Raw genomic sequence first — 53,299 nt, forward strand, 5'->3', positions numbered from 1 at the left:
GCGACGTGAGGAGGGCGTTTAGACGTGTAAACACCAGGAAAGCGGCTGGACCAGACGGTATTAGTGGACGTGTCCTTAAGACCTGCGCTGACCAGCTGGCACCTGTGTTTACACTGATATTCAACCTCTCACTGAAACTGTGTGTGATTCCCACCTGCTTTAAAAAGTCCATCATAGTCCCTGTCCCAAAGAAACCACACCCCAGCAGCCCCAATGACTTCAGGCCCATAGCACTCACCTCTGTGGTGATGAAGTGTTTTGAGAGACTCATCAAGACATTCATCACCTCCTCACTGCCCACCACCCTCGACCCACTACAGTTTGCATACCGGCCAGACAGATCCACAGATGACGCCATATCCTTCCTCCTCCACAAGACCCTTTCACACATAGACACTGGTAAGGGGAACTATGTGAGAGTGCTGTTTGTAGATTACAGCTCAGCATTCAACACCATAGTTCCCTCCAGGCTGGTCTCTAAGCTGCTGGACCTGGGCCTGGGCCCATCCCTGTGCAGGTGGGTTCACAGCTTCCTGACCAGCAGACCACAGGTGGTGCGAGTGGGTCACCTCACCTCATCCTCCCTCACCCTCAACACTGGATCCCCCCAAGGCTGTGTGCTCAGCCCTCTGCTGTACTCACTGTACACCCATGACTGCGAGGCCACGTCAGAGTCCAACGTCATCATCAAGTTTGCTGACGACACTGCTGTTGTGGGACTAATCTCTCACAATGAGGAGACAGCCTACAGGAGAGAGGTCTCCCGCCTGGAGAACTGGTGCCAGGAGAACCACCTCCTGCTCAACGTCAGCAAAACGAAGGAACTGATCGTGGACTTCAGCAGGAAGCAGCAGAGGGACTACCATCCACTTGTCATCAGTGGTGCTGAGGTGGAAAGAGTGGACACTTTCAAATACCTGGGAGTAACCATCTCACAGGACCTGTCCTGGACTCATCACATAAACATCACTGTGAAGAAGGCCAGACAGCATCTCTACCTCCTCAGGCGGCTGAGAGACTTCAAGCTCCCACTCAAGGTGCTCAGGAACTTTTACACCTGCACCATTGAGAGCATCATGCGTGGGAGCATCACCACCTGGATGGGAAACTGCACCAAGCAGGACTTCATGGCCCTAAAAAGGGTGGTTCGTTCAGCTGAACGGACCATCAGAACCACCCTCCCCAACCTGCAGGACATTTACACCAAGCAGTGCAGGCTGAGGGCCATGAAGATCCTAAAACAGCCCAGCCACCCCGGACACTCTCTCTTCTCCCTGCTCCCATCAGGCCGGCGTTACCGCTGCCTGAGGACTAAGACTGAAAGGTTGAAGAAGAGTTTTTACCCACAAGCCATCCGTCTGCTCAACTCTGAGCCCTAACTGGACCATTATTGCACAATGTAAATATTATAATTTATAAAAGTGTGTATAGTGTATAGTATATAGAGTATAGTGTATAGTGTGAATTACTTTTTTTTTTTTTTTTTATTCTTCTTATTTATATGTGTGTGTATATATATGGTTGCAGGTACAAAATACATTTCACTGTGCATTGTACTGTGTATAACTGTGCATGTGACAAATAAACACTATCTTAATCTTAATCTAATCTTAAGTTTGACATTTCACAGTGAAGCATGAAACTGCTGGAACTCAAAGTGAAAGTTTTGTAGAATATTCAATGGTGTTGCTGCTCGGATTTTGGGTTTCACTTCGATAGGGCATTTATCTGCATTTTCAGTCTTTATACTTTAACTCCTCCTACAGATTTCATTGGATCAACATGATCTTTTTGGAGTTCAATCTAAGGAACTTGATGATGTTAAATTGCGATACTGTTGGCTTTTCATCAAAGGGCGTGTTTGTGGCGGCCAAATTTCAATCATTCGCCACAGGTCAACAAATTGTCACATCTCAAATATACGTTGTCCAATCTGTCCCAAACTTCATGTGCTTGATGCGAGTATGAGTCTGGACACATCTATCTAACAAGATTGGGTCACACTCTTAACGCCACTTAGTGGGAACAGGAAATCAGCAGTGGATTGATAATCGTCATCCCATGACCATGAAATTTTCATTGTTGGATGCAGGCATTATATACAGCAACATAACATGTAATTAGTGGGCACTTGCCAATGCCACCTAGTGGGCATAGGAGATATTCAGTAGCCAAATGGCACAACATCCAAGTAGCCTACCAGGCTAAATTGATTCATGTAACCCCGTGACACTCCTGACCAAAGCAACCACAGAGCGTTGCACGGCTTGGCATGCGCCCAGCGCGAGGGCCCTGTCATCCCTGCTTGCAGCTTCAATTATCCATCCATCCATTCCCTTCCACTTATCCTTTGCAGGGTCACAGGGGAGCCTATCCCAGGTGTCATAAGGCGTGAGTCGGGGTGCACGTATATAGGCAAAGGGTTTTCTTGCAGTGGTGGAACATTCACTCAGCTCAAGTTTCAGGGGATCCAGAACACAGATATTAGTTAGACTACAGCATGCTAACTTCCATTCAAGTATTAGAGCCTTCTTCAAGTCTTTTAATATTTTCTTTCTTTCTTTCTTTCTTTCTTTCTTTCTTTCTTTCTTTCTTTCTTTCTTTCTTTCTTTCTTTCTTTCTTTCTTTCTTTCTTTCTTTCTTTCTTTCTTTCTTTCTTTCTTGAAGCCTTCTCACAAAAGAGTTTTCAATTAATTAAAATGATATCCATTCCATGCTCATTTTGCCTTTTTATGGCAGAGCGCTGAGATTTTGCAAAAAGACCTAAGATTATAAAAGTCTTTGGGATAATGAATCCGTTTCTTATTTGATTTATTTCCCAGTGTGTTCCTGGTCTAAGTCTCTAGTTTCAAGCCTTAAACACAGAACTGTGTTCATGTATTAAACTGTGACATCATTTCAAGTAAAATGATTAATATGCTTTAAGGCATGATTGTCTTGTGGCTGAGAAATTGTTACTGGGTGGGCGTGCATTTGTCCAATTTAAAAATAAAGAGATGGCTATGACAAAAGTGGGGGATTAAGAACCATCATCACCTGGGATATAGCCAGTGATTCAGTGCTTTTACAAAGTCAGCAATTTTAGATCTTCAAAAAACTTAGCTAGTTGGTCCCTGGTGCTCTCACCGCTGACTCCTGGGCTCAATCATCAGTCAGGGAATGATACTTGCCACTACACTAATGCCCACTCATGAGTTTTCCTCCATCTTGAGCCAGTGGCACGATTGAAAACTGAGTCTCATCTTCCTCAGACATGCCTTGGAAATGGATTGATGCTTCCCTGAAAGGTGAAACTTGTGTAGCAATTTGCTATACAAATGTAAGCTGGCCAGCTTCAAAAGAACATGTGATTTCTGACCTCAGCAACAATTTTCCAAGTGAGTTTGAGGTCTCCATGTTCATTTTATAACTCATGCTCCCATTTAAAGTAAATATTTGCTTAAAGTAAGGCACACTTTGAGGTGTTTCTACCATGTGATTGATAAAATGCATCTGTGTGGGACTGCATATTGTTGACAGCTTCTCAGTCAGATCTACTGCTTGAATTATCATGTCTGGTTTCAGAAGAAAAACACGGTTATATCCAAAATGCCAAAGTTAAAGCAAACCTGTTGGTGAGGTTATGGTGTAGATGTCCAGATAAGGCAGAGTAGTTAATAGGAAACCCTGCTGGGATGTATAAGCAGTTATCGTGCTGACTGCTTGGCAAAAACTACCTCCTCAGTGGAGCACCTCTTTTTTAGAATAAATGTCCCCAGTGCAGATTAAGATGACAAAGGCTTGATTAGCAGTCAGAAATGAGGCTTGGCACCCTAATGCACCAGTTCACACTCAGGTGTTTTTGTCCATCTTAAAATAATGGCACAATTCAAATCTTCATAAGTCGCACCTTGAACAGGTGTATCAGTATTCACAGGACAGCGGATTGATGCTCCCTTAAAAAGTCAAAGCTATGTAAAAAACTAGCTGCAAGAAGCTCAGGTTACAGTGTGGAAGTCTGAGACACTGAACTGATTTCTCACTTAATTTCTCACCTCAGTAAACAATTTGTCAGTGAGTTTGTGGCCCCAGTGTCTAATTTCAAGTCTAACAGTATGCAGCAATGTTGTAAAGCAGTGTCAAAAATAATTATTCTACCTACAAAATGTGATTAAACTAAGCAAAAAGTGGATACAATGATTAAAAAAAAAATCAAACTAGAAACAACTATAATATCAAAATATGTCACAAGCAAAATAATGTTTGCAAATGGAGGAATCTACTTGCAGTGGATCATTTCTTTGGGGATTGAGGGTATTCTGTGCTTTCTAGTGCAGAATTTTCCAAGCTTAAGATGTTCTGTGGGCACCACATCACTGACATTACAACACTTGTGACAGTAACATGAATTATTAGCTCAGTCATCAGTCTTGCAGTTTTATGTTTCACACCCCCCTGAACCACATAAGGTGACAATTAGTAATGTGTGATTTTTGCCTTGTTTAACAACCAAAGTGGGAGTTCAAGCATTTTGTTTCCAATGTTGGCTAATCCTGTTATTTGGGAAATGCCTTGTTTTTCTTTCACTGCTGGCAGTTAAAAAAAAACAAAAAAAAACTGAGCTAATAAAGTTCACTTCAGTGTATTGATTTCTACTTATAGTGTTGTTATCCACCCATGTACCGAATGTGCACGTCTAGGGTGATTTCTTTTGCTGTCACTTATCAGCTACCATATAGTTGCATTTCTTAATGATATATTTAATGCAAAAATAAATTCTACATTACAACAACAAACAAAATAGAGACCAAATTATAAAACCTATATCTCCAGCATGGGGGGAAAAAAACAACATAATTCCATTCTCAAGTGGGTTTTTAGTGGAGCACCAAGGCCATGAGCTCTTTGTCAATTAAATGCAAGATGTCACATGTCTCAGCTGGGTTTTTATCTTTTTAATAGCCGCGCTGCCTCGTCTTCCACAGATTTCTGTCCTTGCAGGATTATCGAACATCTGTGCAAGATGGCAGCTGAAGAGAGCAGCCCCCGTTCTTTGAATCTCGAGAACTGGCGTCAAATGTTCGCGTTTCCTTCTGAGGTGTTTGAGCCCTTCAGTTTTATGCTAAAACAACTTCATAACAGGCATGCTGGTAATAAACCAAAGAGATATCATGCCAGATATTTTGAGGGTAGTTTTGCATGAGGAAACAGGAATGGGAATAGCTGAATAGTTGTAGGGAAAATGCTGACTAACATTCCCTCAAATATTTAAAATTTCTATGTTGCAGATTTCTATAATTCATCAGTGACTCTATGTGTTTAGTCACTGTTGCTGGGAAACAAAAGCGGGATGAAAATATCCTGGTCCTCACCAATAATGAACAAGATAATAAAACATGTGGAGTTTCCAGATTTCTGCTTTGCTCTGCCTCTCAACTTCCAAGTATCCTGAAAATGTTTGGAGCAGCGTGCTTTTCCGTCTGTGACATCTTTTACAGAAAAGACTCTCTTATGAAACAATGATGTCAAATATGCTGTAACATCGTCTGACTCATAATTTACTGGAATAATTAGATACTGCATGCAAGCTGCAGATGGTTTCTGTGTTTCATTGGAGTCTTTTTTAGTAACACTAGCAGCATGGCTCCGTGGAACATTTGTCGGCCTGTTGCTTCACACATTAAATGAACTGACATGGATTTTTGAACAAATAATTGTGACACTCAGAGAATGAATGCCACCAAATTTGAATGGCAGCCTGAGAGTTTCTTCAGAATCATCATGTGGTCAGCATTACCAGCTCTCATCAAAACATTTAGACAGTAACTGGATGCATCACTAACAGATTTGCTGCAGATAATCACGGCCCATGGAGGAAATATGAAGGATGACAAACTGGCAGATGGATTATTCTGAAATTCCCCACAAGATAGTCCAGGTTCATGTGTCAAACATTCATCAGTTTGGTACTTTTCATAAAGTGAAGCATCATCATCATCATCATCATCATCAGGTCAAAGGTTAGATTTGTTTAACAATTTCCTTTATAACTGCATTTCTGAACAATCTAAGGTTATCTTCCCAAGCTGTGCTTTGTATTTGGTGGAAATGTACTAACACTCTAAAATATCACACCTGACCAGGTGTAGTTTTTCTTGTTCTTGTAGAAATTCTTCTTCTTCTTCTGCATGTAAGGACAGACAAGAAGAGTTGTGTACATGCCCTCGTTAGTTCCTGAAGAACTGCAACCTCTGTACACAGGCTGCATTTTTTAAATACCCACAGTACTAAAAAATAAAAATCAGAAGTTTGGTATTGAAAGGCATCATAAGTATTGTTTCTGGTAACATCCTTCAGTGGGTTCAGCATCATAAGTATTTAATTACTGCTCAGCCAAATTAGAGCACAACTGCCCTAAAACGCTTTTTATGTTTATATTTTTCCTGTTATTACACACTAAAATGTAGAAATTAGCATCTACAAACTGCCTAATAAATAATTGCACACTTAATTTTGTAAATCTTTATTATTACTCATGCCTAACGATGTGTTTTTTTGGGTTTTCTTGCCTCTCATTAGCAGCACGACAGTGATGGCCTCAGTTTCTGTCTCCATTCGGCAGTTTTTGTTCTGCTCACATTCCAGAGCTGAGACAACTCAATTAAACATATTTCCTTTTCCTCGCTTATCCGACGAGTCTCACTCTCACGTTCTGTGAAATTGTGCTTCTTGCTTGACGATCTTTTCATTGCCGTGTCTAATAACCTGCTATGAGATCCACACTCATTCGTGGCTCAAGGTGAAAGTTAAAATCGAGCCTTTGCCAACGCATGCCATTTCACAATGACTGAGATTGAGTATGCAAGGCTTTTATAAATTTGCAGAAAAGAATGTGTGTATGCATTTCTGTGTTTGTGCTTACGCACAGCTTCAGCTGTGGCTCTGCAGAGTTCGTGCATCAGGCATCTGGAGTGATAAACGCTTTGCAAAACCATGAGGAAAGTCCAGAGGGGGTTACTTTGTTTAACTTGGTTGGGGGGGGTAAAAGTGTTTACAGTTCCACTGTTCACTCAGAGGGACAGTGAAAAGCTGCTGTCATGGGAGGGGGATAATAGTTTCAATGTGGGGATAATGGCACACATTTTCAGACAAGGCTGACAAGACTTATTTCATCTCTGAAGACAAGAAAAAACTGGTTTCTAAGGTATCAACATAGAAAGCGAGTGCTAGAAAGAAGATCACAGAGTTCAAACCCACAGCACCGTGAGAGTGGAAGTGAAATATTTTATGTAACTGTACAACAAACACGTGAGAAAACTTGAGATGGAAAATAAAACAGAACCCAAGGATTTCTTTAAAGCTTTCCTGATAAACGGTGAAGTAGCCTTTAGCCTCGAGTTGACCGGTGTGAGAGCTGAAGTTCATCTGTTTCCTCGTGGTTTTTCCTTGCACGTGGATTTCGCACATGGACGCCGATGTCAGCGCGTCTTCATGTCAGTGAAATACTGCCTGTGAAATACGAAGCTGTCAAACGGCTCCAAATTTAGCGCCACGAAACAAGTGATGTTTTTTTAAGAAGGTGGAGGGCTTTGGCGGGTTGTAGTGGGAGGCTTTGTTCTGTGAAGTGTCAGTCTCTGGGGGGACATCAAGCCAGAACCTAATCACGAGCTCAAACAACAAAAGCATTTTTCTGCACTTAATTGGAACCAGTTTAAAAGTCAGGCAGGCGGTCTGTCTCAGAGAAATCTCAGGGGAAATGTGATGAATGAGCTGGTAGATGAGCTGATAAGTGTCCTTGTCTAGTTTTGATTGAACTTTGGTTGTGGTGTTGATGGTAGGTGGAGGAATTTCAAAGGAGTATTTCAGCTATGCGTGGCTGAACCGCCACAGAACTAAGGTCATTACTCATCCATAGTCTTTGCTGACCCCTGCCCCGTCCTCCTACCTCTTTCTCTTCTTCTTTTTTTTTATATGTGTCACCTTTTTCCACTTCTGTGTAGCTTAAAAAAACAGGTTGAAGGGTTGGAGGAGGATGGAAAGAGAAAAAGATGCAGCATCCCATGTCAAATGTCAAAAAACAAAAGCCCAGAGAAAACAGACAGTGGATTTCTATTTCCTGTCGACAGATTTACTCAGCCTGGGTCGCAGAGGTGAGTGGCCGGAGCAATGAGGCAGTGTTATTATCTCTGTATGTTTAGGTTTAGTCGTATGACCCCCTGCTGAACTGTGCAGGCAGAAAAGAAAGGTGGATAAAATAGATGGTGGCAGAGAAAGGAGTGGGAAACACAAAGGAAGAAGGAGTGAAGACTGAAGAAGAAAAAAGTTTTGACAACAAAAGTACTGCAGCAGATGGGGCAGAGGGTTTACCTTGGAAACAGCGTTACAGCAGAGGAACTGGGAGAGCACTCAGGAGAGGCGTGAGCCAAGCTGGAGTTTATCACAATCTTTGGAGAGTGATGAACCAGGGGAGGAAGGAAGGGGGGGCCAGACGCACTCCCAGCACACTGAGGGGCGGATATAAAAGGGCTCCCAGGGAGAAAGAGCGGTCAGGCAAGTGTGTGAGCTGCTGTCCTGCTCTTTTCCACACTGCTGCACACCACCACTGTTTGATGCTCGCGTACGTGTGCGCGCACCGATGTGAGAGGGCCACAAAGGAATAAACTTCTACAGTTATTTGTGCCGCAAGATAAAAGGAAGTAGCGACTGGCTGAGAAGAGGGGAGCTGACGAGTTTCTGAAGCCTGGCACTCCTTGAGTCTGAAAGTTTGATTTTCAGTTGAGTTGTTTACTCATCGCTGTCTGAGAACCTTCACAGCGGGGAGTCGAAAGGTGACTCTTGAACTGCATGCAGAGGAATTTAAACAGAAGCAGAGATTTTCTGTGCTGTGACTGCTCGGAGTGTCATTTTGTACCCTTATCCCCCTTTTTGATCAGTCTTTGGAGAGACAATGGACGCCTCATTTTTATATGACACAGACTACAATCAGACCCTGGTGGATGAAAATTTTTACTGGGAGGAAAATGTTGACCGTTTTGGCATCGTGATGGCCTTTCTCTATCTGGTGGTTTGCATCGTGGGGCTAGCTGGGAACTCGCTCGTTATTGTCGCCATTTTAAAGTTTGACAAAATGTCGTCTTCCACCACAGTCTACATTTTCAACCTGGCGCTGGCCGACGGACTATTCATGGTTGGTCTCCCCTTTATAGCGAGCCAGAACTTCCTGAACCACTGGCTGTTTGGAGACGTGGCGTGCAAAGCAGTCATGGTGCTGGACGGCATCAACCAGTTCACCAGCGTCTTCTGTCTGACGGTGATGAGCATCGACCGCTACATGGCGCTGGTCGAGCCGCTTCGGTTTGCCCGTTGGAGGACCCCGCGGTGCGCCAAGATAGTTTCATCACTCCTGTGGCTGTTCTCCCTCCTCACCATCCTCCCGATGGCGCTTCACTTCTCGGCCGAACGTGGCTTTTGCACGCCAGCCCTCGTTTCAGACGCCTGGTTGCTCGGCGTCCTCTCTTACACCTTTATCTTGGGCTTCGCTTTACCGTTTACAGTCATGACGGCTTTCTACGCGGCACTGCTCCTCACCTTGTGGGTTCAGAGATCTCGGGCCTCAACGCCAAACCCAGAGAGCCAGCAGCTGGAGCAGCAGGTCACCAAAATGGTGGTCGCAGTGGTGGTCGTGTTTGCCTTGTGCTGGCTGCCATTTTACACCTTCAACTTCTGCTCCCTGTACCAAAGCGGCTTCGTCCTGACCTTCTTCAGGGCTTTTGAGTTTGTGGTCCTGCTTTCCTACTCATGGAGCTGCGCTAATCCTATCCTCTACGCCTGCCTCTCTGACACCTTCAGGAGGCACTTCTGCACCCTACTCTGTCCCGTCACCAAGTCCTCTTCCAGCATGCAATGCAACACTGAGCAGCAGGACCTAAATGACCCAGTGGTGTGTGATGCCACCATTACCCCATAAAAAAGAACAATTCTGACTGTGCTTTCATTCACCTCGTGTCATGATTCACTTCTTTAACTACAGTTACTTGTTTAATGTATTGTAGGTCCCTAATTCACTTTGAACTTGGCAGTTTGATATCATTTGGATGAGTGGTTTTCATATTTTGACTAAAAATTATTCCCTTACCAGTGTTTGCACTGGTGTGATTGCTGTCTGCGACACTGTGTGAAGGTGCGTAGACCATACATACACACACAGATATGTTTTTTGACTCTTACCATCACAACGACCCACTTATCCTAGCCCTGGGCTAAGCTAAATTTCAACTTTAACACTAATACCAAGATTTAACCCTTAAACACGGTAACAATCATCCAAAAGGTTCAAACCTTTATAAAATTTCATTAAGCTGATGGCCCCAAACTCAAAGTGGTCATCACAAAAACAGCTGGACATGCTTCATTTTAGTTTTCTTTGTCTTTTGTCTTTCACAAGTGAATTCAGGCGCTCACTGATGTGGTTTGGATGAGCTGTAACTCCCATTCTGCACAGCCAAGTTTTGAAAAGGCACAATCACACACTCTTTCAGAGAGAGTGTATCCTTGTAATAGCTGCAGTTTGTTTAAAAACAAGAACTTTATGATTGCCTGCATGAAGGGGGCTGCAACGATCCGGATCGGTGTTCTGGCACCTTCAGTAAATGAGTAATTATTCTGATAGGTAGGTAGTACAGAGCTCATCTTTCATCTGCTGCAGCCTGGCATTGCTTCCCGCTGACGTCACGGAGATAACAGTAATTAGATAATAACGATATTGCTTACACCTTCAACGCATCCTTTCTTCCTTTTTGTCCCTGCGATGCGTTCATGGTGCAGATGTCAAAGTTGTGCTTGCAGTACTTCAACAGTTACCTACTACAGGAGAGCCGGCAGCATAAACGGACTCAGGTTTTAAAGTGGCGGGTCATTCCAAATTCATCCCTTCAAACAGCTCACAGATGTCAGCAAACATAAACTTTTTCTAACACTGTGTCTTTGTAGCTAAATGTAAAATTGCTGAATGTCCCGGGGAGAGAAAAAAAATGTTAATGTGTGACGCTCTCAGAGGTGGACAAAAAAAGTAAGAAAGCCCGGACAGGAGAGGAAGATGAGTGTTTTTATTTTTTCACTCAGCAAGTGACTTTTGATAAACTGATAATTCTGCTTACTTATAAAATCATAATAAATTTCACAGTTCTTTTTAACTGGATATTAGATCGATACACGAGGCGTTTTTCTCCACTTGGAGTGAACATTTATTCCTTAAGCCTTTAAAGCCTCAGGTGGGCGGATTTGATGTCTTTCTGACTGCAGTTGTGACTTTGATTCTTTTCAGCACTACATCAAATGCAGGTTTAAACACTTCTTAAAAAGATCTTTCACAGCATAAAATCAAGAATACAAAATCAACAACAGGCAGCATAATTACATCTGATTAGATGATTTCCATATCACTCTCTGTATTTAAATATCATGTCTCTGGCTCAAACCTATTGTGTAATTTGTCATCCAAGAGCTCAGACATTTTGGACAGCGTGCTTTTATGAATATCCTGCTGTAGTGCTCTTCAGCAGCGCTAATATCACGTGGCACTAGAGGGATGAGGTGCGGACAGATAGAGTGCAAACAGAATAACACGGGTCACACGCTTTAGGCTGCGCAAACACATACATGCACATACACACTTAGCAAATGACATCTCCCACAGCTGGATTATATCCCAGTGGCTATACATGTAGGGGGGCATCAGATGAGTGTATTTGCGCTTGGACGGTCATGAGTGTGTTTTTGTGTGCAGCCACTTTCACAGAGGAAGCTACTGCATCTCAAACACCTTTGTTATTCTGCTTGATGGTGACACATAAAAAGACACTTAAGGAGTTCAACAGGGTGAAAGGAAACGCACATCGTGGCCGTGATGAAGACGAAAAAAACCAACATTTATTCTGCGTTTGGTCGTTCTGTAAATGTAGGCTTTACCCCCACCCCGGGTGAAAACCCCGAGTTTCTTCATCTCACTGACTCCGAATTAGGATGTAATCCAATATGGATAGAAAGGATTTTTAAAACCAACATTATCCATCAATCCCAATCAATCCAGCAAATACATGCAAATGAATGTGGGAGATTTTCCTTGAACAACGGTAACATTTCTTGATTGCTTCTTTCATGCAGTAATTCTTTGGTTTTGGGATTTCAGTTCAACACCAAGACTGCTTCCCTCTATCGTAATTGTAAGATTTAATGAAAACACGGGCTAACAAGGATAACAGTTCTTAGCTGCTGGGTATTTACAGGTACTGAATCACTTAAGGAGTACTTTTATTTCTGATCATTTCAGTCAGGCTTGCTTAGACTGTTTTACTTCAACTATAGAAAGGCATGTCCTACTGGGAGGAGGCCCCGGGGCAGACCCAGGACATGCTGGAGAGATTATATCTCTCGGCTGGCCTGGGAACGCCTTGGGGTCCCCCCGGATGAGCTGGTGGAGGTGGCTGGGTAGAGGGAAGTCTGGGCTTCTCTGCTTAGGCTGCTGCCCCGCGACCCGGCCCCGGATAAGTGGAAGAAAATTGATGGATGGATGGACTTCAACTTTAATCTGTATTTTTGCAAAAAGTTTTGAATGGGGGGGCTTTTACATTGTCATTTTAAGTAAAGAGAAGAGAAAAGTACTTTTTCCAAATCGCTGGAAACCTCAGCGAGGTTTGACTGTAAAAGTAGCATACAAGGACATTTTATTTCCAAACACTTCCAAAACACCATCTCCTCCTCTCTCATCTCCTGTACGGTGAAGCAAACCGAGTATCTTGACTTGACCGTCTGCTCTGACGCTGTCGCCCAAAGGCAGCCTGTAAGTGTCAAGCCCGCTTGGTGAGACCCACTTGTGTCTGCTGGCTGCATTTTAGGAGCTAATGAACTCCTGCCAAAAGGTAAAAAAAATGCTGAAGGCAACGAAAGACTTGAGCAGCGATGGCGTGTCAGAGTTGGCCTAAAGGCATATAACACACTAATTGGTTTGGCTGCATAGCTTATATACACACATATATATTATCAGTGATGTCAAGAATATTTTGATGCAATATTATAAACAGCTGGGTTAGTTTTTTGCTGCAATAGATGGGGTAATGTCAAAATAAAATATGCTTACATGGTTTCTAGTATAGGTCAATAAACAAAGAATATTTGCCTGTTATCGACTTTGTCTTCATCATTAAATATTAATAAAGTTCAAAATAAGTCAGTTACCTGCTTTGTGTGGATTGTTTCCTTTAGGGCCGCTGGAGGAGGCAGTGGCTGCAGGTTGGCCATGAGGAGGTCACTGAGTGATGGGTCAGTGAGCGCTGAGGCAGGAGTGGGTTGAGGTGGTGGAGTTCATGAAGGTTGCACTAGACACACAAACACTATATTGAGTTCTTATCAGTGACCACTACATGCTGGCACTTTGACTAATGTGTGTCTTGCTCAAACTTTTTTTGATAGGAAGAAATCAATCTGATAACAGCTGTGTCCAAGGTGTCTGCAGCTGTCTCTGGAAAGAAAACAACTCAAAAAAATAGCTTCGTTTCCAACGTCACAACACACTGTTTAAAAAAAAAAAAAAATTTCTTATTTCTCTGCTCAACCTGTTATTGTGAAAGTTGTCATGGCTCTAAATTGCAGAGAAAATCACTGAATCACTGCAGATGGTGAAAAAAAAGAGAAAGCACTTTGAGACGTGTTTTTTTTTTAGAACTATTATTATTATTATTATTATTATTATTATTATTATTATTATTATTATTATTATTATTATTATTATTATTATTATTATTATTATTATTATTATTATTATTATTATATGGAATTTTGGGAATCCCTGCCTCAGCTTAGAGTAGTGGTTCGCAAAGTTAAGAGTGCTGCGGCCCCCTTAAAAACCAGAAAATCCTATGGGGCCCCCCTCTTCTACACACACACAGACACGTGCGCGCACACACACACACACACACACACACACACACACCACACACACACACACACACACACACACACACACACACACGGTCATCCATTGGTGCTGGCCTGTGAAATTTTCCTCGCTAGAAGCCTGTCTTCACTCTCATCAAAATACAAGAAAAATTGATGCATTTCCTTGAATTAAAAAAACAGAACACAGGCTGTTGGGTATAAATTGATAATACTACCCAGTCATATGTGAAGTGCTAATGCCAATATGTGACCCACTTGCCACTGGGTCAAAAACTTTAAGAGCTTCAAGAGCAATAAATTCAGGTCAGGGTACCTCCTATTACCCATTTTAATTCATTTTTTATATAAATAAATACATTTATGTAAAATGTAACTATGCATACTTGTGTCTTGTGACATGTCTTTGACATTCACACCAGTGGCTGCTGGAGGTCATTTTGTAGCTCTGCAGTGCTCATTCTGTTCTGCCTTTCGCTAAGGAGCAGATATGGATCCTGCTGATGGGTTAAGGACCTTCTCCTGTCCAGCTCTCCTAGAGTAACTGCCTGTCTCCTGGGATCTCCTCCATGCTCTTGACACTGTGCTGGGAGACACAGCAAACCTTCTGGCAGTGGCACTTATTGATGTGCCGTCTTGGAGAAGATGGACTACCTGTGCAGCCTCTGTAGGGTCCAGGTGTCGCCTCATGCTGCCAGTAGTGACACTGCCCCTAGCCAAATGCAAAAATGAATTACAGGATCATTATTTGTGTGCGTCCAATCCCAAAGGTAAAGGTTATAGAGGAAGCACCGAAGCACCTTTTCTTGGTTTTTAGAGAATTCAAACAGCTCTCATATCGGTTGCCGTGCAGATCCTTCTGGGTCACTTCATTTAATTAGGAACACTCCTGAGCAAAATTGCCTATTTGTTTGTGCACTCATGAGCTTCAGGTTTGCACATACCCTGCTTCAGTCTGCATCCTACAACAGAAGGTATCCTTCCCAGTCAAGTCAGATGTAGAACTTTGATTGGCTGTATGTTGGCCATGATTAATGCAGACTCAGTGTAAACAGAAAGCTAAAGTAAGGAGGGAAATCTGGGCTGTAAGAAAAGATGGATATAAAGAAAACAACACATTTTTGTGAGATCATACCCCTTTCATATATCTTTAAAAATTATCTGGCTCGGATCCACCTGAGGGTAAACAATCATTATGTTGGCACTCCTACATATTACTAATTAACATGCTAAATCACTCCCAGCCAGTAATAGTCTGGCCCACGGCAGCCTATACAATTGCAGATGAAATTAACCAGAGTGAGAATTAAAGTGTTAATTATAGAGCTTCAAATCATAGACAATGACAGCGTTTTTCTGTCTCTGTGCTTCCAGACTTTATGAAAGGTTAAAGGTTAACTTCTCCTATTTAGCATTTGTGGTGAAAAACAAGGGGAAAAAGGAGCAAAACCAAAGGACTCGACTCTTTTATCGGTCAAACAAAACATGATGAAATGTTCAGCTGAGCGTCATTCAAACTGAATGTGCTGAAGGAAACAAGATTTAGTGTTTCACCACAACCAAAGGTCGTGCTAATTAATAGGGTCTGCTGTGTTTGCTGTGTGTTTGTGCATGTTCGGTACGTGCGTGTTGGTCCTAATTAAGGCACTGGCAGACAGCAGTTATTTCACTGGCTCCCTTCACTCTGATTGATCCAGCCATCACCCTCTAAGTGTAATCAAGACCAGATGCAACCTGCCAAAGAGGTTTCTCAATAAAGAATATTAGTGGGACCCCTGAGAGATACTAAATATATATGTGTGTGTCTGTGAATGTGTGCTTTTGTCCATGACATGATTAGAGGAATGGATCAATATGGGTCCATCAGGCAATTTCCATACCTACCCCACTCGCTGTCAGGCATTTTTTCATCACTTTCTTATGTCTTTGTCTTGATCACCTCCTCCTCATTATTCTTTATCCTCTACCTCCTCCCCCGTTTCCTGTTGATCCCTCATCTCATTTCTCAACAGTGGATTTATCTTTTCAAATCTCCTCTTGCTTTTTCATTCTGATTGTCCAACAGGACTGACAATCGTCCAGAATTTACATGTTAACAAGACGCTGCTGATCTGGGGCTTCGGCATTTCGGGGAAACTGATGCAGGCAGGAATTCTGATTACTTTCCTGTGTTCTTAGAAAACACAGAAATGTGAAATACTTATAGACTGCAGGCTAACTGTTTCCTGCTATAAAGCAGCTTTACAGATCCTTAAATTAAGCTGACGTCTTTCAAATCGAGACGACTGCTCAACTCATGTTCTGTTTTTTAATGTGTTACTGGCAAATAATGTTATGAATAATGAAGTTATAATAGAGTAAAAGGCCTGTTAATGTTTTTCACAAACACCCATATCCGGAGCACTACATCACCTTATGCCTCTTTTCCACTAGTACCACTCAGCGTGGCTCGGCTCTATTCGGCCCGGTCTTGTTTCCATTACAATTGAGTACCACCTCAATGTGGGTGGAGTCGATATAACAACAATTTGTATGTGACTCAAAGACAACACAGCACTGCTGTGTTGTGCGATGGTACCCCTGAGCAGCCTCAGAGACCTCATGATAAACTTTCTCATTTCTCGTCTCGTCTCCCACCAAGCACAGAAATGTCTGCACCCCCCTCATTCGACCACAGTGTTCGTTCGCGTGCCTCCATTTTCTTGCTGTCAGGTTGATTCTGGTGAAAGAGTTGTTCTCATGACTCAGCTAGTGATGACACTCGCTGGCTAATCAGATGCATGCTGTTTTTCGACGTCACATTTTCAGATCGCCTCGGATCGCTTGGAACCCCAGCTGAGTGGGTACTAAAAAAGTACCTGGTACCTGAACCTAATGGAAAAGCCTACAAACTGTGCCAAGTCGAGTCGCACTGAGTAGGTACTAGTGGAAACATGGCATTAGATACAATTCAGTTTTTTTATAGTGTACCAAATCTCAACAAAATCAAGGTGGATACACCATCAAGAAGATGATGAGGATAGAATTTAAAGTTTAAATGGGAATACAAGCTGGGAAAATCTTTAGCGGCATCTGTTTTAATTCCGAAAAAAAATCAAAGTGAAAGCTGTTGTGTGCATCTCATGGCCTGTGCATAATCATGCAGTTATTTTTCTGCATAAGTAAGGTCACGGCAGAATGAGTGTAGGAGAATGAGCGTAAATCATATAAAGGATCTGAGATAATTTTCTTTTCTTTTACTTTTTTTTTAATAAAAAATATTGTTGAATACACCTTGAAGATGAAGTGCATCTTTCAAGTTGCCAATGAACGGGACTTTCCACTACACACATCCCCTTTCAAAGCCAGCTTTGTGCCTCAACCTGAGTTGCATATGAATAGTAACTTAAAATAATATATTTTAATGAATAAGAATTAAGAAACTCATTACAAGCTCAAAGCTGTCCAAGGTCATGAATATTCAATCCTGCATGAAGACTTGAAAGAATACCCATGTCTATATTAATGGCCTTTCACGTACAGGCACAACCACAAATAATACAGTTTGATTCAGTGTACTGGTTTGGGGTACAGTAATTGAAAGAAAAAGCTCACTGCATTTTACTTCAGGTACTTTTCCATTCCTGTTATTCTCTTTTTTTTTTTAGTATTTTCATCTCTAAAAGCAAAAACAAGTCCACTTTAGATGTTTCCACGCTGAATTTTATCCTTGGCCGAGAAAAAGATAGAACTCTTTTCTTTTTTGCAAAACTGTGTGAAGTGTGTAAAATGAACCTGGGTCTAAATGTTTTTGTTAAAGGTTATTTTGGGAGTTTAATGCAAACAGAGTACAGTCTGCACTCCTTTTTGTTAGCAAAATAATTGCTCTGCTTTTTACTGAATTCAGAAACAGCACAATGATTCAAAGACTAACAAGGCTCTGTTTTTAATTTTAATATGTTTGCTGTGTACACGTGAAAGCACATACTCTACTCTCCATTCCCTCCGTGAATATTTTTGTTTTCTATTTAAATTATCTAAAAAAACATATTTTCCACTCTGTTCTGTATCTCAAACCATCCATCTCAATTACGCTCCTTGCTTGTCAGGAGGGAAACAACATAATCTACATTCCCACTGGAAGGAGTCCCAGGCTCATGCAAAGGGCAGTGCACAGGAAGAAACGAGCCTTATCAATGAGCTGTTTTTAGGTGCTGGGGATCCCATGATGGGCTGACTCCCACGGTGATAAGGTACAAGGATGTCCAGATATAATAAATATAGTAACTGGAAAGTCTATGTATATTTACCAGCTATCACTTCCCAGTAAGCTAAGGCGCCACTATGATGTTGTAGGCTGTGCATCCTACACAAATAAAAAGACAGTTTTTTTTTCTGCACTTCTTTCAAAAACATTTAATGGCTCAGGTCACAATCCACTATTCTTTACAACACTGCTTCAATTCATTTATGTGCATAAATTCATGCACAGCTCTGCTCTGGACTGTGACTGAGCCATTGCATCATCTTGATTCTTCTCTTTTTCAGTCATTCTGTTGCAGATTTGCTGGGGTGCTTAGGATCATTTTACTGTTTAATGTTCCAATTTTGGACAATCTTTAGCTGTCAAATGCGCCACATTTGGCTCTAGAATACTTTGGCATAGAGAGGAGTTCATGGTTGACTCAATGACTGCAAGGTGCCAGGTCCTGTGGCTGCAAAACAAGCCCAAATCATCACCCTTCCCCCACCGTGGTTGACAGTTGGTATGAGGTGTTTGTGCTGTTATGCTGTGTTTGGTTTATGCCACATGTGCCACATCTACCCAAAGGATCCCAAAAGACAATTGTTCTAGAGGTCTTGTGGTTTGTTCAGATGCAGTTTTGCAAACTGAAGCCATGTTGCCAGCATAAAGCACCTTGAAGCAACTGTTGCTGTGATTTGGTGCTATCTAAATAAAATTGAATTGAATATTCCTTTTAGAGACAAGAGGCTTTCTCCTGGCAACCTTTCCAAACAAGCCATAATTGTTCAGTCTTTTTCTAACTGTGCTGTCATGATCTTTAACATTTAACATGCTAACTGAGGCCTGTAGAGTCTGAAATGTAGCTCTTGGGTCTTTTGCAGTTTCTCTGAGCACGGGGGGCAATTTTACTTGGACATCCACTCATGGGAAGGCAGCACAGCGTGACAAAGACTTCTATGTTCACCAAAGAAATATAGCACTCAGCCAGGCTATTTGGAGGGTCCTTTGTCAGCTGTTACATGACAGGACTCAAACACCATACAGGGTTAAGCTGTTCTCTCGGGGGAATTTTTTTTTTTTTGAAGATGCAGAAAATTGTTTCATCAAAGTCATTTGCTCTTACTTTTCTTTGCATCTGTAACCGTGCACTCGGAGGTAGTATTTCAAAATGAACAAAGCCTGGCCTCTCCGCTTTATTCTTGCAGGTATTCTGCACGTGATCAATAGGCTGTCAATGATTTCTTGTCTTTGGAGGTCAGCCGTGTGTGGTGCACTCCTGGGTCAAACAGGGTACATTGAACTGTGGCTGTTTCTTTTTCACCTGTTTCATTCTGTTTGTACCTTACTTCCAGTACTTGCCCTACTTACCTTTTGTACTTTCTTTGAAATGTTATGTCAGTCCAATAAATTTGTGTGTATTTTTCAGTGCACTCTCACTTTGCTCCCTGGGCTGGATTAATTTGGCTACAAATGTTTTTCCTTTGAAATATTTTTCTTAAGCATCTGCTGATGAATGTCCAAGCTCTGCCACACAAACCAGCTTTTAACAGAGGTAAACTTAATTTGTCATAATCTCTATTAATTTTTTCACTCTTTTATATCTTTTAAAATCTTTTTGTGTCTCATCATCCTTTATTATAATATTAAAAAGTACAAGGAGTGCTGAACTTGTCCCTAATTCCACAGCACTGTCAAACTTCTCTGAGCACTGAATATAAAGAGGTACTCTTAACATCTCATGAAGGCCTTGATAATGTCGCTCAGTTTATGCAGATATTTACTCCTCTCTCCCATTTGAAACAGCTCAGTGGGGCCAGGGGGGGGATAAAAGTCACCGTCATGCTCCTGGCACCATCCTGAGAATGACACATACTACAGCACTGAAAAAGGTCATCTCCAAGAGATGAAGCCTGACCAGCACCAATGTCATCAGCTTGATTTCACTGTTAAAACATTTTTTTATGACTGGCATATAGAGAATAGCTACTATATTTTGTATTCAGTCTATATAGTATTGTGTTTGGTGTTCATGTTTATCATCTTCAAATACAGCTCTTGTGAGATCAGATCATTTAAATGGAGCCTCCACCTTCCACTCCCTTATGAGTCTTTCAATTTCAGGTAGGCTCGGTCCAAAGTCAACTCCAGTAAGTCCTGTGTTAAGCCTCAAGATGTCCTTTGTGTGCAAAATTTTAAATAAAAAAATCTGTGACATTTATATAATGATCTATGATCCCTCCAGCTCACCCAGCATGATTGGCTGCTTTTTGATTCCATTCCTTTAAAAAAAAAAAATGTTGTGACTTAAGTCAGCTGAGAACTGTAATCAAGTACATCAATCAGATGTGAAATATACTTGAGAAGGTTTTTTTCCTTAAATTAAGTCAAGAATACAAGATAACACACTGCACCCATAACCACTGTAGAAGTAGGGATAGGTTCCAGCCATTCTGAACCTGCATCACCATCTTTTATGAACTCATTCACATGCAGTATGGGTATTATTAACACTGGCAAGCTAAACGAGTTTGCTGACATATTTGGACCCAGTCTTGCATTAACAGCTATTTTGCAAAAAAAAAAAAAAAAATTCTATTCTCATTTAAATGTGCTGTGGTTCAGTCTCCTTTGAAAAAAAAAAACTTAAAAAACAACCCTGAAAATCATTTCAAAACTTAATTTTTTTTTAAAAGTTTCAGAGTGTTAGCTTTCAAGTGTCATAAAAGCATATTTGAGAGATTTTAGTCAGTTTTTAGAGGTTTATACAGCACAAAAACTGACCAAGGTATCCAGTGATCTCTTTTTAGCAGAGGGAAGGACCAGTATTATTTCTTTTAGACCTAAATGCAGCGTTTGACACATAAACCACAAAAATGGGTTGACATCAAGAACGCTGCTCAACTTTGGTTCGATTCTTGGATTTTAGAAAGAACCTACAGGTCATATTACCTGTGGTGTTCCACAAGGTTTGATTTTAGGTCCCATTTTATTTCTTATTTACACGCATTCCACTCAGCCAAATCACAGCATCTCTTTTCCTTGTTATACAGGTGACAAACACATCCCTTCCCTTGGGAACTGATGACCCAAAAGGCAAGTTTTTGTACTGGATTATCTCAGTGATGTGAAATGTTGGTAAATTTTTTTTCAATTCAATACCTTGAAATTTAAGAATCAAACAGGCCACTCCCTCAAAATGCCTGTTGCCAATAATTTAAGAGCTTGATTTGGCTCTAAGCTTTGTAGGGCACACCAAAAAGTTATCCATTGTCGCTTCCTCCACATAAAAACCATCTAGAAAAACAAATTTATGCTTTTACTTTCTCAACTCCCTTCTTTTTGACATAAATGAAAAGTGACTCTAACATCCACTTAGCTCAGAATGGAGCAGCTGGGCTTCTTACTGGTTTTTGCATACAGCATCCAATCCTGGCTTCTCTCCAATGGCTCCCTGTATGTTTTAGAATTGATTTTAAGACTTTAATGACCACTTGTCTGGCTCTAGCCCCAAGCTGCACACCACAAATGTTGGCCCCGTACGAGCCTTCAAACCTCCAGTGGAGTCCTGGCTGTTCCAGTGCCGATGCTTAATTCTGCCTGCTGGCTACATTTTGTTTTCTCCTGTGTGAAATCATTTGTAAATAAATAAATGCATAATACAGGGTTAAAAAAAAAACAAAAAAAAAACACACAAAATGACAGACATCCACATAAATCCATTAAGACGGACTGTTCAGTTATTATTCTCTACAGCAACAAAGAGGAAATTACTTTGAGTGTATGCACCTATTCTACAATATGAAATTGAAATACTGCTCCACCGAGATGGATTTGGGGAAAAAAATAAATAGAAGTAAATGACTTGACAAACTTCCAGTTAGGATCATAAAGAGAAGAGAAATGATGGAAAAGCATCATTATCATAACTATTTTAAGCTTGAAAATCATTTTGGGGTGAATGCTGATTTGTAATAGGGAGGACGGCCGGCACATCTTTCATTACTACTCCACCTGGAATGGCTGCCTTGTGCTGAATGGGTTTAACCTTGGATCTTCAGCTAGGTATACAGACAGAGGGAAATGACAGAGGAAAGTAGCACCCTTCAGCCTACAAACACAGTGCCGTTCAGTGAGGTGAGTATAAATCAGAAGAATCTTTACCGGGCCCAGTCTCCTGGTGCCATGCAAACTATGAATTAGATGAGTGGGATACTACAGCACACACTGACATGAAGACAAAGATGCCATGTTATACAAATCCTTTCTGGATATTCTCTTGATGCATGCTCGATGAGCCAGGTAAGAACATCCCAGAACGTTGATTCATTTCATCTGGACGTAGCATTTTCAGAGGGAAAAAAACGCTCCTTCACTCTCAGCAGACTGCAGGTTTTCCCAACCTTATAAACAGTACAGCTGCATAATGACTGAAACTAGCACCATTTTTTAACAATAAGCCATGGGCTCAGTTTCAACACAACATAACACAACACAACAGAAGAACCACCTTGTCGGGGCTCTGCAGTCTCATTGCACCTGCAGGCAACAGGCCAGTGATGAGGACATGCGCATCCTGGACAGGGAGGAACGCTGGTGTGAGCAGTGAGTCGTGGAGGTCATCTCTGAATGGACGAAAGGGTTCATCTTTCACCATCTTAAGCAGGGATTATACTTTCTGCTTCTGTGAGTTCGCTCGAGGCTCCTGTGATGTAAATTTCATCATCAGACGGTTAGCGCGAGGGTCTGTGTGGATGTCCGCGTGCCTGCCTGTTTTCGTGTCTGCACAGATTCATCTGCAGAGAATTTGCATTACAATGAACCAGCTATGCATGATCCCCAGGCGGTGGACTTCAAGTGGATGTCAAAGAAGTATAACAGGCCATCGGGTCTTTCTCCGCAACGGAGTATAATCTAGGCTTTACAGTGCTGTGATTGCAGCCACTCCCCCAGCACTCTGTAAACACTACTCATTTATTTTTTGATCAATCAAACACTATACCCAGTATGTTATCTGGCTAGTTGTTGATCATAATTCAGGTTGATCCATTTCAGCAGAGGTCTCTTCCAAAGTTCAGTCGCTCGTGTTTCTGTGGTTTCCGTCTTCTTCATGTTTCAAATAGCCCAATTCGTATTAACAACAGAGGTGTGAAAATGAATTGCAAACTGCAAAGCCGCTCGGGTGCAAAGAACATCAGCTCTTGTATAATAGGGATTCAAGTGGCTCTTCACATAAGAACCATGCGGGCCATTGAAACGTGTCCACTGACACAGTCAGGTCAGAGGCTGGCCACAGGAAAAGCACACACTGCAGAAACTGACCAAGTCTCACAATCTTATACTCAGCCAAAAAGTATTTTTGATCTTGTTTTGAGGGTGATTTACTAACTGTAAGATTATTAAACTTGTTTCGTCTAAAGACTAGATATTTTGTCTTATTTCAAGAAATCTTACCAAGTGTAATTATCTTACTGCACTGGCAGATTATTTCACTTGAATATAGTCTGAATCTTTCCAAATTAAGGTTGTTTTCCCTTATATTTAGATAGGTAATGTTTGCAGCGCAGCAACATACAGTACAACACACTTGGCGCTAGAATTTCTGCACAGCCTCTTTAAAAAGACTGAGGGTACGAGTGTTTAAAGTTTAATTCAAGGACTGGCGGTGTTCCTCCTGGCAGCGTACATGTAAGGTGAATTTGAATCCCACAGTGAGTCTGATCTCTGCCGTGTCTCATACTTTTTACCCTTATATCTGCACAGAAAAGGGCTTTTTGTTATGAATGTTTCAATCTCATCATGTGTGCCTTACTGTAGTCTCACTGCATGCTACCATTATTACACAGACTAAACACTCATTTTTATGCCGATAACACTCAATTGTATATTGCTGTCGATCCACACAGCTGTCCTATGAGCCCTGGTGATTTTAACAAGTAGATTTCTAATGAAAACCTAATTAAATTGGACACATGCAAGAGAAAGATGCTTTGCATGAACTAGAACAAACTAGTGGCATGTAAATTGTAATAAATGCATTCACCACATGTTGTCTTGACAACACCAGCTAATTTTAGCCTTTCCCATCTATAAAATGCTGCTGCCAGACTTAGATGTGGAATGTGGAAAAGAGCCACAACACTTAAATATTCATTAAATTTAAAGAATTTCTTCACCTTGCCAGTTAAAACAAGTAGTTCTTCATGTAAGCGACTCCAAAGCATCAGACTCAGGAGTGAAGAGCGCAGCTACACCAGCTTTTTAAATGCGAACTTGTGATCCAAAACAAATACTTTCTGTGCTCAGTACATTCGGTAGGTTTGAAAGTTACTGCCAACACAAACAGACACATCTCTTTGCATTAGGGAACTCGACTCAGCTGGTTGCATTCTGGTTATATTTAAAAGCAAGGTTGCTGAGCGCCTTGGTCATTTTACAAGTAAATCACTGTCCTGAAGCAACTGTGTCGCTATTTGTGGAGGAATTTCTGTTTCAGATCTGTGAGGTTCTGCCTGGACTCTCAATTTAAGTAATGAATGTGGATATTTGTGCATGCAGACAGCGTAGATTTGCAACTTTCACTGATTTCTCACAGTTATTCATTTTATTATCACAAGCATATTGCATGTAATTGCCAGGTCAGGTTGACCCATTCAAATGCAAACTGGCAGAAGACCGATGACTCCATCTGATGGCACCAAAGTCGCTTTGAAGAATCACTTTCATGTGATTGTAGCCTTAACTACATCACAAAAGAGGAATGAGCTAATGGAGTATTTTTTAAATTATATATATATATATATATATATATATATATATATATATATATATATATATATATATATATATATATATATTTTTTTTTTAGCCATTAGCGTCCAGAAATATTTATTGTGCAAGGATGCACAGGTGAATTTCAGGGTTTCAGGTGTTGGTAGGGTTACAGTGATCATTTTAAGTCAGTCTTTTTTTTTTTTTTTAACTACTTTATCTTTATAGTACAGTGAAGGGAACTGTATTTGGAACTAAATTCAGCCTTACACTCTGCAACAGTCACTTCAGTTTCCCTGTAACTGCACAAACTCTGATCACTGATCTTGATCGAGGCTTTTCTCTATTCTGGACACATGGAGGTAGAATCGTCTCACCCCAGTAAAGAAGATAGCAGAGTGGCAGCCAATTACAGTGTGTACGGCATGCTGAAAACTCACATTTTTAGACTTTTTCTGTCCCAGTAAACCCACACAGCATGCCAGGGAATATATTTTTCTCATCACAAAGAGAAGAAATCGACATCTAAAGATCTCTCCTATCAGTCATCAGTAGTTGTTGGATCTGCTCGCCTAGTGTCTCTCAGCTGCTTTATTCGACCCCATTTTTTCAGTGGTCTCATTGTCCAGCCTCCAAAAATAGCAGGAGCTGAACAATAGCTGAACCTGCACTCCAAACTTCAGCTGTAACAGGGCAGACAGTGTCATGACACTCACGGTTAAATTTCCATCTCCACTCTGCCCATCCTTCTTCATCAGGTAAGAGACACAGTGTGCCAGTGTTGGAAGCACACTCACACAAAAGAGTGGGTCAGTGCACCTCAACAAAAAAAAAAAGGCACATAATAGAGTTGACCTGACAGGTGGCATTTACCTGGAAGATAAGTGTTCAAAATTTCATTTGCGGGCTCCTCTGTGTGTGCACTCACCTGTACAAAAGTCAGTTTTCAGGACTGATAACAATGGAAAGAAAAATATTATTCCTGAATCAGTGATTACAAAGTGTTTTAGAACAAGAATGGAAATAAAAGGGAATATTTAGTGAAGAACTTGGAAATACGAAGAAAAAAGAGTAGCATTGATATGCTGCATTTTAACACCCCCCCCCCCCCCCCCCCCCCCCCCCCGCCCTTTTTCCATCAGTGTTTATTTTCCTGTCAAAAATCTGCATTTCATGGCTCAACATGCCGTACCCAGCAGATCGACCAATCACAGCCCCAATCCACACAAGCTAATCATTCAGCTGATACCTATCAATATATCTAATTGGCTATCTCATAAACTATTTTGAGCTGCTTAATGAATTTGTGGACCTATGAAATACATAATTTTTAGGAGTTTGTGCTTTTTTTCGGGCTCATCTTTAATTTAGCATTTTTCGGTTCTGGCACAATGGTTAGCACTTTTGCGTTTAACAGCTGTAAAAGCACCACCAAACTGCACTTTTCCCTTCAGGCCCTCATATGGCTCAGGAATGGCTGCAGATGGTAGGACAGCTTCTCTACGGCCTCTGCTTTGAAAGCTCTGGCTTCAGGCAATACTGGGGAAGGAGCCAGCAACTCTAATTGATACAGCTCAGGACAATCGTGGTCCTCCACCATGCTACAGGATGTCCAGGGATGCTGAAAGGGGGAAGTCCTACAATTCTGAAAATAAAGACCTTGGATCTCCGTTTCTCTCCATTTTCCACACTGAGAAACTTCTGAAAAACACATCTATACGAGCCCTAGTCTCTGCCTTACAATTAATAATGAATGGGATCTTAAGCCTGAACATTCGGACAATGAAATGTCTCCACTGAGAAATCTGCTTTAGAGTCTTCTTGACAGACAGTGGAGGGTAAGGAAAAACAGCGCTGACCATGGGATTGCCTTATCCTATCTCCAGCACATAAATAACAAATATTAAATAAAACAAACAACAATATAAAGAGGACCAAAAAAAAGCAACACAAATGACTACAAAGAGATGTAGAACAACTAAGAAATGCAAAGTGACTGCAAAGAGGAGCAACGCAATAAGAATTAAATGATGCAAAAACTTCTCCTGCGAGGGTGACACTGACAATCTGCACTGCAAAGTGCTAAATTACCAAAATATCGATAACATTTAAAGATTCATGTGGGGCAAAAAGAGGTCTGGAAACATAAATAAGCCAGCTGAAAGCAGCCTTTTGTTCCCTCTTTCTAAGCCGAGCAGTGGGGAACTCTGCCTGTGAGGTGACACTGTAGATTTTGTGTGCACTAGTTTTGTTGCTGTCATGGTAGATGGAGAGAAACTCAATCAATCAGGCAGAAACATATTCGCAGAAATATTCAAAGCTCTTTGAAAACCCGCCTGCTTTTTTTGTGCCTCTGCACTTTGCTCTTGACACCAGTGACGTCACATGAACTATGTGATATTACGCGCCCCCGGCAATGCGAGGTCACCAGGAGCCAAGGCGACACACAGCAGATGAAACGTGTCACAAGGATTGTTTGCTTTCTGGCAGACTTTTACAACGGCATCAAGGAGCCGGCTCAGATGAAGGTGAAAAAAATAGCTTATGGCAGGGTGACATGAGCCGCTGGGCTGCAGAAGGAAAACGAGGTGTCTATGGTTTTGATAGTTTTTCTCCAGCTGCTTCGTTCTTTCCAGCAACACCTTGCATAAACCAGCGAAAACAAAGCGTCAGCAGCACAACAACAACAGCTGCAGTCCTCCGTCACTGTCTGCCTTGGATCTGTTCAAACAGATCTGACAGAGCTCACAGCCCAAAGTACACAATCCTGGACTTAAACGCCCAAATGAGAAACACAGATTTTAGTCTAAACCATGTCTGTGGCTGTTTGCGAACTGAAGCGGGTTCTCCTGTCCGTGCAGTCAGCTGATCTCAGCTTTTCATCTTTATCATGAGCGGACTTCAATCTAGGCTTCACGTTGACTCTGACGTGTGTTTAGACGGGGCTTAAGGCCAAGTTGCGAGTGGTTGACCAATCAATGTTCAAGGCTACGTGTGTGTTTGTGTGTGAAATACAACCTTAGCAGATAAGATCATGGCTCAACAAACAGCACAGTGTTCAGTAAAGTTCCAGCTTTGACTATTTTCATTCCTTTTAATGATTTTCTGTCAGCAGGATGCTCTGAGGCTGGTGTTACTGAGCAGCTGACAATCAATTTAAAAACTGCCTTTTCTTTTTTTAAGGAGCATTACTCAGACAGTCACACACACAGCAAACAGACCAATTAGCTTTCGACGTGCAGAGGAAAGCAGTATTAAATACAGCAAAATTAATTTGCACAGCGTTAAATAAACTGTAGTAACAGAGAGCTCAGTGATGGAAGTAATTGTATTGCTCTCAGTGCTGCTGTGTCTCAAAACCATCCTCTTTCCAGCTCGTCCTTCTTGTGCCTGGCACCGTTCTCTGTTAACAAAGATGTAGAGAAAGTTATATTCCCATCACGATCTCACTGTCTCTCACCAAACTGTTAACTCTTTATATACTGTAATCCAAAATATAATAGTATTCATCAAGTATTCACTCAAAGAAAGAAAAAGCTACCAATGGCTCTTCAAGTGTGGAGCTGCTGTCCAAGACAGAGTATGGGGACATTCTTGTAAAGGAAATTGTCAAGGCAGGCTGTGGTGGAAAGGGTATAGGACCCAAATGCAGGACGTGAGACACTGGAGCTAAACTCTAAACAGGTTTATTTCCTGCAGGCTCACAAGAAGATCACAAACAAAAACTCAAAATATGACAAAATCTCAACCAAGGCTGTAAAACACAAAACAAGCCTGGGAGAACTAAAGGAGAAACCTACGCTAGGAAACACACAGCGGGAGAGGGGGAAACGCAGACAACACTGCAACAACGAACAGAGAAAAACCGAGGGCTTAAAATCAGGAAATCAGGGAAAGTGGAAACAACAGGGAACAACAGGTGAAACAAATGGACCTAATGACACAGGGGAAGCAAAACTAAACACAAAGCACAGGGAACACAAGACTGTCAAAATAAAACAGGAAGTGACTCAAGGGAACAGAGACGCAGACCTGACACTGAACACTGGGAAACACAAGGAACTAGAAAATCAAAACATAACCAAACCACACAACAAAAGAAAAACCCCAGAACAGACAAAATAAAGCCAAAACAAAAACACACAGGGTCAAACGGACCCTGGACCGAGACAGAAACACGAATTAGGGAAGGGTGGTGATGTTCAAAGAAAGTGATTTCTGAGAATAAAGTCTGTATTTAGGGAGAAAAAAAGATATTCTGAGATTATAAAGTCACACATTAAGAGAGTAGTTAGCACTACTGTCTCACATTTACAATGACATCTAGAAGGTCTGGGTTTGATTCCACCTTGGCCCGGGCCTCTGTGTGGAGTTTGCATGTTCTCCCTGTGTCTGTGTGGGTTTCCAAAGACATGCAGTTACTGGGGTTAGGTTAATTGGTTACTCTAAATTGCCCATTTAGAGTGAGCCACCCTGAACAGGATAAGCAGAAGAGAATGGATGGGAAAAAAAGAAAAGCATTATGCATATCTTTTTGTTCAACAAGGTCACATCTAGGAACTTCTTACCTTACCTTAGCTTGTTAGCTTACCTTAGCTTAGCTTACCTTAGCAAAACACACAAAAAAAATCCATCAAATAAAAACTACTATGCCTCTATCCAAACTTAGCAAAATATGCCTAGCAGCATTTTTACTGTTTAATCCCAAGCAAAGTGTAACAATTTGCAGTGTCACACTGGATTCAGTTTCTCAGATGTCCAGCGGTTGCCTAACACCTGTTGTTCTTAAAATAATAAAGTTTTAATCTAATCTAATCCAACAAAATATCACCCACAGCCCCCCCAAAAAGGCATTTCCCTATCTGTAAAACTGTTACTATACATCAAACTAAACAAACCCAAGGAGGTTACACATTTATTTGTAAAACAATGTAGATTGCTAGCTAGCTAGCTTATAGCTAACATAAGGACACACACACTCACTGGACACCTTATAACCTTCTTAGTACTGGATTGGACCCCTTTTTGCCTTAATTCTTTGTGGTATAACTTCAACAAGGTGTTGGAAACATTCATCATTTTGATTTTGGTCCATATTGACATGATAGCATCACACAGTTGTTGCACATCCATGATACGAATGTATGAGGGGCCTTTAGGGACATTATTACTGAAACACACTCACACATACTACTGAAATACACACACACAATACTGAAATGCATTCACACACTACTGAACTGCACTCATACACACTACTGAACTGCACTCACACCCACTACTGAACTGCACTCACACACACTACTGCACTGCACTCACACACACTACTGAACTGCACTCACACACACTACTGCACTGCACTCACACACACTACTGCACTGCACTCACGCACACTAGTGAAATGCACTCACACACTACTGAACTGCACTCATACACACTACTGAAATGCACTCACACAATATTGAAACGCACTCACACACACTACTGAACTGCACTCACACACACTACTGCACTGCACTCACACACACTACTGAAATGCACTCACACACACACACTACTGAAATGCACTCATACACACTATTGAAATGCACTCACACAATATTGAAACGCACTCACACACACTACTGAACTGCACTCACACACACTACTGCACTGCACTCACACACACTACTGAAATGCACTCACACACACTACTGAAATGCACTCACACATACACTACTGCACTTCACTCACACACACTACTGAACTGCACTCACACACACACTACTGAAACGCTCTCACACACTACTGAAATGCACTCACACACTACTGAAATGCTCTCACACACAATACTGAAACGCTCTCACACACACTATTGAAACGCAGTCACACACACTGTGTAAGTGTGTCTCAGCAGTGTGCATGAGACTGTTTCAGTAATAACGGCCCCTCATACGAATGTCCCATTCCACCACATCCCAAACGTGCTCACCAGATCTCAAGCTCTGTTGAAGTGTGATGTGGTAAATGTGGAGTACAGTGAACTCATTGTCATGTTTAAGTTGATTTTAGTTTTGTGATATGGCATGTGATATCGTGAAGACAGCCATCCTGAAGGCGTACTGTGGTCATAAAGGGATGGACATGGTTAGCAACAATACTGACATAGGCTGTGGTGTGTAGACCATACTCAGTTAGCACTAAGGAGCCCAAAGAGTGTGGAGAATATACCCCCACACACAATTACACCACCACCACCACCCTGAACCACTGATACAAGCAGGATGGATACATGCTTTCATGTTGTTTACATCAAATTCTGATCCTACCACCTGAATGTCGCAGCAGAAATCGAGACTCATTAGACCAACCAACGCTTTTCTAAACTTCTCTTGTTCAATTTTGTTGATCCTGTGCCAATCATAGCCTCAGTTTCCTGTACTTAGCTTACAGTGAGTGGCACACAGTGAGGTCTTCTGCTGCTGTAGCCCATCTGCTTCAAGGGTCGACATATTGTGCAATCAGAGCCTATACCAGCTGTCTTAGGTCCTCTATAAATCCCAAAAGTAGAAAATCCCAGTGGATCATCAGTTTCTGGCTTACTTGCACAAGCCCATCTGGCCTGACATTCAAAGTCACTTAAAATCATGTTTCTTCCCCAGTCTGATGCTCGTTTTGAACTTCAGCAGCTCACCTTGACCATGTCTACATGACTAAATGTACTGACTTCCTGCCATGTGACTGACTGATTAGATATTTGCATTAACAAGCAGCTGAAGAGCTGTAGGTAACAAAGCGTGTTGGGGCTTGACACAAATGCCCAAGGTGTCAAATTTGCAGGAGTGACATAATTAGATTCACATTCTGTTTGAAGATAAGTACAAGTAGTTTCTGTTACTGTCATAAATAGCCTCATTTTAGTCCTAAAGCTATGATAAACTTACCCAGTGCTTGCAGTAACTTTACATGTATGAGAGCAGTGCCAATCTTTTTTTATGCATCTCTTCGAAATCTTGACTGTTATCTACTAGAATGATACCGTGACACTTGAACCTCTCAACCTTGCAAATTCTTTAAAAATAAACTAAAAACATTAAGTTCATGTAGCCCTTGGTGAAACACAGAATAGAGCACTCTTTGAAATGCATGCCCTTGAACCAATGACTCATCTGAAAGTGTACTGATTTACAGTGATGAGATCTCTGCCTCTGTTTCTAAAGACAGGAACCCTTCAAAAATCCCCCTTCCACTAAACTTCTTTTATTGTGCTTCCCCCTCAGAGGAGCTTCTGTCTCTCAATTTGGACCTAAATAGAACTATTAATCTTTGATAGGACAGCAGTAATAATAGCTGCACTTTTGTGCTGCTATGTTGAGAGAAGTGGCGGGACATTTTCTCACGGAGCTCTCCACTGAGAGAGGTCATAGAAGATCCCCGCCATCTGCACTCTCTTGAAAACACTCCCTTTATATAAAGACATAAGATTGCCTCTTGGATTGGCTTCAGTGTTCAAATCCGAGTGTCATCACTGTTGGCTGACAAGAGGGGTGCACCACTGCCTGTGATGTGCGTTTGCGAGGACAGTGTAACACTTGAGATCATTTCATTTGAACCTGATGAATTTAGAGGGACGGCATAATTCACCTCTTTCTCCTGAGCAGCTTGGGGTTGATTTCCCTTTTTCTAGGGCACATCACATGGAGCAAGGAAAATTCATCTGCAGGACAAAAGCTTACTGCAAAATGGTATGTGTAATTTGGAATATTACATAGCCTTTTTTTTAATCTTTATGCATTTAATACACATTGATACAGAACACACTGTGCAGCTAAAGAATTGTGCAAAATTGTGCGCTTCAATCACAAAGCAGAGCAGAAACGGAGCCAGCTCATGTGCATTAAAATCAGCAAATTGCTGGACACCGACGCACGCTGACGCGCGCAGCGTTTCTACTGATCAATCACTCAAATCGTCTCCCTCTCTCTCTCTCTCCCTCTCCCTCTCAGTAACCCTGTGCCTATTCGGTGCTGCGTGCGTCCTGCCGCACTATCTGACTTTCCTGTTGGACGCAGCACACTGTAAGCGCACGTCGCCTTTTTTCATTTTCTTATGTTTTTAGTCGCGCTCTGTCAAAGTTTCGGTTACAAACGTGGAATATTTCTCGGAGAGAACAATGGCCTGAGAGATGTAGCATAATCATCAGCTCTGATTAGGGAGACTGAACGCCAGCGCCGTGCGTAACTGGGAGCAGGTGGATGGAGAGGCTGGCGGGATGCAGCTTTCCAGCAGGTCAGCGCTGCTTCGGGGCGGCTGGACTGTTTTCAGGTTTAGGACACTTTTGCCACTATGGACGTGATATGAGGATGGTATATTCTGTTGAAAAGTAAGTGGGTGAAATTGGGGGGTGGGGTCTTCATTTGCATTCATGTGTGGACTTTGATTTGTTTGTGCGCACTTTAATGGGATTCTGACATGGCCAGTTTTTGGGGTTCAGACTATCATGAAGTTGCACACACAATGGAGGAATTTCATTTACTTTTACCTGCTTAGTCCTTGGCAAGTGAAAAATCAAAGGAAGACAACTGCAGCTGAAATCAACCCGTTTCCTTCTAATATCTGTTTCTGATTTTTTATGAAGAAGATAGTTTTGTAAAATTATTGGAACAGGCTCAACTCCAGAAACAGCAGCTGCTCAGTTAATAAAAGCTGCCTTTCAGTTAAGAAGTCAAAGGTTTGGTGTTATGATTTATCCATGTGTCACTGAGATGAAAGAGAAAGCAACCTGCTCATTATTCAACCAGTTTTTTTCCACACTGATGTGATGGAAAGTTTCCAGTTGAGAGGGATGTTCACGGCACACAATTTGCAGGTTAACTGTGAGGCTGCATTAAGCCAAGCTGCTGCCGATTCCTTGGCATCACTTCATCTATTCGCACAGTCAGTGCTGAGCCAAGATGCAGCTTCTGACACCCATCCTGCATTTCTTTGTGTCAAGTAGCTTATTGGATGTTCCCTTTGCAAGAATTTTAATAAACCAAATCCCCCTACTAGACTTAAAAATGTGATTATCCTGCTTTATAATTAAATTACATGTTGTAACAAAAAAGCTGACACTGCTGCTCTAATTACTCAATCCTCCTCCTGCTAGCAAATACAGTAACACTTAAAATTCTGTCTCTCTCTGACACTCCCTCCTCCTCACAGGCAATTGTGCCCAATAGAGCTTCACTGATATCTTTCCAAATCCTAATATTGATTTTGAGGATTGCATGGACTTTTTTTTTTTTCAATTAAATATAATTCCCTTGTGTTTTTAATGGAGTCAAACCCATTTTTTTATAAATAGTTTTTTTGGTTAGCAGTGGGGTCCACCATTCCAGCACTTGCTGTGACCAGCAGTAACCACAGGTGTTGCTAAACCAGCAACCACTAAACAAGAATACATGAAAAAAAATGTAACCATATTTATGCGTAACATAGTACTTCATGTTGTGTGTCCAGCCTAATAATTACTCTTACGAAGGTTTTCACTGAAATTCAGCACTTGAATTAATCTTAAATTGGTAAGTTTTGTGTGGTTAAGCTGTCCATGAAGGCAAGGCTGTTTTTTACATTGTACACAGGGCTTAAAGAATTACTGTCTGAAAGTGTGATTCAGTTATGTAAAGATTTCATTTGCCATCTCCTGAATACTTGTACTTAACCTTTTATGACCATACTCCTTATTTACTCAAAGTGGATTATCTAAATGGCCTTAAATGTGCTCATCTCATATAAATATTGAAAGCAAGAAGTGGACTATTGTCCTTGATGAGCCAGACCTGTCACTGTATGGGGAAGAGAGAGTGATCCTGCTTCAGGGTCAGAGCTGTTTGTCCCCAAGATCAATTGAATAAACATTTGTCTTCAGCTCCCTGGTGTCCTCAGGGTTCTCTTGCTCAGGTGTACTTTTTTTTTTTTTTGCATGTATGCATAGGTGGGGGAGGCATAAACACACATTAGCACGCTCTCCTGACCTGTAGAACCACAGGATTTATGGTCTGAGTTACAAAGGAAGAAAAAGACATAGACATCTGTATGTAAATGTACAAAAGTGGAAACATACAGAATAACCTGTAGTAATAACCAAAAAAATGTTGGCTATCCAATAAGTACACAGTTTTGGGTTTGGGGTATTTTGGACTTGCATGTTGCCAATTATAAGTCCCAGATGTTTTTTCCTGTCCTCCACCCAAATTAAGGAGAATGCGGCAAAATGTTATATTTATGAAACTGAACATCATGTCCAATTTAGGACTGTTATCTCCTCTCTGCTGCTGTGTGCTGAAAACGTTGCAGTGAGTGGAATAAACAGCATAATTATACACAGGAAAAAAACAAACATATAGAGGTTCTCTAGCGTGAATATTTTACATGATACTCTGGTGAGGTGTGAAAACAGTTATGTAAAGCAACCTTGCAACTGTTGCCATGGATCTTGGAGGACTATTATTATTTGTCGAAGGAAAAGGCCCCTGTTCTTCAGCCAAACTTATACTTCTTACTCTGCTGTCTCTCCCCCCACCTGTCCTTCTCTTTTACTGTCTCTCTACAGCTGAGATGTGATAATTGAGGCTCCTCCTACGTGAAAATCCTGAGTCATCCCAATCCCCAGAGCCCCAGACCCTTAGAAGTCAAAGTCTTAAATCCCCAGGACCCTAGGCTCTTGCATTTTATCCTAGAACATGCCACCCGAAGCCCCTTTAAACTAATTTATATAACTTGTGGTAAAAACAGTCCTTTGAGGCACGTCATTTAAACCCCAAACTCAGTAATATTTACCGTCATCATTGTACCCTTTTTGATTAGACATTTACCCCTAAACCCTTTAGAAAATTAGGCCCCTTTGATAGTCAACATCAGCAGTCATGGCTTTGGATCAGTTGCCCTTCCTCCCAAGTTACCCTAACAATTCCAGCCCTGAGCCCTTCTGGTATCTGGACATCCAAGGGAATGAGTCTGACCTAGGCTTCAACATTTCCGAAAACAAGGAACATCACCAGGACAGGACCAGCTCAGTGGTCATTACCTTCATCTACTTCATGGTGTGCGCTGTTGGATTATGTGGTAACACCCTGGTCATCTATGTTATTCTACGCTACGCCAAAATGAAGACAGTGACCAACATTTACATCCTCAACCTGGCCGTGGCAGATGTTCTGTGCATGATGAGCCTGCCGTTCATCGCCCTGCAGTTGGCGCTGGTACACTGGCCCTTTGGAGAGGCTCTCTGCAGAGTGATCATGACTGTAGGTGGGTGTAGAGCACATGGTTAATGGTTCACAGCAGAAACTCGGCAAACATTTTGAGATTGGATGAATGTTGTTTGAACAGCCATTTGAGATGTCAAATCTTGGTTGAAAAACTGTTTAAAAATTGGCTGAAAAATTGTGTTAAAACATGGAATACGTGTCAATACATAGTTGATGCTAGATTGCATCAGCTCTGGTGTTTAACTTTTGCTAAAGAAAGGTGATGAAACCAGATAGAGTGTGATGTGTTTACATGAGTCCCAGTTTCTACTCTTTAAAGACTAGCTGTACCTTTAATGCACAGATGTAAGACTGTCATCAGTCTTGTCATTCAATTCAGATTAATGAGCCAGAACCTTCTCCTTTAGTCTCACTGCCATCATTTCTTAAATATTTTTATTTTTTAATCAAGTGTTATTGAGTACAAACTCACCTTCTACCTTTCTCCACTCCTCTCCTTTTTCTTATTCTCTACACCATCCCAGACTCTCTCAATCAGTTCACCAGTATCTTCTGTCTCATGGTAATGAGCATCGATCGATACCTGGCTGTGGTTCACCCTATTAAATCTACAAAATGGCGGAAACCCCGTGTAGCAAAGCTAATTAACCTCACGGTATGGGGTGTGTCGTTGTTAGTCATCCTGCCAACTCTGATCTTCAGTGGCCTGGACAAGGTTCCGGTATGTGGCATTGTGTGGCCGGAGCCTCAGGATGTCTACTACACAGCTTTCATATTCTACACCTTCTTCATTGGGTTCTTCCTGCCGCTGGCAGTCATATGTATGTGCTACCTGCTCATTATAGTCAAGGTAAGAGCCCTGCCGCTGCATGTGTTGCATTGCACAGGATCTTTTCGGTTTGCATTTCCACTGTCCTTGAAGTTCAGTTAGAATTCATGGCTTAAAAACAGAAATCCGTAAAGATTTGGTTACTTTGCAGATTTAACATTTTGGCCCACTTTAATGAGTTTGAAATGTTATCTACATCTAGTCAGCTCAGATATTGCCACATGCTCATAAAAAAAGCTGACAGTGCATGTTTTGTTTTGTTTTTTTAATTTACTAAAGATGTTTTTTGCTTTGACTAATATGCATTACATACATACAGAAGAAGAACATTAATCTGGATCCTTCAGTGGTACACATACTACACTAACCATACTACATACTTGTGGAGTGCATGATTTCCACATGACTTGGATTTGGAATGCTGTGCCCTTATCCCTGTAAGGGCATTATGTGGATATTTGTACTCTTTTGAGCCTCGGACCTACACATTACTAAATTCTTCAACAGTTTAACATGCATAAATACCAAACAATGCCACAGCACAGATACACTGATTGTTTCCTTAAAACGATCTGCCGCTTGACCGTTAGCATTGGGCGCTCTATCCTCAGGAGCGATTTGGCCTTCTGCTACTGGATGAAAATTGTTTAGTGGTCTCTCCAGTTCCACTTAAAAGCCAAGATGGTGACCATGGTGGACAACGAGTGTGCAGCATTCCACTTTTATTAGGACATTCTTTACGAGTAACATCCAAGTACCGTATTTTTCGGACTATAAGCCGCTACTTTTTTCCCACGTTTTGAACCATGCGGCTTATAGCCCGGTGCGGCGTTTCTGTGGATTTTTCTTTAACCACCAGGGGGCTCTTTAGCAGGATATGAATCATGGGACGTCAAAGTTGGAAATCAAAGAAGAAAGCGCCAACAAGTGCTAGCAGCAGGCACAAAAGAGATTTTTTTCAAACTCCCTCATCATGGAAACCACAAAAAGAACTTCCTATGATGCCGCTTTTAAGTTGAGGGCTATCGACCTGGCACTACAGGAGGGAAATAGAGCCGCTGCACGTAAGCTCGGCGTGAACGAATCAATGGTGAATTGACTTGTTATAACTCAAATTTGGGGTTGTCTGTCCCCCTCTGCTGAGTGCCGAGTAATTGTGGAAAACCGAGAGCGGCGGAGATACCAGCGGCTTATAGCCCGGTGCGGCTTATATATGTACGTTTCCAGTTTTTTCCAAAAAATTTGTAGGTGCGGCTTATAGTATGGTGCGCTCTATAGTCCGGAAAATACGGTACTCGTAATGGACTTTATGTAGCCTTACTTTTTATAGTGAACACTCATGCACTCAAAATACCAAGAGTATGCATTAAAGTATATGATTTAAGACTAAGCTTATCAATCTATAGATCAGTATTAACTTTTACAGTGTGAAAGTAAAACCTCAGCTATGCTAATTTTGGGTAAGATTTTGACTAGTTACCTCTGAAAGGCTATCCAGCCTAGCTAGGAAAATCATATACCCTAAAAGCCTATTACGCTAAGCTGTTTCCATGTAAACACTATGCTTTTTTTATTTGGGAAGTTTTAACCCACTGACAGCCATTCCCTTTGGCAGGTGAAGTCATCCGGATTGCGTGTGGGCTCCACAAAGCGTAAGCGTTCAGAGCGCAAGGTGACCCGGATGGTGTCCATCGTGGTGGCAGTTTTCGTCCTCTGCTGGCTGCCTTTCTACATTTTCAACGTCACTTCTGTCACCGGCTCCATCAAGCCCACCTCCGCTGTGAAGAGCACGTTCGACTTCGTGGTGGTGCTCGGCTACGCGAACAGCTGCGCCAACCCCATCCTGTACGCCTTCCTGTCGGACAACTTCAAGAAGAGCTTTCAGAATGTTCTGTGCTTGAAAAAGGTGGCAGGCCTGGACGAGGTAGAGCGCAGTGACAGCAGGGCAGACAGGAGCAAGATGATTAACGAAGCTGTGATCATTAATGCCAACCTGTACAGTCACAATCCTACCCTGCTCAATGGCGAACTGCAGACCAGCATCTAAAGGAGTACCAGTAACAGACAGACGGGCTCCCGGTGCACTGCGGTGACCCCTGCTTAAATACAAATGAGAAGAAGGATGATGTAATATCTCCTTGTGGACACATGAGCAAAGTCTAAGTGAAAAATAAACAATTTCGTCAGCTTTTTTAAAGGTCAGGGGAAGTGCACTGACTCGAGCTCAAAACTCTTGATAATTGGGTTAATGAAGCAACTTGAGCTTATTAACCCTAAGGCGGAGCAAGAACATGTATTTTAATCAAGTGCTTTTCAACAAATAGAGAGAAGTGATGTTGAAACATTTATGAGAGCGCTTTTTGTGCTTGCTGGCTTGAAGCTTTTATGGAGCTGCCCAAAACGATCCTGAGGAGGCAGGATGTGAAAGTGGAGCGTGGTGAAACCGATGAAATATTTTGGATAGTACTCCAATGGCAGAGAGAAGTCTGAGGGGGGACTGAGTACCATTATTGCTCTAGTTGACTGCTTTTTTTTTCTTTTATAAATGTGTGTGTAAAAGCCAAGAACTTTAGGCACTGATTTCACTGGATGCGGAAAGACAATTGAGAGAAGTAGGCAAAACATTTCAGTGGAAAACAGCCAGTTGTACGATTCCCTCGAGCCTCAAAGAAAAAAATCTGAGACGACAACCTGAAGGTTTGTGCTCATATTTTATTCACATCAGGTGATTAGTCTGGTCTTACATGATCAGCGGGGCAACGAAACGGCAAAGCCAACACACAGAGGATGCTCGTTTCTCTCTCTTCTAGTTGGCATCAACGTGGGAGAAGCTGCACATCTGCAAATTCCTGAATATTACATCCTGGATTATTGATTTGGTGAAAGACTGGGAAATTGTGTCTGTGGACTCTCTAACTTTGCTCCCTCAAAACAGTTCGACTTTGTGCATAGGAAATGGTTTTCTGTCAACCTCTAGGAAACATTCCCATGTGTGGATGACTGTTCCAATCAAAGGGAATTTTAAAGGAAAAACCTGCTGTTACATTGTGCGTTTTTGAGATATGTGTTGAGTTTGTGAAACCCATCATAAGTGCTTTTGCCATATCCCGATCTTTACATTAGTTTCAACTTTGTGCTGTTGTAAAGAGCCCATATCCAATTGTAAAGTGCTGTGTTTTGGCAACGTACAAGTTCCCAGTTTAATGTTGTAACGCTCTGCTCAGATTCACATTTGGTTCAGCCAGCGTGTGCCTGCAAAGATGCCGAAATTCCACAGAAGGCAGGCAAATGTGTCATGTAGCCGAACAGGGAAGGAGAGAGAGAGATGGATAAGGAGATGCAGAGACGTTAAAAAAGAACTAAAGCTTGTGGATGGGGTTGATGCACTGAGAGCACAACACACATGAGGACGACGCTTTGAAGACTGAAGTGTGCCGCATTAGTACAGGTGACAGGAAGAGATCAAGGTGGCTGTGTGTGCGTGTGTGTGTGTGTGTGTGTGTGTAGGCCAATGATAAAGAAAGACACAAAAAAGACAAAACATCTATAAAATAATGCATTATATGTTAAGGTCAAAGTAAAAAAAAAAACATACTGGAAGTTTCCAGGATCTGGTTGTATTTCTTAAAATAAAACCTAAGCTATACTGTAAGCGTAGGATAGCTCAAACATACAGTTAACATGGTCTTTTAAAAAAGGAAGAAACTAATTTGTTATGGGTTTGTTTAATCTAAATGGTAATTAGCAGCTCCATCATAGCCTAATAGAGCCAACGTAGCCAACTAAAGCACCATAAAAGGTGACATATTTGTATGGGCACTTCCATGAAAGTCATTTTTAAAGAACTGGTTGAAGGGGGTTCTATTATGCTTTTGTTTATTTCCTGTGACAATGGTGGATGATGTCCATATTAAACATGGTTAAAAATTTCAAATAATGAGGCCTGTGTATGTACAGGTGACATCGAAAATCCAGCTGTTCAGGCTCTGATTTTTTCTACTCTTGGCTCTGTAGGATGTCAGAGAGAGGGAACATTCCTGATATGGTCGTATTAGGCACATCTGTGAGCACAGATGCATGCATTTGTGGGTTGGGCCTGTAAAAAAAACCCTTACCAAATCTTTTCTGCCAATGCCAAACAGCTTATTCTGCTATTGACTCATGTTTGGTGTTGTTTATTGGATTGGATGATTGCTGGTTGAAGAATAGGATGCCAGTCCCACAACATTGTGGGACCAAGCTGGTGACCAGCATGAGGAGGAGGCACCGGGCTGTTGTGGCTGTGTGTGGTCCTTCCACATGCTGCTGAGGCCCCTGTTTGGTTGATGAATGAAATTGTTAAATTGTACATATGTCTTGTTTCTTGAGACTTCAATCCTTTAAGATTCATTACCAAGAAGCATTGCTACAACAAAGAAATGATTAACCAAAAAAAATTTTTAAGCTAAATTATATGATTTTTATGATGTCCAGAATTAGGCCCAAAATAAAACACAACGAAGAGGTTCTGGAAGTAAAAATCCCATTCATATTCTCCATAGGGATTTTGACTATGAGCCATAATACTGTAACAATCCAAAGCAGACTTATTAAGAGCTACAACATTGCAAAATGACGAAATGTGCTCCAGTAGAAAGTATAAGTCTCTATGAAGTCAACCTTGTTTTACAAATATTTGATTTTTTCAAATGTTGCAGAAATGTTCTGCTCTACCTACAGTCCCAACTTTAAACAGCAGCATCTCTGATCTGTGGTGGAAGTTCCTGTGATCATGCAAATGTTTCCAGCCTCGAATGTCAGGGAGCTTAGTTGTCTGGCTCGGTTTAAGGCTTAAACCTTTTTATAAAAGGATTTTCTGGATCATTTTCTGGAGAAACTGAATGGGAAATTCACTTCTGGAACTGGAGCCTTTAGGCCCTGCTTATGTGAGAACGATCCAGTGGAAACGGTATTGTTTTTCCCTTTTAGTTTTCAAAAAGTGATGGAAAAGTACTGTAACTGAAACATTTTAAAAATGATCGCTGTTCACACAGAACCCCAAAAGATGTTGAAAACAATGTAACTCCTACACCAGGCTACAAATTGTCGGTGTCTGTAGGAGTCGCAACCATAGTGCACATGTGCCAGTACTTCCTGTTTTCAAGAAGTAGCATTTTAGCCATTTACAGATAGAGAGAATGGAGCGATTCATCTCTGGAACCTGTTTTCAAATTGTGCCACTTTTAGGGACTCAAAACGCTGTTGTTGTGTAATTGACAGGCCAAAGTTCAACAAAACTTTATCGTTTTCACTTGAAAACTGGACCCTCACCGATGCTAACATCCTCACAATGATAGCACTATTATACAGGTATTTGGCTGAAGTGTTTACCCTTCTTACTCTTTGTTTAGCATGTTAGCATGCTAGCATTCCTTGGATTTTACAACTCTATCAGAAACACTGGAGTCTACAGCAGGGGCCGGCAACCTGCGGCTCCAGAGCCACATGCGGCTCATCCAGGCTTAATCTGTGGCTCTGTTCGGCTCGCGTTAGTAAATTATAAGTATCCAATTGAAGTGCATTTTATTTTTGTCAGTTCGGTTTTTGTTGTAGTTTTAAATTGGAACATTATTTTGATCTTGAAATACTAAAATAAAATCATTTTATTTACCTATTTGTTTATTTTCATTTCTCAATATATGCATCACTCGCGGTAGCTGCTACCAGCTTCCGCTAGTATTTGCGGCTCTCACTGTTTTGTTTTCCGTGGAAACTGGGTTCAGATGGCTCTTTCCGGATTACAGGTTGCCGACCCCTGGTCTAGAGTAAAAGAGGGTAAACACGCTTGCTAAATATCTGCATACTAGTCCTGTCACTGTGAGGATGTTAGCATGCTAACATCAGCACTAAAATTAAGTAAAGCCATGGAGCCACAAGGGTTTCAGAAAATGTTTAGCTTCTTTGATCTGGAATATCTGTTAATAGTTTAGATATTGTTATTTTCATGCCTATAGATATTGACTAGAATATATAGTATATATGAGCAAAAGGAGCTTCCTGATTTTAGAAAGCTAAAAACTGAGAAACATCCACAGCAGATACCCAGTTCTGTTCTAGCTGTCATGTTTTTACGCACAGCCACTTCCACAAGAGACTTTCACCACACCTGGTTCCCAGGAAAATTGTCAAAGGCTCTACAGCAGAACAAGATTGCTGACCACACACTCCACTGTCAGATCGATTTGGTTCCAGTATATCAGTCAGGCCAGAAGCCCTCAATCAGTGCAATCAAAAGAGATGAGGAAAAAGTATAATATTAACGTGAGGCCGTGCACACACAGAGAGGCATGTCCCAGTTTGTAGCAGGCAACACGCCCAGTAATTTGTCATGACATTCTGTCTGTGTTGTCATTGCTGCAGGTACTATTTTCAGCAGGGTCAGTCGCACCTTCAATAACAGGTCAAAGCATGATTACAGAGATGCACTATGAATCATGTTCATGGACATTTGTAGGCATGCTTGTGATTTAATGTGCCCTGTTGCACACTGCGTGACACAGACATCCTTGTCCTGTGGTCTGTGAAATGCATGAAATGATGATACCGACTGGACTGTGTATGTAACAGCCACCAAAGAGCAAGGGCTTCATAATGAGTGAACAGAAAAAAAAAAGAATCATGTGAAACATGCAGTATCTTTCAGTATGTTTTCCTTTTTTTCTGCTCCAGTGAATGATGTGTATATACAGTGAGAACTCATTTCAGATTCTCACCGGCTGCAGTTAAGGTATTTAGCTCCTTCAAGCCCGCAGTGTAAGGACTGCTCTACCATCATCCAGAGTTAATTGCTTGAACTCTCTGTATTTTTCTATCCGTTCCTCTCTCCAGATTTCATTCACATGCACAGCTGGTGGAGAGAAATGTGAGCTGACGCACATTTTACATCCACCCAAAGTGAGCAGAGCTGAAATGCTCTGAACGCACGATACCTGATGTTTCCGCTGGCTGCTCGGACTTGCTAAATGTACTTAAAGGACCATTGTGGTGTTTAATAGATGTCGATGAAGATGGCTGGTGCCAAAGCCAATGAAAATGTAGCGCTCAAAGGACAGCTGGGGGTAACGAGGCGCTCTTTGTAGTAGCTGCTTTCTTTGTCATTTTGTGAAATCGAGACCTGAAATTGGGTCATTTTATTAAAAATAAAAATTGGCAGATATCTTGGCTGCTTGCTTGCTGGGTATAATTCAGCACCTAATGTGAAAAGGACATTTGTCTGCTCGTCAGGCTGGTGTCCACCACTGTATAGTGTACAGATGGGAGGCAGAAGAAGGGGCATGGGAAACCTCCGGCTTCTTGTATGCCGTTTCTTTCCTTAGAAACATAAGTTAATTTGTGAAGGGCTAATAGTGCATTCCTGAGGATGCATAATTCATTATAAACATCCAGTATAAATTTATATCTTCTGTTTGTTCTTGCATGGGCATGGGGGCTTAATATCCCACCTTTTACATCACCGTACCGACCAAAACCAGTGTTAGATATTTTATTACGTCATACTTTTTTTTTTCCAGCAATACACAGAAAAAAAATGCATAAAGTTATGCTTACTTTAGTCTCACATCAAGCCACAACTGTGCTGTTATTTTAAGTTAAAATCAGGAGCGTCTGTGTGAATATCACTTTATAATCCTGACTACAAACATTTTAGGCCAGCTGGTAATAGCTGCTTGTTGCCGGCCGTGTGCAGACGTGAATATGTACCTTTCTGTGCTGTTACTTTTATCAACGTGCCTTGAAATTTTAAATCATGTAAAGACATCAGTGTACAACAAAACTTCATTCTCACCCGTTTCCCCCAAACACTGACCAACCAAAGGCCTTTGTACTCCATATGTTGGTAACTGAAACATAACAGAAATGTAGTGTTTATTGCTTTTACTGCTATATCCCCCGTGTACAAAGCTTCTGTTTGCGTGCTATAATGTCAAAAGCTGATGTTTATTTGTGACTCTGTTGTTGCATAATGTAGATAACGTGATCAATGATTGTAATGGACAGATCAGTGTCCTTGTCTCTGCAATTAAAATGCGGGCCATGGTCAAATTTGTGTCTTTGTGAGTCACTGAATGCGTGTGCGTGCTGTAGTTTGGCTATGAGTGTGCGTCAGTGTAGACTCCGTGTATGATGACTGCTGCCTAGCTTAGAAAGTTCCTGGGAATGCAACTCCAAGGCGCTTCCACTGTGCGTATCCTGAAGGAATACACATCATGGAGGAACTCCAAGTTTTTCATGATCTCTGAACACATCACACCGAATACACAATGTTACAGATGATACTCTGTGGAATAAACACCAGCAACCGTCAAGAGCCTGTGGAGGAGCTCCCAGACACAAAACCACTTATCTCTTACATTTTGTGCAGTTACAGCCTGACTCGACTGGAGGAAAAGCAAAAGAGAGCACACGTGAGGTTATTTACCTCAACCAGAAGAGAAATTAATCTGTGACACAATTCTAATGGGAGAAAATCAGGGGGAGCAGGATTTAACCCAGAACGACTTAAGCCTCCCTCATATCAGGAATGGCATTCCTGTCGTCTGGGGGCTTTCTGATTCAATCCTTACTGGGAGTCTCATAATCACTTATGCTGCATTTAAGTGCAATTGTAAACTAAAAACATAAACTATATAAACTTAACACAAAAAGTGAGGAAACAGTGCTTTGTGGCAATAAATCTTATACCATTGGAAAGCCTGTTTATTTCCCCTTGAATGGAGCCACATGTATCAGGAAAATGCATTTGTGTGCTCAGAAGCTGAGTTGAGTATGTGAGTTGCGCCCATGAAAAACTTGCCAAATCTCAGAGCCTTTCAGAGACAGCGTTTTGATATGAACCAAAGTTAATAATATGATAATATCAATAGGTTCTGCACTGAAACATAGGAACATAAAACTTTACGGTTTAAGTTGTGAGTGAAAGTTGCACCTTACCACTGACAGCAACACCTTTTGAAATTTGCAACTTTTACTTTGAAGGCGAACGGCCTCGGTTTCCAGTTTGTAGCACTTCAAAGCTTCACTACTGCTTCACAAGCAGTTGGTGAGTGTTTACAGACAAGTTAGCGTGTATTATATAAACTACGGGGAGCTGCAGTTTTTGGTGCATCACCATATACCTCTTTGCAACCAATTTCACGCAGCAACAGCCAGCAGTCTCTCCTCAGCCCATCGGGGAATACACCTTTTCCCCAGTGAACAGTCATTATCAGGGGGGTCACTGACTGGTCTCTAGGCCTTCATGGCTGGGTTTTAGCAATCAGTTTCACAGGGGCTGCCAGCATTTTTGAGCAACCACTCAACCGTTTTTCCCTAGCAAAACGAGTTTATATCTACTAGCTAAGCTAGTAAAAAGATATGTTAAAGTAAGTTTGCATACGTTATTAGAAAAATTAAGTAATTATTTAAAAAAAAAAAGAGAACAGCAAACAAATGTAGAGTCTTGGCCTGCAATAAACAGCACCTCAAGGTGACTGTTGTGATTTGGTGATACATATAAATAAAACTGAATTGAAATTGAATTGAACATTAGACAAGTTGTCGGGCACATACTGTGAAAGGAAAGGTGGAGCTGAGAGGGAGAAAATAAATGTAGCTAAATGCATGAAACACTAACACACACAAAAAAATGTACACACACATATAATAAGTTTATTTGTGTTGTTGAAGCTTATTCAGTTTCAGTAAATGTGTGTGAAATTCCTGATACTTGATAACTGAATTTTATCCTCTGTAAGGCACAGGCTAAGTGTTTTGTTTTTATTTTATTTTATAATTTTATATATCATAAAAATTGTTTGTACAAGAATATAAGTAAAATAATATCTTTTGGCCACGATAATCATATAGAAAAAAAAATGTATCATGACAGCTTTAAATACTGCATAGGGTTAGCCGACAAAACTAGCAGTCTGTTGGGTTGCGTGACCAGAGTGGTCTGGGATGGAGTCCAGTGCTCCTGGCTGGACTGCTAAAAATAAATTAATTGTAACTGTTTGCTTATATATTTTCTGCCTGCATCAGTAAATTACATTATTCCATTTTTTCCAGTTGGAATTTTTCCATGTGTGCATGTACGCATTAGCAATTTGATCGTGCCAGTGCTTAAACTCACGGTACTGTTAGTGTGGCTCCTGACATTTTTCTGAATATGTCTTAAAAATGATTTGATTCCAGTTATGAATCATATTAAAGCTGCACTTAGCACCTCCACCGTACAGTAGGAGTTAGCAGTTCTCACCTACAGTATGAGGTCTGCTTTGGGTAGGTTTTTTAGACATGAGACAAATATTTGGGAAATGGATTTGGTTCTTATATAGCACTTTTCTACTTTGAGCACTCAAAGTATTTTGTACAACAAACAGCTTATATAAAATTTGCTTTTATTTGGAATTTTTTGTAGCCTAAAGGAGAGCAAATAAACAGGGTTAGTCCTGGTAGAAAAACTCTAGAAAGTCCCTTTAACATGTTTGAACATATAGTGCTCTGAAAAAGTCATGAGCCACCCCTCATTTCTTTATTTTTTACCAGGAAACTGGGTGAAGCAATTTATTGAAATATATTACATATAAGTACAGTATATAAAGTAGATATAAAGTGTTATGTAAATCTAGAAAGTTGAACGTCAGTATTTGGTATGACCACCTTTATTCTTCAGCACAGCCTAAGGTAAGCCGTCCGCTAATTTCTTTAAGTAGTCTCCAGGAAAAGTTCTCCAGGCTTCTTGAAGGACATTCAATACGCTTCTTTGGGTGTTTCTGCTTTTTGTTCTGTTCTCTGTCAAGATGATCCCACACTGCTTCAGTAATGTTGAGGTCCCGGCTCTGGGGAGGCCGATCCTCCATATGGTATTGCATAGAGGATCAAACTCTGACTGTAATTCCATCTTTTTTTGACAAGATCCCAAACACCCTTGACTGAAATGCAGCCCCAAACTGACAATGCAAAAGAAAGAGGACATCCTGAAGAACTACTGCTCAAGACCACTTTGACATTACAAGAAAGTCTGGCTCCTGGGAAGCAAAATATAAAGAAACGAGAGGTGGCTCAAGACTTTTGCACAGCACTGTATGCAGATTTTCAAATTACCAACTTGTTGAGATATGTGTTTTCAAGTTATCTGATATTAGGTTTATTGTGACCAGATCAAAACGTGTGTTTTCTTTGGTTTCCTGTGGGTTTATGAGGCCATTCCCCGGCAAGAAGAAATAGTTGAGGCTCAATCTATTACCTTCCACACACCAGTGAGCCTACGTGCAACACCATTCCCTCATATCACTTCTCATTTTCTCTCCAGCCTGAGTCGCCTCCAAATGACTCACGACTCAGAAAGCTGTGCCAGCCTGCACTGCAGTTCCACTCCGAAAAACAAGTAATGTATTCTATAATGAATGTCGTGCTTGGGGGTGTTTTATTGTGGTGGTGGCAGGTGTGAGGATGGAAATGAGGATTAAATGCTCAAAGCAGAAAGAGATTTTTCACATCCATGTCCTGCCAGCTAAATACAAGCTTTATGAGAGTCAGGTTTGAATGTCAATCTAAAAAATGTCAGTGAGCGCCCCAGGTTTTATTATTATAGGTCAGCACTGTGCCAAAGAGGTCTATAATCATGCCTCTCTGACCTTTTCGATAACCAGATGGAAAAATGACTGATCAGACCATTCCTGATATATCTTTTGAAAAGTTCTGTTGCATAATATGAATTCAAAGTAGGCCAAGCCACAGTCTGTGTATAAAAGTCTTCCTCCAGCAAGGATCACATAAACGCCACAAAATTAGTTACTGACGTAATAAAATGGAAATTTTGGAGTTTCAGAGATAAATGAAACTTTGAGGTAAAATCTCCTCAAGACAAGATCCTTTATGTCACACTTTCTGAGTCTAACGACCACACTTTTATTTTGAAAAGTCTTAGCAGCACTTAAGAAACACAGAAAACAAGTCTAAAGCTTTTAGATCACTGCGTTCAGGCAAGACTCAAAGAACTCTCTGACCTCGGTTGTAGTTCGCCATATCAGAGGCAACTTTCAGCTGACTTTTAATCATATTCACAAACAAAAATTTTACATAATTCATGCATAAATCACTTTTACTGACAAAGCTGTCAAAAGCTCCTGCAGCTTACCTTGATGTATTAAAGTGCTTTGCATGAGCTCACCCCCCCCCGCCCCAGAATTACACCAGAGGTGGGCAGACACCATGTTAGCGTGACACAAAGAAAAAAACGACTACATTTATAGAAATCACAGCAGGCTGAATCATATTTACTTCAACCTCAGCATTAAAACTTCAGCACTCACTAGTTTAGCCTGGCTAATAGGTTAGCAAGCAGACAGCAGATACCATCCAACATTAGATTTTATGTTGTTACTTGTCTGTGTCTGCCCACTTTTTCAATTAATAAGTCCAACAGTAACTTTATTTATTTATTTATTTTCTTTTGTAGTCTCCTCTAACTACAGTAGCTGCCTCTTTAGCAGATTCATTTCATTCAATAGCTAGTTGCTAACTTTAGTCAGTGTTGCCAGCTTAGCAACTTTGTTGCTAGATTTATCAACTTTGGCCTTTAGCGACTTTTGAGACAGCCGACAGCGAGTTTTCTTACACAAAAGATGGCAACAGTGGCCCAGATAAAGGAGGAGGGTTGAATGTAAAGCTAGCAATCACACCCCACATAACAGTGTTTTTGTTAAATTTGATAATGTAACATTAAACGATACAGGGCAAAACTGATTTATGTAATGTGGGTCTGGGCAAAGCATTAAAGTCATTTAATTATTTCATAAAGTTCATCTGTAGTTCTAAACATATTTATGGTATTTTTTCCTCACTTTTTGTTTCTCCAAAAATGTTATCCCTCTCTGCTACAGCCTCGATTACAAATACATGCAAAAGACTAATTATGCAAATTAGGTGATGACGTCACATAGTGACTTATGGCAACTTTTAGTACAGCCAATAGCTACTTTCCTTACTGAGGAGTTGGCAACGTTGACTTTAGTTAGACTCGCAGGTTGGTGTTGGTAGGAAGCGTACAGAATACTGTCTGTGTGATGGGATCAAAATGACACCACAAGAACAATGAGAGCGACAGGAAAAAAAGACTAAAGTAAGGGATCCAAAATCAAAAACAATGAGCCAAAAGACACTAAAACACACAGAAAAACAGACACGCAAATCGCATGTGACTATTTTATGTCGCTTCATCACTACTGGTCCAACGTAATACAAGTCATTATATACCTGCACCTACAGCTGCAGGTCATTTTGCAGGGATCTGTTCCTTCTTGCACAAAGGAGCAGATGACAGTCCACCTCCCTGGATGACGCCCTCTCCAGCTCTCCTCGTGTAACAGCCCATCTCCTGGCATCTCCCCCACACTGGGAGACAGAGCAAACACTCAGCACGTACGGCTGTGACATCCTGGAGGAGCTGGACTACCTGTGCCAACTTGAATGGGTTGCAAGTACCGTCTCAGATTTGGCGACTTGTTTATTCACTGTTTATGCTCCCTTTAAAATGTCAGTGCCAAGGACACTAGTGGAAAGGAAAACTAAAGAAAAATCAGTCAGGAAGGATCAGGATTGACCACAGTTTTTGCTTCCCTGAATTTTTACTGTTTTTACTGTTATACTGTGATCAAGTGTTCCCTTATTTATTTATTCACTAAGCAGCCTCAATGACAATATTGAAAATGTAAGCTTGCATGTCATAATTGTTTTTTTAGTGACTTTGAAATTTAAATGAAAATCACACAAATACAACATATCAGTTTGTTATAATGTACTCGCAGGAAGAAGGTATGATAATGAAAACAGCTGCAGTTTAGCCACCTAGTATCGATGATAACACTGGGCTGTAAATACAGTCATTTTAGCCTGCACAGATGAGCCAAAGGGTGGTGTCTGGGTTTTCCATTAATCTGTAATGAACATAGTTGTTCTCAGCACGGGGAAAGTGAAAACAGAAGCTGCACCGACGGTGGAGAAAGGAAATGTGAGAGTGCGAGGCTGTCTGTTTGATCTAACAAAGGTACCTCTCATGGGTGTTCGCTGGTCTAGCAGAAATTTCAGGGGAGTTCTGCATAACATGTGAGCTCTCATCCTTTGATCGTATATGTTCATACACTTGTCTGTACCATCTTCATGATGTACTGAGGCTACTTTCATCTTCAAACCTGTGCCTGAACAGAGTTTCAACACCTTTAAGCCAGTGCGATCCATGTCAAGTAGAACATAGACCAGGCTGGAAGTTCCTGATGAACCTGCACTGAGCAGATACACTGTAGGATGGCTCCATCTGCTGGTCGGATTTTGTCACTGTTTATGTTCCCTTTAACTTTAAAGTCAGTTTCGTTTTAGTTTATGAGCAACAAAAACTTTTTTTTTTTTTTCCTGGCTTTAAACATTTTTCCTCTTCATCACTACACCAAGACCACACTGCCGGTCCCTTCAGTGGGCATCACAGGAACAAAATCTACACACTTTCTATCATTTTCACAGGGGGGTGGGGGGTCAGATCAAGTGAATATCCTATAAAGTGATGATCTAGAATTAACATCCCTCTTCTTGCTACCCTCCACTATCACGTGTTGTGCAGGAAATATTTCAGTGAAGACTGATTTAGTCCTATTTGGGCTATTTTTCATTGTTCTCAGTTTTGCTCATGTGAGCTGGCTTCCTTTTCCCTTTGCAGAATTTGACTACCCATCTGCAGTCAATCTATTCTGGGTGACTTCAGGTTTCTGACAGGGGTTATTTGGTTAAAGGTGTGATCCACAATACACAGCAACCTTCATTTTCTTCTGCAGAATTCACACTAATTGTTCACCATCTGCAGCAGCTATTTCGCCACAATGCAAGCACAGCAACCAACAGCTGTTTCTAAAATCTTCTCACACCTGCTATTTAACTTCATCGCTTTCATTGCTTTGAGCCTTATATAGAAACAAATGCCTGTATTTAAATCTATGATTTATGTATTTATTTTGCTGGATAAAAGGTGACCTGATATGCTTTTCTTTATTTTCTGCACATATTCTATCTATCCATCAATTTTCTTAACCACCTAATTTTGCATCGCAGGTGCTCATATTAAACATGGCTAATAATGCCACTGATGTATGTGCAAGTAATACCTTCTTAGTCAAAAGTGCAGGCTTCGTAATTCTCTAAACCAGGGTGTCAGATTCAGTTTTACTAAGGCCCACTCTGGGAAATTACAGTGCAGTCAGAAGGCAGTTACTTTTTTACACAGGGACAGGTAGATTTGGAGAGCTTTTTTGCCCTTAATAAATTAAGCAATTATTTTAAAAAGTTTATGTTTGTCTAATATTAAAAAAAGTTGCAAATATGCAAAAGGAACAAGAAGAAATCAGGAAGGGGGCAAATGTTTTTCCATGGTGCTGAAGATTCATATTAAGGGCCAGCCGAATACAGCAGGGCATGCTTTCATTTCACCAACTATTGGTCCACATAAAGCCCCCAACCAGTTAAAAACTAAAACTTCTTTGCTATAACTTAAGCAAAAATAATGCATTCTGATTATACAATCATCACAGTATAACGTGAAGTCAGTTAAGCTTCAGGGATAGGAAGCAGAAACCATTGTAAATGGAACCAGGACCTCACACCATGCTCACGGAGCCTCTTTCAGTCAGTCAGAAATATGCACATGAGTATCCCACTGGAGGCCATATTGTCGGGCTCTGGTGGTGTTCCTCCTGTTCCGTCTTGCACAAAGGAGCAGATACCAGTCCTGCTGCTGGGTCGATGCCTCTCTACAGCTCTGTCCAAGTGTCTTCCCCTCCACACTATGCTGGGAGATACGGCAAGCCTGCTGGTGGCAGCACGTATGGGTGTGCTCACCTGGAGAAGTTGGACTACCTGTGCAACCTGAATGGGCTGCAGGTACCGTCTCGTGCTCCCTGCAGTGACAGGAACTCACAAAAAGCAGAGAAATGAGTTTGGAGGGATAAGGAGAGACCTGACAAAGCCATTTCTTTTCTGGGGGTGATAACAAGAGAACACACTGTTATCACTTTGATTTATACCAAAGCAGTGAATTATGCTTCCTAACTGGGCAGACTGACATGCCAGATGTTTAATTGTATTATATTATGATGATTGAGGGTTCCAGTAATGTTTTTGAGCAGTGTATTTCAGAGGAAAACAACAACTGCAACTTAACTTTGAGCTTCTGTCAGTGTGGATTCAAAATAGCAACACAAATTCTCTTCTTTGGGCCTTTCTCCACTCTACCGAGACGCACTCGGTCTCAGA

The 53,299-nt window shown here is 41.3% G+C and overlaps 2 protein-coding genes across 2 annotated transcripts; both read left to right on the top strand.

The window, feature by feature from the left end:
* The first annotated feature begins 8,556 nt into the window (after positions 1–8,556).
* LOC115798529 (somatostatin receptor type 2) lies at positions 8,557–12,446 on the top strand. Its single transcript, XM_030755397.1, has one exon. The coding sequence runs from the start codon at positions 8,927–8,929 to the stop codon at positions 9,944–9,946; it is 1,020 nt and encodes a 339-aa protein (XP_030611257.1). The 5' UTR covers positions 8,557–8,926; the 3' UTR covers positions 9,947–12,446.
* A 20,479-nt stretch (positions 12,447–32,925) lies between these two features.
* On the top strand, positions 32,926–45,051 carry LOC115798369 (somatostatin receptor type 2-like). The gene is made up of 4 exons (XM_030755206.1): positions 32,926–33,284; positions 35,496–36,193; positions 36,678–37,003; positions 38,598–45,051. Exons 2-4 carry the CDS (start codon positions 35,809–35,811, stop codon positions 39,027–39,029), a joined length of 1,143 nt encoding a protein of 380 aa, XP_030611066.1. The 5' UTR covers positions 32,926–33,284; positions 35,496–35,808; the 3' UTR covers positions 39,030–45,051.
* The last annotated feature ends 8,248 nt before the right edge of the window (positions 45,052–53,299 follow it).

This window comes from Archocentrus centrarchus, chromosome 19 (genome assembly GCF_007364275.1).
Source record: "Archocentrus centrarchus isolate MPI-CPG fArcCen1 chromosome 19, fArcCen1, whole genome shotgun sequence".
In the NCBI taxonomy this organism is placed as follows: Eukaryota; Metazoa; Chordata; class Actinopteri; order Cichliformes; family Cichlidae; genus Archocentrus; species Archocentrus centrarchus.

Bases quoted from the DNA above. Each gene is read 5' to 3' on its own strand.
- LOC115798529 (XM_030755397.1), top strand. From the start codon at position 8,927: ATGGACGCCTCATTTTTATATGACACAGACTACAATCAGACCCTGGTG.
- LOC115798369 (XM_030755206.1), top strand. From the start codon at position 35,809: ATGGCTTTGGATCAGTTGCCCTTCCTCCCAAGTTACCCTAACAATTCC. The intron at 36,194-36,677 runs GTGGGTGTAGAG...ACACCATCCCAG, and splicing joins CAGAGTGATCATGACTGTAG to ACTCTCTCAATCAGTTCACC. The intron at 37,004-38,597 runs GTAAGAGCCCTG...TCCCTTTGGCAG, and splicing joins ACCTGCTCATTATAGTCAAG to GTGAAGTCATCCGGATTGCG.